Source organism: Nelumbo nucifera, chromosome 2, assembly GCF_055504915.1.
Source record: "Nelumbo nucifera cultivar China Antique chromosome 2, China Antique-T2T, whole genome shotgun sequence".
Lineage (NCBI taxonomy): Eukaryota > Viridiplantae > Streptophyta > Magnoliopsida > Proteales > Nelumbonaceae > Nelumbo > Nelumbo nucifera.
Window position 1 is genome coordinate 49635536 of NC_142650.1, and position 72089 is coordinate 49707624.

Here is a 72089-nt window from a genome sequence, read left to right on the forward strand (position 1 = left end):
AAAATAAAACGAAAAGAAAGGATACCTTACATGATTGATTGGTTTGAGCTATAGTTCTGTTGCTGGTCTTTGGAGAAGACATGGAGAGGAGAAGAAACTAGCAGAATTAGGACTGATTCGAAGAACAAAATGAAAAATAAAATACCAAAAAAAACACTTTACCTGGTTGATCGTTTGAGGATGAAAAATCAGCAAAACCCGAAAAGAGAGGATACCTTACCTAGTTGATCAGTTGTATTGCTGTTCCGTTACTGGTTGGAGAAGACGATGGAGAAGAAACTATCGAAGAGCCAAACCCGATGTTTTTAGTTCATTGAAGGGCATAAATGGCATTTTAAAATTTAACAGGGGAGTATTTTGGAATCAAAATTTCGAACAAATGCTTATTGAAAAGAACTGGAATTTTGGACTTCTTCAATAAACACTTATTTTGGGCTTATTTCCCAAAAGCCAATAAAAACTTATTAACGTGGTTCTATCAAAATAAATGCTTATTAGAATTAAATACTTATTTTTAAGAATTCTCAAACTTGTCCTTAATTGATAATAGAAAAAATGTATATGTGATTGTTCAGCGACGGAAGTTGTTCAAAAAAAGATTTCAGTATGCTGGCCGGATCAAACAACTCAGCCGTTCAACTTGTCAGATCACTGGATGACCCAGTCAACATTTTGTAAGTGATCTGGGGATACAGATCTGAAAATTTGGCTGGATGGACCGATCTGATCATAGCCTTGAAAACATTGGTTACGATGCTAGGCTTTTAGGCATACAGACCATGGCTAACGTAGAAGTTTCATATGCAAAGATATTTGTACGTAGGTCTGTAATGCTAAGCATGGAGTATTCTTTTTATCATTTGTTCTGTGGCTGCGTTTGGTTACAGTGCAATTTTATTTGTATTAATACAAATGTATGAGAGTATAAATGAAAAAATGTAAATTCTTGTTTAATTTTATTTGCACTGCAATCAAATAAAATAAACTAAAATTTGAAATAAAAATGTCAGAATTTACATTCAAATCATTTACACTACCATAGTTTTGCATCAGCATAAATTTATTTATATTGTAACCAAATACAACTACAGTGTCCAACGTTTGCGTCACAAAATCAGTTTTCCTTCCAACTTCCAAGGAGGACGCAAGATAAATTTGTTTAACTGCTTAGAAACATACTTCATAATAAATGGTATAACTTTTCCGGGTTAGGGTTGGGATTTTATAAAAATTTCAATAGGCCCAATCCGAAACCCGAGTCCAAAACAGTATAAACTGTTAATTCAAGCCAACCAGTACAAATTTCAATAGGCCCAATCCAAAACACTGTCATGATTTTGCATCAATACAAATTTATTTGCATTGCAACCAAACACAGCCTTCATTTACCCCATTTGCTTCGACACACACGTTACACGAGAGAAATGGCGAGCCTAGTTTTGGGGGAGTGAAGTTTAATTTATGTTAGGACTCCTCTGACATTACTGGGTGAAAATTAATTTTTCAACAGAGGAATGATTAATATGGGGTTGTGATCGTTGAATTGATAAAAGTGAAACTTCGTAAGGGTTTATCCATGGGTACCCAAACCACATTATATTTTATGTGTTTTTTTTTAAATAATTTCCTGGTTAATTTGTAGTACAACATTTGCCTTAAATTTTGCTACAATTTTTTTTTCGCTACAAAATTGCCACAACTTCATGAAACTTTTATTAACTAAAAGCTTAAAGTAATGAAAAATGGTTGATTTTTAACTTTGAAGGATGATCCTAAAAGACTACAATGAGTGTGTGCGGGGGCGCTGAAATTCTTAGGCTGAAATATAATCTATAATTATGGTATTGAAGCAAGCAACAATTCATAATGTAACGACTCTACGAGAGGCTTAAGCGGACTGGCCATTATTGATAGTTCGATATTATATTGGGCTAGGTCTTGGGCTCATACCTATATCTATATAACTCATCAAAGGCCTTTTCTAATCCCAGCCCATGTGTATAATCTGAGAAAGAAACAACGTGCGTTGGGGTTGGAGACTATGGAGTTAGTATTATATTAACCATTCCTTTTGCATTGCTTCTGCAAATTCCTTTCTTCATTTGAATATTCCTTCACATGGATCTCAAGTTCACATTAATGGACTACAACATAATTCATCCCAATAATTTAAACGGAATTAATCTATATGCTATGATTGGATTAGGGCGGAACTGAAGTAGCTTTTCTTCTTTATTAGCCCATTATCGGAAGAGATAAAAACATTAAACGATACAAGTCACGACGTAGCCCACTTTACCCTTATAACCAAAATACAAATATACCAGCCTCACCATCTCAACCTGACCCAAACAATCAATACATTAAAAAAAAAAAACTTTATACTTGTACTTGTACCCTACAGGAAGCCTCATCATTTTCACACGTGGAGATAGATTATCAACACAATACATTAAAAAAAAAAAATCTACACTCTTGCTTGCATTTTCTATCAATCCAATTTAACTAACAAAAAGACATAGATGATCAACACAAGTATTGTTTAACGTTGAAGACCTAATTAATAGACAATTTAGCTCCCCTTGGCTGTTTGGGAAAGAGAGTGAGAATTCGAACGTTGAGTACTATATTTTCTTTTTTTTTTTCTGGAAATTGGTGGAATATTTTGGGTTGGACCTATATTTTCATTCGATAATTAAAGGCTTTAATTTCTTTGTTATTCATGCAGTTTGTGCAAAATAAATTTGAAGAATTAAGGGGTGAAGGTAGGGACGGTCTAAATCAACTGGTTTTGGGTGGGATCTTGTTCACATCAAAATCAATTTGAACAGATTGGTCGGACCCATAAGACATATTGAATTGGACCAGTGCAGATTTAGTGGTTCAAAGTATTTATTAGATTGGATTGGGTCTGATTTATCTATAATGAATTTATATTGGATTGAACCAATGTCTAGTCCATTTATAATAAATAAGAATACAAGTGTCAATGAAACAGATTTGACTTAGAACCAATATAAATTAAAACCAATTTAAATAGATTAGATGATCTAAACATTTAAATAGACTGGTCCAAAATGGTCCAAAATTCATTGCATTGGATTGGACCTGATCCATCCATAATGTGCTTAATTATATTGGACCGGAATCCGATCCAATTGACAGCCCTACCGTAAAGGTAAAGGCTTTTCATATGCTCTTCCTGGTACATTTGCCAGCCATGTGCTGTCCACTGGTTTTTCCTATGTGGCACATTGGTTCACATGAATTTCATGCCACAGTAACGATATAATAAAAGACAATAATGCATCACAGTTGTTTGTCTCCTTTGGTTCTTCCCCTCCCTCTCTTCCTTCCCCCCCCCCCCCCCCCCCCCCTCTCTTCCATGAGCGTGGACCACACCAATCTCACAACATTTTTAGCCGTACATTGAGAACTTTACATTCACAAGAAGATGTTTTCAATACATAACTACCGTATGTCATGGTGCTGGGACTGGGATCTGTTCCTTACATAGTGCGCTGTATTAAGGAGCAAATCCGATTTTCTATGATCATATGTTTTGATATAAAATTCACATCAGCCCTACAATACATTCCAACTGTGAATAAGAAACATCTTCCAATAACAACTACAGAATATATTCTCAAGATCTACATGTGGGACACCTGTGGAGAGTGTCATGTGAGGTGCTGATGTCATCTCCTTGATATATACGGGATTTGGTTAGTGCAGAATCCATTTCAACAGCCATTATAGCCTAAGGGATTTGGAAACATCTCCCGTGAATAATAACTTATAAATAAGAGAAATATTCCCAATGCATGATGGGTAGACCTATTTATGGGCTGGGCCGATCGTGTTCGGGCCGGACTTTCACTTTGTATTAACAGATTTTTCTAAGGCCCGAGCCCGAAATTTAGTCCATGTTATTACTACTGCTGAAGTGGCTGAATAGAGAGAGAGAGAGAGAGAAATTATAAAGAAAAAATAAAAAAAATGTATATATTAAATTATAAATATATATTTCAATAAATATTATATTATTTATATATTTTATATAATATATAAAATACATATTATGTATTTTATAAAATATATAATGCTGAGTCGGGCCAGGCTCAGGTCGGGTTTTTTTGACAAATCCCGAACCCAGCCCGTAACACAGTCAGACTTACTGTGTTAAGGCCAAGGTCAGGCCCGCGGGCTTAATTACATGACTAAGCCCGACCAGGATACAGGCTGAACCAGGCCGGGCCATCGGACTACCCGAACCATGAACATGTGTAATGGTGGAATATGCATGTGAGGTTGGTGTGAGAAGCAGATCATGTTCCCGATGCAAGGCTACAAAAGCTATTCGAACGGGACCTTAGACTTACTGAAGCCGTTCTCTGTGAATTCATACATGCGGATGTGAACTATTAGGCCATGTGACAATGATTTGATGCACAAGATCCGAGGCACAGATGTGTCAGAATAGACAATGAAAAGTATTTTTCTTGAGCAATAGTTTTTGAGGTCCCGCTTCCTGGAGTACCACGGACTTGGACCCACAAGCCTACAGTCCAAACCCATCGACGTGAACTCCCACACACTCACGTACAAGACCCCTCCGTCTCGACCTTGTGGGTTTAGCCACGTGGCCTCACAAAACTAGTCAAACCTTATCACCGGAAATTTGGAGATGTCATACATAACCCAGCATGATTTTATGATACCCAGTGGTTCCACGTATATACAAAGTACAACACAGAGATGGAGAGTGTTACCACCTGAGTGAAAGAGGCACAAAACAAAGTCTCCGAGATTCCAATAAGGTAAAATTTTCATCTATCCAATCCTTTGGTGGGGACAAAGATGGTACTGACCTTACATTACTCCATTCTGAAAATACATACTTCAAGCCATGTCATTTAACATTCAAAAAAAATTTCAACAAAAGAAAGAGGCGTGGCTGAATCATCCACCCTAAGAAAGTGGAAGCACATACTTCCAGACTGAGCAAAATTTTTTTCCATCTCACATCAGACGTCAATCATGAAACATGTAAAGGGACATGGTTCATTTGACACTTTAACCTCACGACACTATTTTTTTTTTTATTTATTTTTTCTATTTTAAGATTTAGATTTCTTTTTTGGACAAGACGAATCAGACTAATTTATCCAAACTAAGAGTTCCAACTTCCAAAGACTAGACATAAAGAAAGAAGATGATGCAGATAGATAGAAGAGAGGTGGAGGGAAACAAGCAGGATGACGAAGACAGGTAATCCAGCAGTGACTTGTCAGTACCATGGTTGCCCCACTAATGGCTAATCTAATTACTCATTCTTCAATCGTTTTCATTCATTAGGATATGGGCTTTATAAGGCTAAGTGGCTACAAACAAGCAAACTAACTAGGTAACTAATTAATTATAAATTTGTAATGTAACAACTCACATAACTATAAATTTTCTCTTTTTGGGTTTCTAGAATAATTTCCCTCTCTATCATAATCTATTATGTGAGAGTCTTCGTGTTAGGGTTTCTTGGTTATTTCTCTTGGTCCACCCTTTGTCGTCCTTTTTTCGTCTTTGGTCGTTTTTGGGTGACTCCCTCAGGGAGTTACCCCTATACCCTTTCTTTTCTTCTCCCTCTTCCCCTCTCTTCTCCATTCTTTTCCGCTTCTCCCTTTCCCTCACTCCTCTCTCTCCTTAATTTTCTTGTTTCACTTCTCGTTTTTTCCTTTCATTCATTCTTTTCCTTTTTTTTTTTTTTTCTTTCAGTTCTTTTATGCAGCGATTTTGAGATTTTGATACAAGAGGCGGACTCTTCCTTGAAGATTTTGGTGTTGGGCGGTGCCCTTCACCGCTTCTTTGGCTTTCACCGTTAGTAGATGTTTCTAGAGTGTATTTCACCGGTGGTTATAGTTCTAGATGATTACAATTTAGGCGGTTATAGTTCCATAGGTACAGTTCTGGTGATTACGGTTTCGGGTGGCTCCAATTTCTTGGTGCAAGTTACTACTATCTTTGTCCCTCACTTAGGGTGGTTGGAGATGCACTCAATTGTTTCTTATGTTAGTGATTTTGCCTCACCCTATATCGGTTGCAAAAATTCTTTTTTTTTACTCTCTTTTATGCACTGTCTATATTTTGCTTTTCCTAAGAATTTGTATCTACGCTTTTTTGCTTGATACTATGATTACTTCCCTGTATTCATACAAAATTATTAGTTTGAATGATATATGATTCTTCCCTTAAAAAAAATACCAACCTGCAAGGAGTGCCTTTTTCACTTGAGTAAGCAGGTGAAAAATATTTCCTAATAATGAAAGAATCTAATTGGGTCTAATGTGATGGGTAATGGGTAGGGCATATGCATGTATTTTATTGATTAAATAAGAGTGATAGAAAGAACTCTTATCAATACTGTTGGGGGCATGGCTGAGCTGGCCCAGAGAGGCCCATGGCCACCTGTCACTGCTCGGCCATGTCGGCGTAGTCCGGCCGAGCCATGTTATTATCGTGGTCCCCCACCTAATCCCACCAGCCACGTCAACTACACGCCACATGAATAAGCTCGCCTAGTGGATAAGGATGGGAAGACAACTCCACCGAGGAGTAGGACTCTACCCCCATTAACCTCGGCGGAGAACTCTAACCCGATTATCCTGGAATAGACGTTTTGGACACCAATAGTGCTACTTAGCTCAGACCAGCATCCCAACAGCTCGGCCCGACCATTCACCCCTCTTATTGACTTGAGCGTTGAAGTACTTACCCGGGGATAACTCCACGGGCCTCTGACTTTTTTCTTGATCACATGTCTTGAAGCGCGGCCTCGTCCTTGAAGCTTGGCCCCACCCTGTCAGCAAGGACTACTGGTTGCTCTTCTCAGTTCGTGCACCACCTCAGATGAGCAACATCAGATTGGCTCCATCTGTGGGAACTTACATAAAGCTCTCCCGAAAAATTTATTGTCGCGCAACTTCAAAGCCGATTAAGATGCCTAAGAACCTGTCTGAACGATTAGTAGGCCGTTCCCTGTCTCAGGAGAACCGACACCATGACTCCTCACACCAAGAAGCCCCGCAGCCTTCAGTCGCATAATATCCAGCGCAATTCTGAGGTCGATAAGATCTTCGAATTCATATAGATGCTAGGGTCTGATGCGCCACCCAATCGAGCCATCCCCCCTCACACCTTGACATGCATGAAGGACGATCCTCAAACCGAGAACCCCAAAGTGCGTCGGTCAAACGTGAGGGGAGAGCCGTCTGAGCGTATGAGGCAAGACACGACCCAAAGGCCTGCCTCCATTGTCCGCTCCCGTGGACAGTCCCACCATAGCCAGACACACCAGTCAGTGCACATCCCCACCAAAGAAAGGCTCGACAAAAGGACGCCGCCCTTCGTGGTTTCTGTCGCTGAATCAAGCTTAGTCAAAGATCACCCTACGCGACCCAAGAGGGAGGCCATACACTGCGGCCCCAAACAAAAGAGATGCCGAGATCAAGGAGCTCCAACAACGTTTGGAAGAGTTAGAATGCACTCAGACCACAAGAGCGTAACGCCCGCCATGGACCAACCTGTGCGGGCCACCGCGCATATCACCAAGGAGCCGCCCTTCGTCTAGGACATCGAGGAGTAGATACCCCCGCCTGGATGGCGAGCCCCCGAATTCGACAAGTAACGCGGGAACTTCAATCCTTTCGACCATGTCACGGCGCTCAAAGCTCAAATGATGTTACACGGCGCGTCGAAGGGACTAATGTGCAAAGCCCTTGTAGCCACGCTGTAGGGCCCAGCTTTGGCGTGGTACTCCTCTCTGCCGTTGAGGTCCACAACATCATGGGACCAGCTGGAGACCTAGTTCCTGGCGCAGTTCACCGCTAGCCAGAAGCAATGGAAAACTTTGGCCAATCTCATGCAGATTCAACAGAAGAAGGCGGAGTCCCTTAGAGATTACCTAATGAGGTTCAACAAAGAAGCACTCCAGGTCAGGGACTTAAACCAATTAGTCGCAGTGACGGCCATACAACACAGGCTCCGCCCTTCCCCATTCAACTTCTCCATCTCCAAAAGTCATCCTCAGACGTTGGCCACGCTAATGAGACACACACAGAAGTATATCAATGCTGAAGAGGCTCAGGCGCAACTCAAAGACGAGGATGAAAAGCCCGACAAAAAGAGAAGAGGGATCGACGATCGGAAGTTCGAGAGGTCGGACAAAGATCACAAGAGACAAGATCGCCAGACAGACCATAGACCTCGGACCACCTCGCCAACCTATCGGAATTTCATGCCGCTTAGTATTTCGCGGCCTGAGATTCTGATGCAAATTCGTGACCGCAACTACGTCAGGTGGCCCGAGAAGATGAGGACACAAAGTAACAAGCGGAACCGAGAGAAATACTACGAGTTCCACAAGGACCACGACCATGATATGGAGAACTGTTTCGACCTCTGCAACCATATTGAAGACCTGATTAGGCGCGGTTATCTCAGCGGCTTCATAGACAAAATTGAGAAGCCAACCCAAGAGGAACGACGAGCGGATGAAGCTCGACGACCGCCGCCCCGAGGCCCCCCAACCGGCGTCATCCACATCATATCAGGAAGAGTCGTCGCCGGAGGGGAAAGTAGCTCGGGTCGAAAAGATATGCTCGACTGTGCGAGATCGATGACCAAGGTCACGGGAAGAGGCGCGGTGCATCTATCACCTTCATTGACGATGACCTTCGAGGGGTCTAGACACCGCACGACGACGCCTTGGTCATCACAGCCGAAGTGGCCAACTTTGAGTTGCGGCGGATCCTAGTCTACAAAGGAAGCTCTCTCGACGTATTGTTCGAATATGCCTTCGAAAAGCTCGGCATCAACAAAGAGCGACTTACACCGGCCAGCACTCCCTTGATGGGATTTTCGGGAGAGTCCCTCCGGCCCACTAGGATAATAACTCTTCCCCTCTTGGTCGGAAACGGCGACGGCCATGGTAGACTTCACCGTGGTGCATTGCCCCTCCTCTTACAACGTAATCCTTGGCAGGTCGACTCTCAATGCCTTACAGGCCGTAGTCTCAACATACCACCTCGCCAGGAAATTCCCAACCAAATATGACATAGGGGTGGCACGCGGAGATTAGAAAACAATGCGACATTGCTATCAGCTCTCCTACCGAGGACCACGTCCAACCGCCAAGACGCTGATGGCAGAGACATATGACCTACGTGACGAGGTGACGACACAGTGCAACCAACCCATGGAAGACCTCGTCCAGGTCCCCCTATTTGAAGAAGATCCCAAAAAGACAGTCCAAGTCGGCTCCCTGCTAGATGATCACTTCCACAAGGAACTTGTGCAACTACTGAGGAATAATGCTGACGTATTTGCTTGGTCGGTAGCGGACTTGCCCTAGATCGACCCTGAAGTTATCACACATCGGCTGAACGTCGACTCCCGTTTATGACCTGTGAAGAAGAAGAAGAGAAACTTCACCACAAAGCGTTGGCAAATAATCATCGATGAAGTACAAAAGCTACTCAACGCCGGCTTCATTCGGGAAGTTAAGTACCCCGGTTGGCTGGCCAATCTAGTAATGGTGAAGAAGGCCAATGGAAAGTGGAGAATCTGCATCGACTTCACCGACTTGAATAAGGCTTGTCCCAAAGACAGCTTTCCACTGCCAAGGATTGACCAGCTCGTCGATGCAACAACGAGACATGAGCTTCTAAGCTTCATGGATGCCTTCTCAGGCTACAACCAAATCCGGATGCACCTGGATGACCAGGAGCGAATGGCTTTTATCACTGACCATGACCTATACTACTACAAGGTAATGGCCCTTCGGCCTCAAAAGCGCCGACGTCACTTATCAGCAGCTGGTGAATGAGGTATTCAAAGAGCAGCTCGGCAAGAACGTAGAGCCATATATCGACGATATGGTCATGAAGAGTAAGAAAGCTGAGCATCACTTAATCGACCTTCGCGAAGTCTTCGACACCCATAGAAAATACAAAATGAAGCTAAACCCGACCAAGTGCGCTTTTGGAGTTGGCTCCAACAAGTTCCTGGGGTTCATGGTAACACAGAGAGGAATCGAAGCAAATCCGGAGAAGATAAAGGTCGTCCTTGACATGCCATCCCCCTGGACCCATAAAGAGGGATAGCGACTCACCGAGAGAATAGCCGCCCTTGGCAGATATATGTACAAATCCGCGGATCGGTGCCTCCCTTTCTTTAAAGCCCTCAAATGGCCAAAGGATTTCCATTGGACAGAAGAATGCAAGTAGTCTTTCTAGGAGCTAAAGCAGTACCTGAGCTCGCTGCCCCTCTTGACTAAGCCGGGTCCAAGGGATGAGCTATTGCTCTACCTCTCGACCGGAGATGAGGTCGTCAACTCAATACTGGTTAAAGAAGAAGACCGGGTACAGAAGCCGATCTACTACACCAGCAAGGTCCTCAGTGGCGTAGAGACCCAGTACTCCAATCTAGAAAAGTTATCTTTGGCCCTCATCACCGCTGCCAGAAAGCTCAGACCCTACTTCTGGGCCCACATCGAGTACACACCTCGATCGGTGATCAAAGCCTAGTCGCTGGCAGATTTCATCACAGAATGTACCTTTACCATCGAGGAACCGGCCCCACTGCCCCCTGTATGGATTCTCCATGTAGATGGATCGTCAAACCAGCAGGGTAGTGGCACCAGCCTTATCCTCCTTGGCCCAGACGACGTGGTGTTGGAACACGCCCTCAGGTTTGAGTTCAAAGCATCCAACAACGAGGCCGAATATGAGGCTCTGATTGTTGGGCTTCGCCTTGCCTTGGACCTCGGGGCCCGAAGAATCGAGGCCTTTAGTGACTCACAACTTGTGGTCAACCAAATCCACGTGCAGTTCGAGGCTCGGACCCCCTCTATGGAAAGCTACCTACAAAAGGTGCATGAGCTCATTTAGCAGCTTAAGCATTTCAATATTCAGCAGATCCCTCAAGCCGAGAATGCCCTAGCCAATGCCCTTTTGAAATTGGCTAGCTTGCCGCAAACCGACCTTGACTCTGCCGTTTGGCTAGATACACTGGCCTAGCCGAGCATCGCACCAACAACCATCCTCATCCTCCCGGTGCATCATAGTCCATCTTGAATGGACCCCATAATCAAGTATCTTCAAGAGAGCACTCCCCCAGAAGATCGAGCAGAAGCGAAGAGGTTCCAACACAGAGCGGCCAGGTATTGCCTAATTTAGGGTCAACTCTACCGCCGTTCCCACACTCTTCCATACTTGAAATGTCTCCCTCCAACAGAAGCAAACTACGTCCTTAGGGAGATACATTAGGGCATTTGCAGAGATCACCCCGGCGCCCACACATTAGCCCATAAGGCACTCCGGCAGGGCTACTTCTGGCCGACGATGAAGCAAGATGCTGTCTAGTTAGTTCGGAAGTGCGATAGTTGTCAGCGTCGTTTTAATCTCCATCACTAGCCTGCGGCCCCTCTAAAGCCGATCACCAGCCCATGGTCATTTGCCCAATGGGGAATGGACATCCTCGGCCCCTTCCCCACCGTGGTTGTGTAGAAGAAAGTGGGTAGAAGCCGAAGCTTTGGCACACATCACCACCCACAATGCCTAGAATTTCCTTAGGTAGAGAATTGTCTATCGCTTCGGTATCCCGTGTGTGCTCATCACAGATAATGGAACACAGTTCACCGACAAGAAGTTCGGGGCCCTCTGTACCGACCTGAGGATCAATCACCGGACTACCGCAGTACACCGACCCCAGAGCAACGGACAGACCGAAGTAACCAACCGCATCCTACTACACGACTTGAAAACATGCCTAGATTAAGCCAAGGGAAGGTGGGTTGAGGAGCTGTCGAGCATTCTCCGGGCTTACAGGACGACCCTGTGGACTGCCACCGGGGAGACCCCTTTTATCCTAACCTACAGAGCCGAAGCCATGGTCCCCATGGAGATAGGTTCCCCAACCCTTCGAACCGAATTATTCAACGAGGGGTAGAATGACGGAGATCTACGCGTGGGGTTGGACCTAGTAAAGGAAGCTCGGGACCAAGCACATGTAAAGATGGTTGCACAACAGCAGAGGATGACACGACACTACGATTCCAAGGTCAGAAGACACGAATTCAAGACAGGCAATTTCGTCCTTCGCAGAGTCATAGTCCCCACACCAGGAGAAGGAAAGCTCGGATCAAATTGGGAAGGACCGTACAAAATCACTAGAGTCCTCGGACCGAGTACTTATAGACTTCAAGGCCTCGAAGGTTTACCGATACCGAGGAGTTGGAACTCGGGAAATCTCAGGATGTACTACCAGTAGACCTACAAGCAATGAAAGTTTCCTTTCTTTTAAGCTACATCTCCGACCCCCAGGCGCGCACACGCCCACCGCACACACTACACATGCACATCCTAAGCCGCACTACCGGCCGAATTGACTTTGCCGATCCCTAAATGGCCGAGCCCATCACGCCCAACTCGGCAGCGTATCGCTGACCAAGCTACCGGACTCAGCTGACAACGAATGAGCCTAAACGTGGAGAAAGAACGCCCCCGTCCACCGAGCCCTGACGGCGGTCGAGGAACTCCGCACAACTGCCGACTCAACGGTTGAGCAAGCTAGGAAACAGCTAGCCCTACAAGGGCCCTAAAGGCTCCCGAGACCAAAAACTGAGCATCCCATGGCTGAGAGTTTGGGAACCAAAAGATCTCGGACAAATACACCTCGGTCGGCACAAGACTGGGGACACCGAGGCAAAGCTCGGCCGGTTATGCCTCGGCCAACTACACCTCGGCCGGCACAAGACTTGGGATGCCGAGGCATAGCCCGACCGGTACAACCTGCCCGACCAACAAATTGAAATTGCATAAGTACGAAGATGTCGCCCAAGGCACAACCTGCCCCAACCGGCCACACCCCAGCCAACGGAAGAAAATTGTACAACAAGACGCCGAGGCATAACCCAGCCCGACACACAATAGCCCGGCCAGACATGCTTCGACTGGAAAAAGAAAAAGGCACAAGTAAGGATAGCATCATGTGGTCAACAAAGAAACACTAATATTCAACTCAAAATGGTCCATTACATCATTTAAGGCTTGGCATACTGAGCCCAAGAGAAGCCCTTGGGGTGTGGATTATGAGATCCTAGGAAATGAAAATAAAGGTATTGCTAATTAGAGTCTGTGTTCTGTGCACCCGTGGGTGCATCGGACGAGTGCTCCCTCGAATGAGAGGTGAACACGTCATCTCATCCGTCTAAACCATGAATTAACAAAGACTTTTTCTTTTACCAATGGTTCGGCTGGTTGAACCAACCACAAAACACGATTTAGCTTTCCCTTTCATCGGCAACCAACACCAACTAATGTCGGTGGCAACCAACTAGGGATTCAGCCGGGCACCATGATGATGTGATCACAGACATGGTTATAATTAAACTTCATAATGGTGGGAACGGACACAACATTGGCGGAAATGACGTGGCTCTTCTGGTCGCTTTCCCGACACCCCAATACTGTGAAAGATGTGAGGAAGGAAACAGTCACGACACTTGGCAACGACGAGCAGAAATCGTTGGATGACAAAGCTCTGAAAGACTTGCCATTGTTGAAAGCTTGCCTCTGCAAGTCCATTAGGTTTTACGGACAAGTACGGATATAACGATGCAGAATTCTGAATTCTAATCCCCCTACTATTAGCCCTCTCCCCCCTATACCACATCCAGCCCGTAAATTTGGCATCAGTTCACGGTCAGGATGCATTTCCCCTGCACTTTGGAGCTATAAAATTATGATCTGGGCTGATTGGTCATTCTCCCTAGGTTTTATCCATGTAAAAGATGAGAGAAACGTGTCAATAGATGCAACGGGTTGGTGAGATAGGCCATGACAGTTGAGAGGCTGAGAAGAGAGAGAGAGACGGTGTAGAGACGGGGGTGGATTGGTTGATAGATGTTCGGTGAGTGGTGGTATCAGGATACCCATTTGACCAGCGGGACGGAGGAGGGTCGAAACTTGGCACTTTTCTGCTTTGATTTAAATGTGGCAGAGACGAATGAAGAACGTCTGCCTGCACTAAACACCATGTCCATGGAGTCCACACTCATGACCTCATGGCTTCTCATCTCATTGCTTCTTTACCATGGCTTGCATTTTAATTTTATGAAATGGCTCTGCCTTGGGAGAGGGCTCATGGGCGGGAGGAGCTCCACCAGTCAATTTTTGGTTAGCTGCATTAGCAAATGCCTCTGCTTCGGAGAGGGTTCATGAGCGGGAGGAGCTCCACCGCCTGTGCCATATTCTTCTTTGTATTTTCCTGGTGAGTCTCCCAGTCAAGCCCATTATGCATTGTAGACTTCCCCATGGCTCACTCTTCTTCACTGGTAACATGGTGAAGGCCAAATCGGGCTCACTCTTCTTCATTGAGTTTGTAGGGAAGATGGGGGAGGAAGAGCAGCAACTGTACAGTGGAATTTCAGTGATGTAATTTCGTGTCTGGAAGATCTCATTTCTTCCCACAGATGCCGACTATACAGTAGAACAGCGGAACGGGTAGGATTCAAATCATCCAGCCAACACAAGATGAAGAAGAGAGAGAGAGAGGAAGAAGAAGAGGGAGAGGAAGAAGACGAATGACTAGAGGCGGGATGATTTATCCCTCGCCGCTGATGGCTTCGTCGTTCACAGGGGCATCGGTGAGCTTCTCACTGTTGGAGGTGTGGGAGTTCAAACTTGTGTGAAGAGAAAATCTTAATTGAAGAGAATCGATTTATGGTCAAACCCACGTTACCATTACACAGTCTACACTCGTTCGACGTGGCTGAACGTGATTGGTGAGTGCACTCGTCAGATGCACAGGACGCGGTCTCTGCTAATTAAGGATCTGTTTGTTGTAAAATGTTACAACTCCAGATGTGTCGCTAAAATCAAAAGCTCGTCACTTGCCAAAACTTGCTTCATATTCAGTAGGACATGATCATATAAAGGATTTATTTGGGTGCAGGGCTCCTTCAGGCATTATTTCTGTTTGAATAATGAAGCAAGGTAGTCCAAGAACACCATTTATTGTCTTTGAAATAGACAAATTTGGCTTTTATCATACTTCATTCAATGTTTTTAATTTTATCTTATTAATTAACCCTATTTATATCTATCTATCTAATATATTTATACTGTTCATCAAACTTCCAACTTTGGTTGATTGCTAACCATTCGGATGAAACCAATTGATTGGTTATTAATTTTCTAGGTTCCATATCTTTTCGGCACCATGGTCAGATTCTATTACAAATGGGGTCAGGAAATTGGAGAGCAAAGTTGTTTATTTCGTTAAATATTGAGAAAAATCACGTACTTCTACCTGGCCCATGTTAAATATTGAAAGGTAGAAGAATGGTGTTCTTGGACTATACTTTTGTCGCGACTGGTTTGCCTCCAATTCAAATTCAAAGGTAGAAGAATATGAATAGTGAAAAAAGAGAATTAAAATATGAGTATTTTCATTGCTTTAGCCCTCACCATAATGTTAGTTGAACCGAGTTGAACTTAAAATGTACATTTCTGAAAGTTCAGGTAATTAAGCGGCACGTTTGAAAGTTTTGGCCCTAAAGTTGAAACTACCTCTCAAACAAAGGCAAATTGATTTCCAACTTTGAGGTAAGCAATGCGCACCAATACAGATCGGCGTTTTCTGCGCGCGCGTGTTTATTTTCAAAAGGGTGCGCCGGGCATGATTTGAACACAAACCACCCAATGCCAAACCTCAAATGCGCGCATAAACCATTAAGCCACCTTTAATCTTGTATAATACAATAAAATAAAATAAATTCTTTATATTCTAGTGTCCAAATGTAATACAAAAAATATATATTTATGTTTAACAATTCCAGAAAAATAGAAAAAAATATTATTCAAAACTAATATTTTATAAATTAATAGTATAAATAATTTCTTAAATCCACATTTATATAAAAAATTGTTTAATCTCATGAAATTTATACAAAAAAAGATATTAATAATAGAATAATTATTTTGGTACTTAATATTTATAAATTTTAACATGACATGTATCTTAACATTTTATAAATTATTAATTAATGTTTTAATGTGAACTAAATAAAAGTATATATATATTATTTATAAATAAAAATATTATTTACAAAAACCTTGAGAATATAATATAAATTGAATTTGTCAAATCCATTAATTTACATTTATATCAAAAAATGATTTTTTTATCTCAAAATTTATGAAAACAATATTATTAATAATGGAATAATTATTTTAATAGTTAAAAATTATGAATTTGCATATGATGTGTATATTAGAAAATTTAATATATTTGATATATTTTAAGTTAATATTATATATTATTATAAATTTTTAATTTATATTTTAATTAAGTTTTATAATAACGTTTTTATTGTGTACAAAGTTAAAAATATTGTTAACTAAACATTTGAGAATTATTTTTTAGTTAATATTAAAAATTAAAAATAGTAAAATAGGAAATAATCGACGTAATAATTCACATATAATAGTTGCATAAGTTTTTTGCCTTGAAATTCAATAAAAAATAACATAATAATAGTTTGTGCATGTATTAATTTTTAATATATATATATATATGTTCCAGGATTCTTGATTGGTACAATATCAATAAAATTTTATGACTTCTATGCATCATTTCTTCACATATACTTTTACAATATATATTTTCTATGTATCTATACATTAATTATGGCTATTTTGATCTTAAAAATAATGTTATTAATATGTTTATGGAATTTATATGCATTTTTTGGCGTATCCATATTTTTTCGTCCGTATTCATGCGTTTCCAAAGCGTATCTATATTTGTATCCGTATCTGAGTGCTCCGAAACAATACCCTATACCCATACTTTAATCCTTGTCTTATCCAAATTGTTTAGATCAGGCTTTTTATTGCATTACGTATATGCTAAAAAGGTAAAACTTTGCACCTTTGTGTTCATAAACAACAGTAATGTTATAGGGAGAATGACGGTTCAGCCCAGGGTCAGAATTTTTAAGCTCAAAATACAGTTGTGATGGATGCTAAATCAGAATTGATGCCAATTTACAGACGAGCATTGGTGTATAGAATGTGGGTTTTTGATATTTTGAATGTTAATTTATAACTCTACAGTGAGATTCAAAAATCTGCATTGGGCAGCAAGCACCTTAAGAAGACTGTTAGAACCATGCTTTTGCAGTCCCAGCAGGACAGCAAATCTCAATTTGGGCAGCTCTCATTCTGGCCGCAAATATTCCATTCTTTAGCGCTTTCGCAGTTTCAATCTGATACGGATATGTAGTCCTTACAACTTAATCCTCTTGACGATTCAAACTTTCGGCAGGGGTTTAGGCTCTGATTCCTATAGTTACGTGCTTGACCATATATGCCAAAAAACTTTGATTATTGAAACACGTCAAGCCTTACTCCCTAACCTTTTGGACCATGACGCATTGAATGTAAAATAGTTTTCCCACGGTGTAATGTCCCGAAAAAATATTATTCCGAGAATCCTTGAGCTTTTAGGTTGAACAATTCTTTGAGAATAGTATTTATAGGCAAGTCTGGATCTGATGATCCTCATAGAGTGCTCCTCACATAAATTTACAATACATTCCAGTTGTACTTCGGTAATATCTCTTATATTTGTGTGTTTTTAATCATGTGGAAATGTTCCTAATACATGGTGGGATCTGCTGTGATGTTGGTGTGAGGTGTATCATGTCAGGAGCAAATCCCAATTTTTTATAGTCTAAAGTGCATTATGTAGTGGTGTTGGTATTGTGAAAATTGTTTTTTTTTTTTTAACCATAGAATTGTTCATAATCTCTTTGTAAAGGATGTCTTAGGCTCAGTTTGGGAAGAGTACAAATACATATATAAAGTGCAAATTGTATTTATATTTGTTGCTGTCAAGGATGGGGCTGAGGGCAATAAGATAAATCTGTTTCCTTTTAGCTGAGGCCAATGTATCCAACCTTAGAGTATGAGACCATACGTCATAAGCCTTAGGTGTTATCGTAGGGGCGGAGACTACAACAGTCAAGTTAGTCAGATATATGAGAGGGGTCAGACGAGGCCTGACATTAGGATTCATACAAGGTCCCTCCAGAACTAATAAGTAGGAGAGCAAGAGTGAGCAAGATAGTTTTACTTGAAGAGCACCCCTATTTATACTTGACCTTGCCTTGGGAGTAATTAGAGGTGGTTAGCAATGGGCGGCCAGGACTGCATCCGACCGATGCCACATGGCACCATCCTAGCCCTTGCAACATGCGCCACTGCACCTATATCAATACTCTTCCCAAACTGAGCTAAGGAAGGTTAACTATTGAAATTGGTTTTCTTAAAAAGATTTCTTTATGTAGTAAAATAAAAAATTAGTACATGAAAAAAAAGAGAGAAAGAAGATCCAAATGATCACAACCAAAAAGACCCTAAATGCCAACACCAAACACACCATTACAACCCAAAGAGGAAATTCGGACCAACATAAAAAGAGGCCTATACCAAGAAAACCAGAACCAAAGACATCTCTACAAAGGAGAGAGAAAAAGAGAATACCAACAAAACCATCAGCCAGTCTTTCCTAATGAAGCCACTGAAAACCAATTAACTCATCAAACTTATTAGAAAGGAAAAATGTGAATAAATGACACCTCATCTAGAAATGCAATTGAGGCGAATAATAATCTCCCATCATCATCATCATCATCATATAGATATTCCTTAATCCTTCAGTGCAAAAGTCTTGTCCGTTTTGTCTATGAACTTGATACTTAGGAGAAAGAGTTTTGGTCAGTTTAGTATTCCAGGTGGAGAAAAGTAGAAAAGGCTTATTCGAACCAAACATATACAGATTTGGTTTTGGAGTCAAATTTGTGGACCGACTTTTCATAATAAGGTTGTCTCTTCCATATATTACGTATTCTGAATTACGGTCTTATCCACGTTTTATCTCTAGGTACATTCGTCCCAGTCTCCACTCTCCATAACTTGTTGAACTGAACGGGTTTACTCTTAAAAGCCACAGTTCTTTCGCGAAAACTAGTCCCCACTCCATATAAGATATAACTACTCCTTGCATGGATGATGGAAAAAATTCTCGAACCAGTGGTTACTAGACACGCAACGGAGAGCGCGTTCATCGAATCTGTCGCTACTTGGAAAATTAAAAAGGAAAAAATTTGATAGTTTGAAAGTTGAAACCCCTGTGAAGCGTGGTCCCTGGGTCCATAAAGCCAATCACGGGATGCAGACAGTAGAACATACTTTGATACTTCGGCTCTGTGTAGGTATGTACAGTTAACCCAGACCCTCAAAAAATATTCAGACACTAAGAATAATATTATAGAACTACTCATGATAAACTTGCAATCAACCCCCATAAAGCCAATCACGGGATGCAGACAGTAAAACATACTTGATACTTCGGCTCTGTTCCACACAAGGACTCTGTAAGATAGATACCCTTTAATCTTCATTACCTGCGTCTTCTTCTTCTTCGTACGTTACATTATGCACAGAGTGTCTCCATGCAACTTATTGCACGCTCGTCCAGTAGTCGTCCTTTACTATCTCAGATCTTCCTGCTCTTCATTGGTATTCCCTCCTCATCAATACTTGTTATTACACGAATATTGCTCTCCTTTTTCTTCTTTGAAGATAAAAAGAGAAGAGAAAAAAGAAAATATGATCGAGATAGAAATCTAAGGACATTGAGAGCTACTTTTTCCACATTTAACACCACACACATTTGATCTTGAAGAAGAGGAAGAAAGCCGCGATTAAACTTCTTATTTTGCGAAGCACGCTTGCAAAAATAATTTACAATTTCTTTTGTTTCTTTCATTCATTGTTTGTCCGCATACACTGCACAACTACACACCACACACATCTCTAGTTTGCAAAGAAACACACACCCCCACATATAAATGAAATAGAAAAAAAAAAACCCAGAATAATGAATCAATGGGCGGGGTTGGCATTAGTTGGCCGGCCTCCCGCCGCTAACCTGTGCCCGGTGACACCTATCGGAGATCGGACCATAGTCGACGTCGAGACCCATCATGCCTCGCTCTTTCTATGCATTGGAATTAGGATGATCCATCAGTCCATCACATTGGCGTTGATGGAGTTTACCCTTATAGGCAATCCTCCTTTCGGCACAGGGAAGGGACCGTATTGAATTCCTTCATCGTCTTCTCCGGCAACCTTCCACCTGAAAATTTTTCGCATCAGAAGTCAGTCAACAAGTGGCAACTTAATAGGTCTAAATCTCTATCTTCTTCTGATGATGCCAACAGTTAGACGACTATTTGGGGGGCATGGAGGGTGTGGGTCCCAACCAAAGAGAGAGAAAACGAGAAGTGATGTGGCATGAGAGGCGCAAAGAAAAACCGTGGTACTCACTCACTGATGCATTATGCATCATCACATATTTCCTTTCCCAAACAGCTGGCGATTGTGCCCTGACACCTCCCGATAGGATTACTTATGGATTGGGCTCCTGTGGACACGTGTCACGCTAACAGCTGCCCTGCACAGTGCGCCTCTTCTTCAGTTTTGGCCTGAGTCCTGAGATGAGGTTTCTTCCTCCCGACCATCCTTTTTCCCCAACTCTTTCAAAAAGGACGTGATTTGATATGTATGTAATCGTTATTGTCAATTTTTGTGTGCACTCGATGTCGTCGATGCTGACGACAATGGAATCCTGATATCCTCCCATATCTAGTGGGTCCCCCTACTTAGTCCAAAATTCCTTAAAGTCATCAAGGATATATACACACACAAAAAAGTAATCCTTATCATTTAAAAGAAAAATTAGAGATTTTCCCCAAACCCCCTAAATATCTTGCCACGTAGGCAAGGCGACAATACTTTTATCCTATACGAGGTGACACTTGTTGGCTCCGTGCATGTGTGCTACGTTTCTAATAGAACTGAAAGTAGCCCTTAGATTCTGATCTCCCATCTCTATTTTTGACTTTGACTCTTGGTCTTCTTAACTCAAAAAGATTCCAGAGAGAGAGAGAGAGCCCGACCTGTACGTGGTGGTGAGGTGGTGGAGGAGGACGAGCATTTCAAGCTTGGCCAACTCACTGCCAGGACAGGAGTGGATACCGTTCCCGAATGGCATGTACGTATTAGGTTTGGGTGGCACCTGCACCATCACAAAATATTTGAATCCCAAATTTTGGAAAACTTTTTCTTTGGTTCCCTACATGGCATAAAAGTCAATACATTGATAGACAGATCATTAGACTGAAACATGATGTGAACCAGTGATTGATGATAATTCCAAAGAAACTTGTACAAAGTGTGATGTGTAACATTCAGAAGCACGTCACGTGATCTGATCGACTACTTCCTGTTCAGACATTTCATTATCAGAAAAAATTAATAAATAAAAGAAGAACAAATGGGGGACACCCAGATAATCGATTTTTCATTGCTTATCCAGTAAAAACAGGACGACTGATTCCAGATAATCTATTTTTTGTTTTGCCCATCACTATGCACTGTACAACACGCCACCCAGTTTGAAGAATCTAATCCTGCTGGACTCTGAACAAGAATATCTGTGTGTTGTTTCTAAGAGAGAGAGAGAGAGAGATCTAGGATATGGTTTGCTACTTCACCTCAAATCTTGAAGGATCAAATTTTTCTGGCTGAGGAAAAAAATCTGCACAGTGATGAATGCTTCTGAATAGAGGAAGAACCTTCCATCCTTTGGGGATTAAATACTCTCCAAACTCTACGTCTTCAACGGCTTCTCTGAACGTGAATGACAAGATACTCGCTCTTCTTAGAGTCTCTTGAATCACCTGAAATCACTTCTTCTTAGTTAATTAAATTCCTGCCTACTTGTTTATTTGATAATAATGTGTTTGTGGGAGATTTTTTATTATGAATATATTTTTCATCGAGAATATTGAAATAACCATTAGATCTTTCTATTGGGATTACCCGGCTAGTTAACTGCATCTTTCTCGTATCACCCCACGTCAGTCTACGATTCCCTTCGATTATTCTTCGTCGAATTCCTTCTTGTTCCTTCTGCATATATTAATCATCTCATTTTCGATCGGTATAAATCTTTCTTCTATATAATAAAGACAGAGAGAGAGAATGAAAGCTATATCTAATTCCTTGTTTTCTCTTCACGATAACCCAAATGAGAGTTAAAAACTCGTAGTTTTAGGAAAAATGGTAAAAGGTGAGAAAATTAAAGAGAGAGAGAGAGAAAGATAGGGGGGGGGGGAGAGAGATGTTTTACCGTAACAGCCTCTAGGAGTTCTTCATTGTCATGCAAGTACTTGAGCACCCATGTGAGTACACTTGCAGTTGTGTCGTGAGCAGCAAATATTACTCCAATTATATTATCGGCAACTTGAGAGTCGCTAAGATGATTCAATTTGTCATCTTTAGATCCCAATAACACTCCCAATAAACCCCCACCTTGCTTGTTGCTTTCCCTTCTCTTCTCTATCACTCTCTTCAGAGTGTCGTTGAGAAGCTTCCTTGCCTGTGTTTAGTCATCCAATAATTAAAACACTACATCATTTAAGTCTTTAGTTTTGTTCTAGCTGTTCGATGTAATGTGGTACTTAAACAGCCCACATTGACCCTTAAACCCTATTTGGTTTGAAGGAAAAAGTAGGGAAAGGAAGGGAAACGTTTACAAAACCTTGTATAGGTTTCCCCATCTTTCCCTAACTTTTCCTTCAAACCAAACATAGCATAAGAGTAATAATTTTCTTAAGTGAAACAAAATAAATCCCAAGTTTGGGTGAAACTGCGCCTTGTCAGTTCTTGTACAAGTACCGTTCGAAGACAGGGGTGAGAGGCCCACCGTAATTACCTTTATTGCTTTGCTAAATGGAGTTCCGGGGAGGCTGAAAGGCATGGAATTGTAGCCTTTCTCCAAGCAATGATACAGATTTTTTATCTGCTCAGTCTCGACCTCCCAACCGCCACCAAATGCCGAAAGTATTGCCACATCAAAAGCAAACTAGAAGAATGAAGAAGAATAATAGTTAAGGCCGTTCTCTCTTTACAGTTGTAGCTACTAGATAGTGAGGAAAAGAAAAACAAGTGGTTTTAGAAGATGAGTCTCTGTAATTAATTTGAAGACCAAATTACCTTCTTCATCTCTTGTAGTGTGTTGACAGTTTTGTTCTCCCAAGAAGGAAGAAGTTTAAGCACAATCCGCTCGACATCAGAGACAGATCCTCTTAAGGCAGATGGAAGAAAGGAGGATTGGACCAACTTCTTTATCTTAGAATGATAGTCTCCTTGATGGAAGAATAGAGCCTCAGGTCCTATCATCTTCTCCTTGCTTGGTGGATACGTTGGCTTAAACAAATGGGCTCGAGTCACTAGTACAGCCTTCGCTGCTTCGGGGCTTGAGATCATCACACAAGGACATCCTAATATGTGGGTCTTAAATATGTCACCGTACCTACAATACATTAAGGAAACATGGAATAAACAAAACAGACGACATTCTCTAAACGGTCCTCGATCGCGCGGTGAGGAAAAGAAAGTCCTCGAAGAAGACAGTAAATATTAACATTAAAATAAAATCTGAAAACGAGAAACAGAGGGGACGAAAACGTGATGTTTAGAGGCTAGCTGGTTATTGAATCTCATTTACCATTTCTGCCTCTTGGAGAAGAAGGTATTTGGGTTTTGACTGTAAAGCATGAGCGTTTCTCCTATGTAAGGCCAACCCATGGAACCAGGTGGTAGATGTTTGTATCTGGATTGACGCCATTGAAAGAGGTACAAAAAGAAGAACCAAAGGAGAGATACGAGGAGAAGAACAAGGGAAAGAGTGTTTTTAGTAGTGAGTGGTAAGGAAAGTTGCATAGTATATAGGAATGGTGGTGGTGGTGGAGGAAGAGCTAGAGCTAGGTAGTGGCCAACACTTAATTGATGAATGATGATGGTGATGAGTGAAGGAAGGAAGGGTTATGATGAGGTTGGGGGGAAGGATGGGCCTCCTAACTCCTTTATATAGAGGAAGAGGAGGGAGGGAATAGTCGGAATACCAATATACATATATATATATATATATATATATATATATATATTCAGACATGCTTCACCGCATTTCTGGCCAACAGTCCAACACCTCTCACTTTTTACCCTTTTTAACGTAGCTTAATTTGCCTTGCCGTCTCACAGTTTAATTTCCCGGGGCGTTCTCTACTTCATTAGTAATACCAGCCAGTAAGTAAATGACCAAAACTGCACTGCACGGCCCGCCCGCCCAGACCACTTGACTGGGCTCAGTAATCCAATATTCCAATCCACAACTCCATGCACCTTTACCCAGCCTATCCCCAATCGTTCCTTCCACCTCGTAGCTCGTAAGCGGTTGTTGTTCAGTAATCTGGTCTGGTCACTCAGTCCCATTCCTGGCTTGCTGGGCCCTGGAAAACCTAGTCCCACGTGACCTACCACTACCATTACCATGGGCAATTCCCAAACAAACGTTGGTTCGGGGTTCATCCGTGCTATTCCATCTTGGCCAGACATTCAACGAATTGGTGTCAGTTGGGAGTTGGCACCACTTGTCGCTTCTTATGGTGGTGACTAGCGGAGTTGGAGAGCGCTATCTTGCTTGCTCCTTACGGTGCGCACCTCGTATCGACCTCACAGTCCTATCCAATCGCATATTGAAAACATCTCTACTGAATAACAATACAAATTACGAGAGATGTTCCCGATGTACAGTGCTGCGAGGAGCACATCTAGACTCTATCTTCTTTGCTAGATTCACAGTTTTTGAATTAAAATCTGGTATCCGTCCTCCCTTTCCTCCACGGTTCCACCTTAGCACCATTTCTACGTGTCGCAAATGTCACCTTATGGTTTTTGCATTTACGACAGGACGACACCCGCAGGAAGCACGTGTGAACGTTTTGGATTCACAGTCCTATCCAATCGCATATTGAAAACATCTCTACTGAATAACAATACAAATTACGAGAGATGTTCCCGATGTGCGGTGCTGCGAGGAGCACATCTAGACTCTATCTTCTTTGCTAGATTCACAGTTTTTGAATTAAAATCCGGTATCCGTCCTCCCTTTCCTCCACGGTTCCACCTTAGCACCGTTTCTACGTGTCGCAAATGTCACTTTATGGTTTTTGCATTTACGACAGAACGACACCCGTAGGAAGCACGTGTGAACGTTTTGGATTCGTGTGAATCCAATTTTTAACCAGCGGCCAGCAACGCAAGAAAACTCTGGCACGTTAACGATTCTTCAACGGTGGCCGTTTCGATATGTTCCTGCTGAGTGCTGACACGATGGCTAGCCTGCATCCAACACGTAGCAGACTGGCAGTTTTCACCAACAGCTGTAATTCCTACTCTCTGGAAATGCGTACGAAATTGGTTGGCTGACGTTGTCCAAAGCCAGATGAAGACACCACTCGGTTGTTGACAAGTGTCAATGAGACGTGGCCACCTATGAATGTCTCATGGGAATGTGGCCTTTATGGTATCGTATGAAGAAATGATACGGTATTGACGGATCAGAATGGGCGCATCATAGATTTACCCTGATTTGTCTATCATAATGAAAAACTTATATCCGTATCATAAATTTCACATGGGATTGGTGATATTATTATTATTATTATTACGCATTTTCAAAAAAAAATTATTATTTATTATAAAAAATACAGACAGGCCTAATACAGATTTTTGAATTTCACTTTAAATCTATAAATATTTAAGATGTCAAAATCCCCCTTTTATACACCAATGCCAGATCGTGAAGTGACATCCATTTTCAATGTGAATATTTTTGTGATTCTAATAAACTGATCACCAATCGTTTGGAAAACAACATTTTCTTAAAACAATATAAAATATAAAAGACTTTTTTTTGATAAACTGAAATCAGAAGCACTTGCATCAATCTTTTTGTTTTAGAAAGAGCGATTTTCTCTAATGAATGCTATTATAGTATTGGAAAAATTTATAATACCGGACAGACATGATAATACTGGAAGAGCTTCGTCAATCAAAGCACCCCGTGATTCTGATTGATTGATGATACCCGTTGATTGGCTGTAAATTTTTCCTGTATCATTTTGTAACCCTATTATATATATATATATATAGTATCTTATCTTCACCACAGAAAATACTGTTTTGTATAGTAAGGTGTGAGCGAGCCGTCTCTTTATATATTTAAGAACGAGTCTTTTTCTTAGAAGGCCATGATGATATCAATTCAACGGATGCTTGCAATGTGACAAGCCTCCACCAAGCTATTACAGCCGTAAATTAAGAACATCTCCCTTGTTATTCACTCTGAGATATTCTTAATGTGAAGTTGTAGTATCTTGTTAGAAAGGTTTTAAATAGAGATGGCAATTTCTATCTTACCCGATGGTTATTTGTCTCTACCTATTTCGTTGAGGTGGGCTTTATTTTTTTTTTGCTTGAAGGAGAGGTTTTGGAGTGGGGATGGATTTTGAGATTTTATAACCCATACAGATATGGTATTAGGCAAAGTCCAACCCTTATTGACCCGCATATTGTTAGAAAATATATAAATTTTATTTATTAAATGTTAAATTTAATAATATTTTAAATTTATGAGATGGAAAATTGATTGTTTTTGTGTTTTTACATTTTTAATCAAATAATTAGAAAATTTGTTATTCATCTTATTTTATTTATTTATTGCTTATATACAATAAGAAATACTAAGAAATTTGATGTGGGTTCTAAACCTAATCTGTCTTACCCTTTAGTGAGGGAATGATTTTGCGTTTTCATGTGCATGGAGAGTTTGAATTCTCAAAATCCAACCTGCTATCAGTTTTGGAGCAGGTATGAATTAGGAGGTTGGTAGGGTCTAAAAATTACAAAACCCTCCCAAACCCTCTCCATTGCCATCCCTAATGACAAGTTCACCTAATCATCAAATTCTAAATGTCAATCATATATTAAATCAAAATTAACATTTTAAAATCATATAAGAAATTAAAATTAGATATATCATATAAACAGTGAATCTCAAACAAAACAAAATAATATAATATATAGATGTAGTTGCCTCACACTTGAGTTTCTCAGGGTCAGAAATCCCTTTAATAAATGTTTGGTCACAACAAAACCATATGAGAACCCGATGAGTTTAGGAAGCAACACTAAAATAATAAGATTGGACATGTCCATTTTGGCCAAACCAGGGAGAAAATGCCAATGGACATTGATATTTCACAAAATGGAAAATAGTGGAAGAGTTTAAGTTCGTGGTGGTGGGGGTATTCAGATCGCCTTGTGACGTACTCACGTAATATTTCTCTTCAGTTTCTTTTCCTCCTTTCTGTCAAGAAATTTGTTATAATTAGAAATCAAAGTCTTCTAAAATAATACAAGCAGACAGTGAAACCTTGTACCTCAAATAATTGAACTTCGGAAGCATAATCCAGAGCTAGATGACAGTGCTCCATCTTGAGGTCTTCAACTTTCTTCCATGTCATGCTGGGCCTATCAAGATGGCTAGACTAATAATAAAATAAAGTTGTTGGTATGCATAAAGTTAATATAGAAATTATGTATTTAAATGTGATTGGGGTATAAGAAGCTGCTTCAAGTAGTCGATGACACGGTAACTGATGAATCAATTTTTTGTGTTAAGTATCTCATCATTTGGTTTGTTTTCAAGTAGCCGATGATTCAGAGGACAAAGTGAACTTTTGCTGGATGAGGACCTGGATGCCGAGCTGACCAGGCCGAGCTGGGGGAAGATTAGGTGCCGAATTAACTGGGCTGAGCTAGGAAGGTTAGTTGCCGAGCTGACCAGAGGGCCGAGCTGCCTGGTGGTGAGCTGGATTGATTGTTGAGCTTCGTAGTTCTTTAGAGACCTGCAAGGAATCAATGTCAGAGGACCCGGGGTGACTAACCCGGCGAGGTCGCTCTGACGCTTAAGTCAGTACTCTCATAGCAGACTGCGAGCTAAAAATCACAAAGAATGAGAGGTAGAATATGCTTACTTGCCCCCATATGCCATTGGGGTTGGTGCCTTTATATATGCATTGTTTGGCGTGGGCTTCACGCACCGCATCCGAGATTTCCGAGAAGTCTTCTATGTGGTCCGAGATTCCCTGAGGCAACCTTCATGCACGTTGACCACCCTCCGGATCGTTCGGCACGTGGGCCAACTTCCAAGGATCGTAGGAGTGTTAGGATATGCATGCCGAATTTGTAGGCGAGCACAGCTCGCAGGTTGCCAGGTCGGCTCATGTGCCAAGCCACCAAGTCGCGCTTGTGCCAGGCAGCCAGGTGGAACACCATCAACTTGGCTAAGGTAAGTTGTTGCCTAAGTTGTTCCGGGTGTCACCTAATTGTTCCGAGGTGCCATGTGTCACAATATCTTTGAAGGGCCAAATCTGCGTAGATTGCTCCTTTTGGCCTGAAATGACTAATTCGATGAGCCCGTAAGCGTCGATTCAATTCTTCAGGCTCTAGGAGCGACTCGCTGTCCACTCTCCTTACCCTCGATTTTGCCCATGCCGAAGGGGCGACTATGTCTTAGGTGGTGCTGAAGTCTTTCCCAGTTTGGTACTTTAGCCCTTATGCTCTAGGAGTGACTTGTAGTCCACGCTCCTTGATCTTTAATTTTGCCCATGCCGAAGAGGCGACTGGGTCTTATGTGGTGCTGAGGTCTTTTATCAGCTCGGTACCTTAGAGCTACGGCTGTGCTGCATTAGCCTTGTCAGTGACGTCAGTTACCCACTCCTACAAGAAGCTACTAGGAGCTCGACCTACAGGGGCAGCGCTACTGACTTTAGGTCACTAGTTCGCACACGAGCCTTGGAAGGCTCGACTGGAAAGGGCGTCCATGCAGTCTGTTGGCCGCGTACTCCCGCGAAAGCCACAAAGAGCTCATCTTTGTAGAGGGTACTTCGCGAAGAGGACAGATGATGATTTATCCGAGTTGAAATAAAGTTGGTAGAGCTGCTTAGTCTGTTGGCCACCAACTTCCTGCATAGTCTTTGAGTTCATAAAAAATGGAAACTAGAAAGTGAGAGCTTTTATTTTCCCAAAAGTGAGAACTTAGCTTTCTAGAAGAAGAGGACTTAGCCTTTCGGAGGATGAGAACTTAGCTTTTTGTAGCATTTCCCATAGACGACGTCAATTGATGAATCAATTTTTTGTGCTAAGTAACTCGTCATTTGGTCTGCTTCCAAGTGGCCGATGACTTAGAGGCTGATGTGAACTTTTGCTGGATGAGGACCTGGATGCCGAGCTGACCAGGCCGAGCTGGGGGCAGATTAGGTGCCGAGTTAACTGGGCCAAGCTAGACAGGTTAGGCGACGAGCTGACAAGAATGCCGAGCTGACCAGAGGGCCGGGCTGCCTGGTGGTGAGATGGATTGATTGTTGAGCTTTGTAGTTCTTTAGAGACCTGCAAGGAATCAAGGTCAGAGGACCTAGGGTGGCTAACCCGGCGAGGTCATTCCGATGCTTAAATCAGTATTCTCATAGTAGACTGCAAACTAAAAATCACAAAGTATGAGAGCTAGAATATGCTTTTTTGCCCCCCTATGCCATTGGGGTTGGTGCCTTTATATAGGCATTGTTTGGCGTGGGCTTCACACACCGCATCCGAGATTTCCGAGAAGTCGTCTAAGTGGTCCAAGATTTCCTGAGGCAACTGCCATGCACGTTGACCACCCTCCGGATCGTTCGGCATGTGGGCCAACTTCCAAGGATCGTGCGAGTGTTAGGATATACATGCCGAATTTGTCGGCGAGCACATCTCGCAGGTTGCCAGGTCGACGCATGGGACACCATCAACTTAGCTAAGGCAAGTTGTTGCCTAAGTGGTTACAGGTGTCACTTAATTGTTTCGAGGTGCCATGTGTCACAATATCATTGGAGGGCCAAATCCACCCTAATCAGTAACCATCAATGTTTGTTATGCAGGAAGCTTCAATTGTAGGTTCTCTACCAAAAACTGCAAGAAGCACGACATAAATTAGGAGAAAAATAGCGAATTACAAATGAGGAAGTTTCTGTTAATTATAAGTAGACCTGTTCATGGGCCGGTTGGCCCAACGGGCTGGCCCGGTCCCCGGACGGGCTTGAATAGGTATGTAGGCCCGCAGGCTTCACCTCGGGCCAAAAAGCTCGGCCCGTAATAAATTCGAGCCAGGCTCAGTATTTGCCAAAATAGCCCGGCCCGAGCCCAGCTCGACCCGACCTATAAATAAACCTAGAAAACCTAGTTGAATACCCCTCTTTTTTTCACCTCTTTCCCTTCTTTTTCCAACCAAATTCTTCTTCTCCACATCCTCTTTCCCTTCTTTATATATATTTTTTAATATAAATAAATTTTGAATTTATATATTTTTTAATGTAAATAAATTCTGATTTATAATGATTATTGAATAGGGAAAATTTCTAATTTTTTTTATTAGGTCGGGATTCGGGCTCGGGCTTCGGGCTTTTTATTAGGGCCGGGCTCGGGCCCAAGTTGTAGGCCCGTTGGTCGAGCCAGGCTCGGGCTCGGGCCTAACATATTTCTGTTAATGAATAGTAAAATCCCGGCCCGGCCCGGCCCATGAAAATTTAAACAGAAATTCTGCATCAAGTAAATAAGTTAAACAGAAACATTTTCCTCATCTTTTCAAAAGACTAAGGTTAACAAATCATATTTCTATCACTTGATAAACATTTTAAAGAACCATTAATAAAGGTTCTTGTGTTTCTCTCCTGTCCTTTTCTTATTGGATGACCTCAATATTGCCAGTCCCCACACGAAGAGCTTGGATGATGTGGTCAATGCAGTTTTGTTGTTATGCCCTACTTATCTAAGATACTTGAAGAGTAGTCTTGTTCTTTCTTACACTTGTCAATTAATAAAATACATTATACTGATAATATGGCCAATGCAGACTGTTGATCAAATGGAAATGACATTGACCGTTTATTGTTGTTGTTGTTACCACTTCTAATACATCGCAGACTGCTGAAGTCAGTTTCAATTTGTTTTCCTATATTTCCCAAAAATGTTCCTAAAAATGAAGATGGAGATTTTCTTGAAAATAAAAGAAAAATACCACTGGCCATAGTTGACCATGCAATGTCTAGACAATTAGATATCAAGATTCAAGGCTGACAGCCACTTAAGTATTCCTAAAAATATGGTTTATTTTGCTTTGGTAAAAGTTAGCCTTATTTGTGAAAATATAGCACAAGTACAAAAACCAGCCTTCGCACATCAGAACATGATAACCAAACAATGAAAAACAACTCCTGTTGGTAATGACTCTGAAGCAGTTGACAGATCTAGGTACCCAGCTGAAAGAGATGCTTATATTCCTCAACTAATTAACTTGTATATAAATAAATTTAAAAGAAGTTTCGAGAAGATTTAGGCCCTATTGACTTTTCAGGTAAATAATATAATAATCATTTTTGTCTCATAAAAGTGTTGACAACTTTTCTAATATGGAAAAGTCAATTTATCCACCTAGACCCATGAAAATAAACTTTTATAGCCCCCACATAAATCAGAAAAAAAAAAAACATGAATTTCTTAATGAATAGAATCCACCCCTCTCAAAATCCCAAAAACAAACACCCCCTTTATGCCAATTTATACCCAGTGAAGGTACTCCATAAGTTTCAAAAAGAAATTCTGCCATTTTACTGAGAGGCTGAACTGGATTACATACACATTCTGTAATCAGGATAAGATGATCAACCTCTTCTGCCATGGATTGAAATGACAATAACAAAATCATCTTACATGTATATTATCAAACTAATTCCAAAAATGATGAGATCAATTATATCAAATAACATGACATCTCACTGTAAAAGTCTGGATTTGTGGAGGTCCATGCATGCTCTCAATGCACTAAGTTAGGACAGCAGTTTCATCTGAACTTTAAATGTTAAAGGGGCAAAATGAATTATCTCCTAAACATTGTTAAAATGGTGCAGTGCCACAGATTCCAATGCATTGGATTTGACAACTGGGGGTGCAACTTAGGGAGGTTGAGTTGAGCTTAGGTTTCAATCCTAGCCCAGCACACAGAAGCGATCCAATCTTGAGCCCAGACTAACCTGAGGTAAAGCCTGAGTTGGCTAGCCCAAGCCCAGACCCAGATATTTTTTATTTGTTCTTTTTTTTAGAAAAAGATGCAATCTCAGCACTTCACTGATATATAATAATTTACATGGCTGTGGATAGATGAGTCATATGAGATACATGCAAAAAGATGGGCCAACGAATTTGACTTTCTAGTTACATATTCAAAAAAGTAGTTGTTGAGAGCTTTGAGGAGCAACTGCTGGGCTTGGATCTAGAGCTTGAGCCACAAATCACAAGTAGAGGTGCCACTTCTGAAAAAAGAATAAAACTTAATATATAAGAACACGCAAATCTAAATTATGAAATGAATAAAATATTTAAGAAAAAAGGCTATTAGCTAAATTTTGTAGTTTCGTGCTATTGCCATGAATGTTGTAGGTTCAAATGTACATATATAGTCTAAACAGCAAAAACACAGAAAAACATAATCACAACCTACAAGATAGTAACTTACTAGTTCATTCATCAAATTCAAGGTTATTTCATCAAAGCATAACAAGTCAATAATGCGAACCCAGGTAACCCACTGGGATAACATTTTATATATGTGCATGTTATACATCATATCCATATCTATATTCATATTATACAGAGGAAAGAGGGAGGTCGAGAGCACCCTCATCTCAATGCTCACATGAACCTCCCTCTCTTCTCATTTCTCACATATGTGCTTTTTTGTTTTTAAATTAAATTATTAAAAATATTATAACACAATAAGACCCCCTTAAGTCTTAATTTTCTGTAATAAAATCTATCCTTACCCTCTCTAATAATTTCTGTCTAGTCAATGTTTATAACATCTTCCTTCAATCCTTGCTTTCCTCTTAAATCTCTTTGAACCTTCTTTTGACTCTCACTAATAAAGTAGGGGAATAAATTAGATGGACTGAATTGGATTGAGGGCCAACCCAAATCTAATAACCAAATTTAATTACCAAAAAAGAAAAAGACACACACACACACAAAAGTTTCTATGTGATCTCCCTTGGTCCCTAGCATATACTTGTGATAATGATTTTTGGGGATATGCTACCCTTATCTCTTTATAAAAAAGAAAATGTCGATGATGGAGTGAAATGGTATTCTTGTCTTCATGGCTGGCATTTGGCAAAACGCGAAAGAGGAATCCAACATTCCTTTGGGAATTACTTTGCTGGAATTCAGGGGAAGATGGTCTGCTGGTTAGCTGGAGTTCGTTCAAATGTTGACTTGGTCGTTGGAGGTCTCTACTCAACTCAAGAGTCCCGGATCCAATTGGGGAAAACTGAAGATCGGGAAAGATTCGACAACTTCGACTTTAAGACAGTAGCAAGATTTATTGTTAACCTGGTGGGTAGATTGGGCATTGGCGGGTGGCCCTACCTTCGTTCGGTTGAGATGTTAGCAAATAAAATGGAGATTTTCCAAGTTACAGTAGACAAAGATGTTATCAATTTCCGCAGTATGTGTGTGATAAAGTCTCCCCTGCTCCTAGGTGGTTCTTCTGTCCCGTCTCCACCCTCCACCCTCCACCCTCCACCCTCCACCCACCACTTTGGGAATGAATGATGGGTTCAAACGTTAGTGGACGGGTCGGACTTGGTATACAGCATACACAAACTGTCTTAGCTTTCACATGCAACAACCTATGATGATGTTTGTATCCATTATCCATCGTTTATCTGAAAAACAGTATGAATTCAGCGCCACATAGCCATTTCCCTCCATGCCATTCAAAATGTTGTTTAGTTAAATTATTTATCACATAAATATTTTTCCACAATTGTGTGAAAAAAATTTAGACATTTCTCTCAATTGATGTTTTCCCCAATTATTATGGGGTTTTTCACTATTCAGAATAATCTTTAATGGCGCTGGCTGTAAAAAATATAAAAATAATAATAATAATAATTGTTAAAAACGTTTCTCAACTATTTTTCTTGTTTTTCAAGAAAGATATCTTACAAATCCTTAATAAAGGACAATGAAATTAAACAGGCCCAATGTTGTGTTAGGTGGTAGTGGTTTTATAATTAGCTTTATTGTGGCATGCTTAATGTCATCTTGGCCTAACCTAACTTTATACATTCATCCGCAATTAACAGCTGGTGTGGTGTCCAATCACTGTACAGAAATTAAAACCTTTTCTTCTGTCCCAATACCTTACTTAATTTCCAACTTTCTGATTCCGATGAACTCAGCTCATGGGTAAACCTGTTCATGGGCCAGGCAGCCCGACGGGCTGGCCCGACCCGATCCTCAAACGGGCTTGTGCATAGATACTAGCCCGCGGCCTTGACCTCGGGCCTAAAAGCACAATTCCAACAGTTTTATAGGTCAGGCTCGGGATTTGCTATAAAAGCTCGGCCTTAGCTCGGCCCAGCCCGACCAAGTGTAACCTATTCTAAACCTTAGCTGAATAACCCTTTCCTATTCCCACTCTTCAGTCTTCATTTTCTATCTTCTCTCCTCACTCTCATTCTCAAGAACTGGCGCGAACCCAAACAGGCAACTACCGTTTCTCAGTCTCAGAGGCGACACGCGAGCTCAGGCACGGGCTTTCTATGAGGGCCATGCTCGGGCCCAAGTTGTAGACTTGTTGGTCAGGTTAGGCTTGGGCTCGGGCCTCAAAAATCCTGTTAATGAAAAGCAAAAGCTTGACCTGAGCCTGGTTCAGCCCGACACATGAACAGGTTTACTCATGGCCACTGTTTGAGTCAAGGTTTTTAAAACATGACCGACCCAACATGGAATCATTTTAGCCGCTGGTTCTCAGGTCAAATGGTCTAATTGTCAAGTTCAAATAGATGGCTTGTTTCTGATTTTAAAGAAATAAAAACTTAAAATAAAAAATGGTCAAAAACTATTGTCTAAATCGATGGTGCGATTGCCTAAGTCAATAGATTGTTGACCAAATCAACAATTTTTGACCGAAAAATGGTTTTTGGGTGAAACAGAACCAATTACTTAAAGGGATCTCAAGTCAACCCAAGGTTTTAAAAACCAACCCAAAAATTGAACCGTTCTAGCTATTGGTTTCTGGGTCAGCGGTTCAACTGTCTGGGCCGAATGGTTCGGACAGTTTGCACATTACTTTATATTGCGAACTGCTGACCGATTCGAACGAGTCGACAGTTCGATCGCCCAGGTCAGCGGTTTTCTGACAAAGTCAATGAGTTTTGACCCAATAACGGATTAAGGGTGAAACAAAACTGGTTGTCTGAACAGCTTTTAGGCCAAACAGTCCGACCGTTCGAATCAACCACGATTCAAAAACATTGAGTCAACCAATCTAACCGTCTTGTTCAGTCCGATTTTCAAAACCATGATTTGGATAGTATTGATCAGACAGAATTTAAGTTAATCATACAACATGTAACATGTTTACCAAACTGCCCAGCATAATTTATTACTTGTCCCACTACATTGAAAACTGAAAAAATCAAAATACTTTTCTCATAGAAAAAAGAAAGTAGTCATGACGGTACTAATTTCATGGTTACAAAGCCATGAATATAATTTAATATTTTTTTTAAGGGTAAGTAAATATAATTGAGCGAAGCGCTAAGTATGTCAAGCTCTCCCTCGGTTGTTGCTGGTATTGCATGGTTACAAAGCCATAAATGGTCTACATGGTTTGAACTTGGAAGGTTAATTATATTATTAGCTAGAGAGGCTCCCTTACGTACAAGTTGCTAACTATATAATGTATAAACGTCATGCATAAGCAGTACTTTGGATGTATAGTGAGAACATTAATTGGGAAATTAAGTTTAAGGCTTTAAGCATCACCCTCATACATCACTAGCTCTCCATTAAATAAATTGGAATCCTCCTTGGTTGAAACTGGGCTAATTTCCAGTGTAGATCAACTAAAAATGAAACAGTGAAAAATAGCTTGGCATCATCTTATTGGCTCATCAATTGGGTATTTGGGTTTATATTCTAAAGAATTAAACATATATATTAGGTAGGCCGTAGGCGAACAGCTTGATCTACAGAGTCGATAAGCGAATCGGAACCAACCAGCCTCGAGTCGAACATGAGAATGAGTATGTGGTAACCACTAACCACAACCATTGGGACAAATGTGGATTTCGCAAAGAAATTAAAGGAGGAATGCTGTGGCACATCGTCCCAATTGGTCCTTAAATTAAGAAAGAGTTGGGATGATGCGGTCAATAATAGGCTTTGTCCAGCCCCACCGATACGCCTATCACCCATTATAGGGTAAATTTCTTGAATTATCTTTATAGTTTAGTTAATTGATTAAGTGTATTTTTATTGTTTGAAAACTAATGTTTTTGACAATTGACTAATATTTTCCTTACCAATAGTAATAAAAAGATGAAAAAAATTATTTTGCCCTTTATTCTTCTTTAAATTTTCAAAATAATTCAGAAAAAAGAGAAAGAAATACTAAACTCAGTGGCTCTTAGGCGATCTCAGCACTTATATCTCTATCATTTTTAAACCTAAAAACCCCTTTGATAATAATGGCAACAATGAGCACCGTCGAGTTGATGGCGGACAAAGCAAAGGGATGAAACGGCAACAATGAAAACCCCTTGATCTGTACGGATTTGATGGCGGATAAAGCAAAGAGAGGCCTTGCTAGAGTTGAACGCTGTGAGCCACGGGTGTGGATCTGATGAACGCCAAGCTAATAGCGAGACTAATGCGAACACGGGATAATTGAGGAGCAGAGGAGAGATTTCGATCAGTTTCAATTGCGGCAATGACGAGAAAGCAACAGAATCCGTTTGGTTTGATTTCAATTGCGGCATATTAAGCCCGCGCCTTCTTAGTAGCGTAGTCTTATCTCTTGTTCTATGAATCCTATGTACTGTATATTTATTCTTGTTGTTCTTGGTTTTCGTTTAGGAGTTTGTATCCTAATCGCAAGAGGGAGCTAATTTAACTCTACCTCTATATATAAATCTTGTAATCGGCTGATGGAGAGATATACAGAAAGAAAAGATTTCCCTTACAACTCGAGTTTGTTCATGGTATCAGAGCGAAGAACGTCCGACTTTCGCACCGCCTTCTGAGACTGCAATGCTTGATCTTCTCTGACCTCTGTTCGTGGAACAGATCGCTGAAGAACGTCCGACTTTCGCACCGCCTTCTGAGGCTGCAATACTCGATCTTCTCTGACTCTGTTCGTGGAACAGATCACTGAAGAGTTTGCAGAACTCTATTCTCGATCGTCAAAGCTAGTGGCTGCAATATTTTCAGATCATTGCTCGTTCGACCCTCTTTGACCTCTGTTCGTAGAACAGATCACTGAAGAGTTTTTCTTTTTTTCTTTTTTTGCTTCCGATTGTCAAAGCTGGTGGCTGCGACAGTTGATTACTTCGGATCATTGCTCGTGAAGTGAATCTCTGAGGATTCTGTAGAGCTTTGTTTGTGACAGTCAGTCAAAGCCAGTATCTGATCTTTGCTGAAATCAATAAGGAAACGGAGACAACTTGCTTTGGTCGATCAATCATGGCAGATGGAAGAGAGAAGCAAAATGAAGGTGAGGGTGGAAGCAGAAAGGTGGTCTCACCGTACTACCTGGCAACCAACGACAATCCGGGTAATATAATTACCCAAGTCCAATTGAAAGGAGATAACTACGAGGAATGGGCTCGAGCAATGCGAATGGTGCTCCGAGCCAAGAAGAAAATCGGATTTCTTGATGGAACTATATCTCAGCCCGCAGATGATTCACCGGAGCTAGAAGACTGGTGGACTATAAACTCGATGCTGGTTTCATGGATCCTCAACACGATAGAACTAAGCCTACGCTCTACAATCACGTACATGGAGACTGTGAAGGACCTGTGGGACGACATCAAAGAACGGTTCTCAGTGGGCAATGGGCCAAGGATTCAGCAACTCAAGGCAGATCTTGCGACAAGCAAACAGGCAGGTCTCCCAATCGTGACATCGCTGCAAAACTGGAGAAGAGACGAGAAGAAGAAAGAGTCCATCAGTTTCTGATGGGCTTGGATGACTTAGTATATGGAACAGTGCGTTCCAATATTCTGGGCACCGATCCGCTGCCAAACTTGAACAAAGCCTATGCCATGGTGATACAAGAGGAGCGGCTGAGAACCATGACCCGCGGCAAAGAAGAAAGAAAAGAGGCGATGAGCTTTGTTGTGCAAGCTCAAGGTGGCACAAAAAGAACGGGACACAATACAAAAGAAAAATCTGGAGCGTGCACAAATTGCGGACGCACAAGACATGAGGTTGAGAGTTGCTTTCAACTTATCGGCTACCCGGACTGGTGGGGAGACCGACCGAGATCCACTGGGTGTGGGAAAGCTCGAGGCCGAGGAACACAAGGTAAATCTGGTCATGGACGTGGAGGCGGATAGAGATCAAATGCAGTATAAGCGGTAGGGCAAACTTCTAAACCGACCCATGCGACAGAGGGAGATCGCACTGCTTTCGGTGGATTGACTAATGAACAGTGGTCCACTTTTCTTAATCTGTTGAATTATTGCAAACCCAACACAAACGAGAAGTTGACAGGTATGAATTGGATAATTGATACAGGAGCTTCGCATCATATGACAGGAAACCTGAACCACCTGCGTGATACCGAGACCTTGACCGGTTGTCAGGTTGGATTGCCCGATGGAAAGCATGTCATGGCAATAAAGAAAGGGATCGTCATTTTGAATGATCGCATGAATCTTACTAATGTGCTTTATGTTCCTCGTTTGAATTGTAACCTGATATCTATGTCGCAATTATTAGAAGAGTCAAATTGTAATATCCAATTCACTAATAAGTTTTGTGTTATACAGGACCGCACTTCGAGGATGGTGATTGGTGCGGGTGAACTACGCAGAGGGCTCTACTGCTTCAAAGGTGTGTGCTCAAACAAGGTTCACAAAGCAAAGGTTGAAGCTTCATACGAGTTATGGCACAAGAGAATGGGTCATCCCTCTGAGAAAGTAATTAAACTTCTTCCTGATTTGAACTTTAGATGTGATAGTAGAAATAAGATATGTGGAGTTTGTTCAAAAGCCAAACAGACAAGAGGTACATTTGATTCTAGTGAAAACAATGCTAAAGGAACTTTCGATTTGATTCATTGTGATTTATGGGGTCCGTACTCGGTACGGGCGTCTTGTGGTGCCACATATTTTTTGACCATTGTTGATGACTTCTCAAGAGCCGTTTGGATATTCTTACTTAATGACAAAAGTGAAGTGGGCAAAACACTGTAGAACTTCGTTACTATGGTTAAACGGCAATATGAAAAATTGGTGAAGATAGTTAGAAGCAACAATGGTACTGCGTTTACTTGCTTGAAGGAATATTTTTCTGAGCATGGTATAATACATCAGACCTTATGTGTGGAAACACCGCAGCAGAATGGACGTGTCGAGAGAAAGCATAGACATATACTAAATGTTGCCAGAGCTCTTAGATTTCAGGCCAACCTCCCTATTGAGTTTTGGGAAGAATGTGTTATGACAGCTGGTTATCTGATCAACAGGACCCCCTCCACTCTCCTTTTGGGTAAATCACCGTATGAGATGCTGTATGGGCAGAAACCAAGTTACAAACATATGCACACATTTGGGTGTTTGTGTTATGCACGAAGCCTGAATCGTACCAGGGACAAGTTTGCCAGTAGAGCCAGACGTTGTGTCTTTGTGGGATACCCCTTTGGCAAGAAGGGGTGGAGAGTTTATGACTTAGAAAATAATGAATACTTTGTTTCTAGGGATGTGGTGTTTTAAGAAACTGAGTTTCCTTATGCTATTGAAGAAAAACAAGTCAAACGCAAACCCGATGATGGTACTCTTGCTTATAAATATGAGGAAATTGAAGAGTGTGGCAAAGAAGATAGTGAAAGAGGAAGGGGTAATGGTACTTGTGAGGTCATAAGAGAGACACGACAAGGCGACAGGTGTGAAAATAATGAAGGGGAGCATAGAGTAAGGGGGGGGGGGGGGTTCTATGGAAGAAACGAATGCAGAGAATGAGCAACTTGGACAAGGTCATAGAGTGAAGCATCCTTCCACCCGTCTCAAGGATTACGTCATACAAACCACATGGTGTTCCGACCACAGTCTGAGCCCTTCTGCCAGGTCATCTTGCCAATCTCACTCCTCAGGTACTCCCTATCCTATAACACATTATGTGAATTGTGATCAATTCTCTTTGCGACACCGCTCTTTCTTAGCAGCTGTCACAGCTAATCATGAGCCCTAGAGCTATTCAGAAGCTATCAAGGACTCTTGTTGGAGAGAGGCAATGAGAAAGGAAATTGAAGCCTTAGAAAACAACAGAACTTGGATAGTGATGGACTTGCCGCCAGGGAAAAAGGCGCTCAGAAGTAAATGGGTCTACAAGATAAAGTACCACTCAGATGGCACAATAGAGCGGTACAAGGCACGTTTGGTGATATTCAGAAACAAACAGGTTGAGGGGATAGACTACAATGAAACATTTGCACCTGTGGCAAAGATGATTACAGTCCGTACATTCCTTGCAGTGGCTACGGCTAAAAACTGGGAACTACATCAGATGGATGTGCAGAACGCGTTCCTTCACGGTGATCTGTAAGAAGAAGTGTATATGAAGATGCCCCCTGGATTTGCTTCGAGACTACCTGGGAAGGTGTGCAAGCTGCGCAAGTCGCTTTATGGTTTGAAGCAGGCCCCTCGTTGCTGGTTTGCTAAACTAACGACGGCCTTGAAACAGTATGGCTTTACCCAGTCACAATCTGATTACTCCTTGTTTACACTACGACGGAAGCAGGAACAGTTGAATATCTTGGTGTACGTGGACGATCTTGTCATCTCTGGAAATAATGGCAATGGTATATGGAGATTCAAGAAGTATCTGAGCCAATGCTTCCACATGAAAGACTTGGGAGCTTTGAAGTATTTTTTAGGAGTGAAGGTCGCCAGAAGCCAGAAAGGTATTGTCCTTTGTCAGCGAAAGTACGCTTTAGATATCATATCAGAAACTGGATTGCTAGGATCTAAGCCAGTTGGACTTCCCCTAGAACAAAATCATAAACTAGCTCTGGCAGATGGTCCTCTGATGGTAAAACCAGAGAGTTATAGGAGGCTTGTGGGTTGTTTAATTTACTTAACCATTACATGTCCTGAATTGTCCTACTGTGTACATGTGCTTGCTCAATTTATGCAGAACCCCCGTGAAGAACACTGGGAGGCGGCTTTACGTGTGGTGCGATATTTGAAAGGTAACCCGGGACAGGGAATTTTCCTTCCGGCCGACAGTGATCTTCAATTGTATGCTTACTGTGATTCTGACTGGGCCGGGTGTCCGCTGACACGACGCTCTCTCACTGGATACTTTGTATTTTTGGGACAAACACCTATCTCGTGGAAGACAAAGAAGCAGCTTACAGTGTCCAGATCATCGACTGAGGAGGAATATAGGTCTATGGCAACAACTGCATGCGAATTGAAATGGTTAAAAGGGTTGCTGCATTCATTAGGAGTTGGTCATCCTAATCCTATAAGATTACACTGTGATAGTCAAGCAGCCTTGCATATCGCTGCGAATCTGGTCTTCCATAAGAAGACTAAACACATTGAAGTAGACTGTCACTTTGTTCGCAATGAAATTCAGAATGGGAATATACGACTTTCCTATGTCAGGACTTCCGAGCAACTTGTTGATATGTTTACGAAGGCCCTGGGCAGGCAACAATTAGAACATCTTCTTGCCAAGTTGGGCATTTCCCGTTTACATGCTCCAACTGGAGGGGGGTATTAAGCCCGCGCCTTCTTAGTAGCATAGTCTTATCTCTTGTTGTATGAGTCCTATCTGCTGTATAGTTGTTCTTGTTGTTCTTGATTTGTTTTTCCTTTTTCGTTTAGGAGTTTGTATCCTAATCGCAAGAGGGAGCTAACTTAACTCTACCTCTATATATAAATCTTGTAATCGGCTGATGGAGAGATATACAGAAAGAAAAGATTTCCCTTCCAACTCGAGTTTGTTCACGGCAATGACGAGAAAGCGATCAGTTTCAGGTCCATGAAGTGGGTATTGAAAGAGAGAGCGAGAAAGCGAGAAGGCAATATGCCGTGTTCATTGCAGCGGCGGCGGCGATGACCCCTTTCAAACGAAAACAGAGGAGAATTGCTGCAATGAGTTACAGTACCTTTCTCACTCATCTCCTTCTCTCACGGCCTCTGCGTCTGCGGTTTTGAGCTTATAAAAGCGCATGGGGTGTCTCACTCTCACCCCAGAACTCGTCAGTCCGAGCCACCATGGCAGAGACTTCCCAGAAACTCTACAACTTGTCTATCTTCCTTCCGTCGCCATCGACCTATATTCGGTTTCCCCGTTACAGCTTGGTTGCAACGAGTTGCAGGGGAAAGGAAATGAAAGAGAGAACGGAAGAGAGGAAAGGGAAGAAGAGAAGGGAAGAGAGAGAAAAAGAGGGAGAGGATTGATCCACCAAAAAACTAACTCGAGCTTCTAATTAGTGCGGTTAATATAGTTGGCATTACAACCATTACAACTGGACTGACAGACTAGCCAACTGCTTAACAGACTGTCTTTTGAACTGATATAAGTTTAAAAACAACTATATTCCAGGCAATTCAATTCTTCAGTTGCAGCTGCAACTGTAACAGAAACATGATGGTTTCTCAATCTGGTTTGACAGATGCCTTGGTCGGTATTGGATACTCGCCTGCAACTCACATTGAGAGAAGTCGAGAGAGAGGAGTGAGATAAAGCAACTTCCTCCGCCGCCGTGTACTTGATCAGGAATTGTCGTTCAACTTGCAACTGCTAGAATGAGATAAAGTACCGTCTGTAACTTCCGCTCCGCTGCTGGAATGAGATAAAGCACCATCTCCCTACTGAGATAAAGATAAAGCAGAGACGTGTTGTAACTTCCTTTCCGCTGCAACTTCCTCCGCCGCTGTGTATCTGATCGGGAATTGTCATTCAACTTGCAACTTTCGATTTCATGTAATTGGTAGTTTGAGCTGTGAATTTGAGAGAGACAAGAGATGGGAGACTCTTTGTTCTCCAATGCTCGGACTTGTACTGCAGCTGCTGAGAGGAAGAGAGAGAAGACATCAGAGAGAGGACTTTGGTCTCCGTGTCGGATTGAACCGGTCTTCTCCTTTTCATGCGCATGCTCGTCGACTAGTCCATCTCCATAAAAAGGGAAAGAGAAACCAGAAATAGAGGCAGAGGGGGAGGTATGAGAAGGGAAAGAGTGGGGGAGGTAATATTGGGTTATGAAAAAATTTTATAGGTCACGTGGTGTTAGTCAATTTTCACAATCAGTAGAGATAGTATTAATTAATTTTCAAACAGTTAAAGTACAAAAACATGATAAGGGTATTTTAAGAAATTTACGTTTATATATATATATATATATATAATAGAATTACCCTTATATTTGACACTGTAACTTTAGCAGTGTACTCTCTTCCTTTTTATCCTTTAATTTTCTCAAATTATTAGTTTTTATTAGTTTACATTAGAATTAAATTTAGTGTGTATCGGTGGCTTAGCATGCCCTAACTCCTTTTTTCTTCACTAACGCTAATGGACCCTACCGTGAATTCTGTCGGCCGCTTAACTAATTATCCGTGTTAGATGACCGGCTTTTCGCATAATTTACCCGCTTACTGCTGCTACTCGTATTCAATTCAACGTTTTTTTGTCTGCTTAATTAGGAGTTATGAATGGCTTTTGTTTTTTTATCCGATAGCGCGTTTGGGAGTTGGGAGGGTTTCTGTGTTTGAATGTTGATTCAACTGCATTGAGTTATTATTGATGAAGCTAACTGATATAGCTTCATCGGAAAGTAGATTTTCCAACTTCTGTATTACCTATATTCGATTTTTTTTTTTTGGTTTTTAAACAATATGGCTTCACAGAGTTTAAGGTTCCTCAGCTCATGTAAGACCAGAATCCCCTGCCAATCGATTTTGGATCTGCTGACCACAATACATTATTAATTATATTCATCTATTTGCACATTGAGAATATCAGTCGTCACAACACAATAGATGTTTCATATGCATGGTTGGATAGACAAGACCAACAATGTGTTGTGATCAGTAGATATAGGAACTGGTGGCCTTTTCAGACTGATCTCGGTTACATGATGGTTTTGGAATGTTGGACAGATCAAATTCCTGGTCAATCGGTAAAACTGGGAGCTAGAGAGCATTTCAATTTTTACTCGCCTGCTTGAAATATTAAAACACTGGTTTACAATACACACTTGGTTCTATTTTGCCCCAAAACAGCTATTTTTGCTAAAAATCATTGAATTGATAAGCAATCTGCTGACATAGTCCGTCCAACCTTTAATCCAAACAACAGTTATTTTAATTATTTTTCATTTTTTTGATATTTTAATTTATCACAGGCCAATCTATTTTAACCCAACAATCAAAACACTGACCCAAAAACCCGTGTCCAAAGCGATTCCAATTATATTCTGAATCGGTGTTTGCTTAGATTGTGTGTTTTTTTGAACAAATCCCTTGTGTTTTTTGGTGGCCGATCACTTAGGCTGTGTTTGATTTAAAGTAAAAAGTAGGAAAAACAATCCCTTGTATAGGTTTTCTTACCTTTCTCTTTTTTTTCCTATATTTTCCTGCAAACCAAACATAGCCATAATACAAGCTTTATGGCTTGTATAGAATGTTGCTTAACCAATAACTACACCTCATAAGATATTGGACTTTGTAGTGGTTGTAGGAGCATATACACCGATGATGACCAGGTGGGAATTGGGACGTTATTATTCATTAAAGAGTCCTTAATAGTTAATACTATATGTAGGCGTTTAATAGGAAAACACCCAATTCATTGCTTGGTTGAATCGTTGAATGTTTTTTCAATTTACGTGAGGGCTGAGAGCTGAGGGCTGATTATTAGAAAGACATTAAAAATGACATTTTTCATTTTCAGTAGCGTTTTTCTTTTATTATTGTTAATGGCATTTAATGGTGTCTAGTGGCTTCTCCTCATTATTTAGACAAACTCGAGCCTATATTTTCTTTACTGTGATACAAGTAAATGGAATCTTGGAAAAGGACACGCCAATAACTTTACACGTGGTTCATCGACCAGCGAAGGAGCCCGTTGGCGTGGCTAATTCTATTCCTTGATGCCGCCCACAAGATACGGCTGGCGGTGGCGGTGGCCGCTATAGAATATTAGAGGGTAAATAAAAGTAAAAGATGCATTTTTAAGGGAACTAGGGAAGGGTTAGGGAGAGAGATGAATATTCAAATAGTTGGTGTTCCCGCGCAATCACCGACCCCCAACTTGGACTTGGCGCCGCTATATGGAAAAGCCGTGGATGAAGAGCCACGTGTTGAGCACACGTAGACGAGTGGCCCATTTCTCCAAAGGACACGTTGGTGCCACACATGCCTAGCTGTAGGTGGCTCCACTCCACCACACAATCTATATTCAATCACCACTCACCAACAGCTTCCGCTGTAAGCCACAACCAACCTCCTGATTAGTGATTTCCCACGTTCTATATATACACAAGTAAAAGGCTATTTTATAAATCCCATCTCCATTGAGTTTGAGTTGGATGTTCTTCGCTTCTTCGATTTCTAGCGCTTATCTAGAGTTACAGACAGTGAGACAGAGAGAGAAGATGGGGATAAAAGTAAACGAGAGATTAGAGGAGATGATTGAGGAAGGGTGCGAGACGCCAAAACACCGGGACTGTCGAATTCCAATGGCTTCGGTGTGCCCACCGCCTCCGAGGAAGAAACCAATCTACGGCAAGAAGAGAGACCCTCCGACGAATGGGTATTTTCAGCCGCCTGATCTGGAACTTCTCTTCGCTATAGCGCCAAGGCGGGAAGCCTGTGTGTAACTTTGAGTTTTGGTTTGTGGCATCTGCTTTTGTAGATAGTTGTAATCTATTACTTCTTCCTCCTTGATCTATGGCTATGACTCTGAAAGTCGTATTAGTTTTCAAACTGAGAAATATATTCCTTCCTTGTTCGTTTCCTTACTCTGTTTTGTTGTTCATTTTTGCGTATGCGCGATTATCCCAGTAATTTTAGACTTGGTTGCTTTCTCTGTGTTATTGTTATTAATTTGGACTGCATGGGAACCATCTCAACGAACGGAGTCACAACTGTCATGGAATTCCAACAGGATAAGAGAGGGGGGAGGAGCTTTTGGGATTTCAAAGTAAGACAGCCCTGTTAAGAGTTTTATATATAAAATAGTTATGACTTATGAGGTGAGAGTGGATTTGAGAGGGATGTGACGACTTCGAGCATATATATTCATGCCTTCACCCAGATGTGGTTTGCTGTTTCCCGGTGTGGACGACCATTGTTACGTTTCTAAACTGCAATTTACGCGCATCTGTACGCTATGTATCTGAAAATCTCTGTCTTCGTGAGGTTGGCTTGGTTTTGTTCTTGATCTATTTCTCTAAAGTTTGATTAAGGAAGCTAAGCACGAACACGAAGAGTTGAACCCTGTAATGCCAGTGGTGACACTCAATTCTAAATTGTTCACCTTCGTCTTCTTTATTGTTTCGAGAAACTGAAGCAAGCGTTATACGTCAATTTCATTTCCATCCCCAGACATGTGGCGACACACATGCAATAGTGGCTTTTGCGTTGTCATCTTGGTGATGTCGTGATCATGGTCGTTTGGAGTTGTTCTCGGTCATCCCGACTGTTGCTGTCGGCGGGCTCCTGGATCCTCAGAGTCAGAGGCCAAAGCTCTAACAAGTCTGAACTGAAGTGTGAACCGATTGGGCTAAGGCCTAATGCCCAAGGGAATTTCTTATTGCGCTCGCCAACTATTTACGTGCAGAAGCTTGTAGAATACAATTATATTGCCTTCCCTAAATTGAACCCTACACTACAGTTGTCCACGCGTGTTCTTTCTAAAATTAAAAATATGATTATTTATTAAACAAAAATAAGTTTCAGTGCACGAGAGGACATGTTGGTGCCCTGGGTACATTTTGAATTTTCCAATTCTAAGCCCCCCCCCCCCCCCCCCCCCCCTTTTTATTATTGTTGAAGTTTGAGAATATTTACTTTGTTGAATTCCTTTTTTTGATTTCTAAAATCCACCTTGTATAGGGTGAATCAATAGAGTAAGTCTTAGCTACTATGTAGAGCTTTCTTGGCATTAAAGGGTCAAACAACACTGTAAATCGGAATTAGAAACAGAATTGGCTTGAATGGATCTTCAATCACAAGACCATTTGAATGCCAATCTATTAGGAATGGAAATGGGAATTTGAATCCCTATTCTGCAAACCAAACAGACAAAGTTTTTTATTTTTTTTGATGCCCTAAGTTTTTATTTTTTCCAAGTATATGGTAGCAGGAGCCCGGAGGATAGTGGGCTACGGGAGTAGTCGTGGTCGTGAAACACCAGCGCAGCCAGCCTTGACCTTGAGTAAGTCCAGATAAAAGCAATATCCAGTTTCCTTTAGGTATTAACTATTTGGATTCTTAATATATTTCTGACTCAGAGGATCACTTCTCCAAATGATGATAAGGTTTAAAGTTGGTTCTTTATCATTCATTAAGTACAAGAGTGGAGTTCTTTTCTCCTTTTTCTTCGCCCCGCCGGGGGAATTTGGTTGGCATTGCAAGTAATGTCTGTAGGCCACAATCACATGCAGAAAGCATTACTTACATACAGAGAGTATCTTTCGAAAAGCCTTTCCCAATCCCCACTCATTCCCTTTCTGCTTTTTTTCTTAACGAATAACGGAGAAACAAAAGGCGACTGGGGTCGAGAGGCCCATAGCTAATTGGTGGGGACATTAGGACGTGGTGATTGGTTACGTACAGATGATTTTATGTGGCCTGTGCCTGTGGGCACTCATTGGGTCGATATCTTCTGCAATGCATAGCTAAACCAGGAAGGAGAATCATATTCATCCAGGCTCCACTACTCCAAGGTCTTTCCAACCTAGGTTAATGTAGGGCACCGCTCTGGATTACTGCCTAGTGGATCGAGTATATGGTACAAGCCAGATCCGCCTTGAATTAGAGAGGAAGGTTCTCCATGTGAATGAGAGCCTTCGGAGCTTTAGAAAATTAAGGGGCTCTGGTGGCAATATTAGGATATAACAGGTTCCCTTGGTTGGTCTCTGGACATTCCATTTAATTAATTAATGAAGAGGGGAACTTGTTCATATGTTGCTTCTTGGTTGGGAGCAGCAACAAGCCAACAATAACTATACCAGTAAGTTAAAAAAAGACAGGCGCAGCCACCTTTCTATGTTTTCAGGTGAAGCTTAATACTCAATAGATGTTGGGCAAGTATCGATCTACCACAGCTCGGATAGCAGTAATTTTCTGGCTAGGAGTAGCTTCTGCAGATTATATGCAAGGTACCAACTGAAATCTTGAAGCCAGTCTGATACTAACACAAGGAACAGCAATTACAACAGGCAAAGCTTTATTACAACAAAATGCACATAAGCTCTAGTAATACATGTTAATTACTATGGTAATTGCAACCATTTTCCCTGAAATTTTTAACATAGTTGCAATATATTTATTTTTTGTACATGCTCTCCATGGAAAGCGGGAGCTGGAGGTGGCGCAAGCCCGAGTATTTCTTGAGGGCGTTAAGATGGCTCATGAGCCATAGATATCACACATGATAGTTGGAGGTAGGAATGGCAACGGGGCAGGTTCGGGGCAGGGCACCCCCTCCTCGTAGTCAAGATATTCTATCCCGTTCTCGCCCCATTCCTGGTGGTGGGGCGGGTTCAGGCGGGGCACTCACTCAATCCTGAATTTTCCCAGCTTCAAGACAATCACCTAAAAAGTATCTATTTTGTGGATAATTTATAAATAGAATTATTGGAATTTGGGGGTATTTTAGGAATTGAATAATGCTAATTTAAGGGTACTTTAAAAATGGAAGTATAGGAATACATTATTTAAAGAATTTAAGAAAAACTTAGAAATATTTTAGAAATCAATGTTAAAGCTAGGGAGATTTTACTAATATACCTTCAGGTTTAGAGAATTATATACAAACCCCGTCCCCATTTACAGTTGGGGAAAACCCACCCTATTTGGGGCAGGGGGAGCCTCGATTTTATGGGAGAAATTGTCATCCCTAAGGCTATGTTTGGTTTGAAGGAAAAAGTAGGGAAAGGTAAGGAAAGATAGGAAACTTTTACAAATTTTGTATAGATTTTCCTGCTTTTCCCTTTCTTTCTCTACTTTTTCCTTCAAACCAAACAGGTGATGCCAAAGTTATTGTTGAGCTTATGTTGGTGGCTAATTCTAAACCACTATGGCACATTTGATCTCTGAATGCGGACTGCAGAAGACTTTTAAGCACCCACAACAATTGTGTAATTACTTACAAGCCTAGGAATTACAATATAATAGCTCATAAGATAGTCAATTATGCCACTTTCTCGTTGATGATTGAATGAATCGTAACCTCTGGGATTTAAAAAAGTGGTGTTTAATTAATGGTTCCACATCATCTACATTTCTCCTTGCAAATACATTGGGCCAATCACAATACATCACGTTGGTCATGTAGACGTGGATCACATATGTAAGGCTGATGTGCCGTATCGTGATTGGCCCAATATGGCAATATCCTCAGATTCCATGTGGTTCTTTGACAGCAAGAGAGAAGTTGCTAAGGCTGTTTTTGTTTTGAAGGAAACCTCAAACCAAACATACCCTATTTGATTCAAAGCTTCATAATAGATTTTCATCTTCAGAATAGAAGTCGAGAATCCCAGATATGGATAGTAATTTATATTGGAATATCACAGTGATGTTGCAGAACGGTAATGTAGACATTGGTTAGGCAGAGATGGACTTGGTATAGGGTATAAGGACACTATGGAGTATTAGCTGGACTAGGCCCATCCAAGCTATCAAGCTTGAAATATAAGCTAGGTCCATCCTTGGAACCCAAATCATACTTGTTAAAATTTAAAACCTAGAAAGAAGACCGACTAGATTGACTACTACTACGTACACGTGTGAAAAAAGAATGAAGTCTAGATTATTGTACATACAGGAACAGGCAAGCACAAGCTGGACGGGCCAGGTTAACTGGTCTTAACTAAGCCCATCCTAAATAATAGAGTTGAGTGGGCTTCCAGTGAACATGGGCCAAAGGGGATAGGCATAAAAGACTAAGGCGTCGACCAAGTCCTACTTCTAAGATGGGCCTGTCGGATTCGAATCGGGCCGCCAGTTTCCACTCCTGTTAGAAGTCAACCTGTTAACATGGAAAACTATTTCTGCCCATTCATCCTTGCTGAACGAAAAGAGGAAAATAAACTACCACCCGTTTGATATGTAACATTTTGGGTTTAGACCTCCAAGGGCCCATGGATATGATCCTGTTGAGACGCCCACTAGTGCCTCCTCAAGATTATTGAACTCAAGGACCTTACCATCAAGGTAAGGGTGTCAATGGACTGGTTTTGGATTGGACCCCGTCCAGTCTAAAATCAGTTTAGACGGATTGGATGGGCCAACAAGATATATTGGATTAGACCGATCCAGTCCAAAATATTTATTAGGTTAGATTGGACCTGGTCCGTCCGTAACAAATTTATATTGGATTGGGTAGGATTATGTCAATATCTGATCCATTGATATAAAATAAGAATATGTGTCAATAGACCGAGTTTGAGTTGAAACCAATCTAAATCAAAATGAATTTAAACAGATTGAATGATCCAGACATTGAATTGGACCGATCCAAATTGGTCCAAAACATTCATTGGATTGGATTGGACCTGATCCATTTATAATGGGCTCACATTGGACTGGATCGGATTAGACCAAATCCAGTCCAATTGGCACCCTTAGATCAAGATCAAGCACAGCAAATGGCTAATGGGCCATGGAAATTTTTCTTTTTTGGTTCCCCAAATGGATCAGTAAAGGCCCTCTGTTTCATGAAATAAATAAGTAGTGAAGAAGTTGTTGATTTTAATTTGCGTGAGGGTGGCTCTTAACTATGATGGTACGTAAGTGGAGATTTTCTGATGACCACAACATTTAATTAGAACCTTGCTCGTGGTTCTGGTGTTCTTAATTAGGTGGTCTGATGTCATTACATCTGATGGATTTTACTGTTGTGTGGACTCCTACTCCTAGTGGGTCCTTTCACATTTGGATCAGCCCGGAATCTTGTAAGAAGCCTCGGCCGTCATGTATGTTGCTGGAAATATATTTGGACCTCCGTTAATGAAGATAATTGAATGATGATTTGATCCCATTGATAACTGGAGCAATTAAGGGCGCCTCATTAACAACATGCAAATTCTATTTACATACCACAGTCGTAGATGGCCCAACCACAGGAAAATAGCAACACGAAAACTAGTAAGAAAATCTTTAAATTGCACCCATGCAAATTCCACCCAGGTCCTATCACTTTTTTCATACAACTGTAGTCTGGATTTTACTATTTTGTCAATAAAGTTGCTTATTTCGTTTTTTCAATGAAGATTATTTAGCCTTATGGGTTAAAAAGAAAAAAGAAAAAACTAACATCACCAATCACTAATGCTGTGTTTGGTTTGTAGGAAAAAGAAGGGAAAGGTAGGAAAAGTTTTACAAACCTTATAAAGGTTTCCATACCTTTCCCTTCCTTTCTCTACCTTTTCCTCCAAATTTAACATAACCTAAAATAACATAAAAACTGAGCTTTGTCCTTAAAACTATTTTATTCAAAATCACACAGGTGTCAATTGGAGTCGATTTAGTATAATCTGAACCAGTCCAATGGGAGTCCACTTACGGGACTGGATCCAATCTAGTCCAAATCCAACCCAATCGATTAAAATGTAAATGGACTGGATTGGATCCAATCCAAACCGGATGAAATATAAAAAAACAGAACATATAAGAATTACAAAAATATATTAAAATGAAGAAAATCTGAAAATTACAAAAAAATATACCCTTTTGGCATTAAAAAAACATTTTCGTGAATAAAAGTACTTTCATAGAAGTGCTTTTATAAAAACTCTCATATAAGTGCTTTAGTAAAAGTACTTTCACAGAAGTGCATTTAAAAAAGTAATTCCATAAAAGTGCTTTCATAAAAGTACTTCCATAGAAGTGCTTTTATGAAAGTACCTTCATAGAAGTGCTTTTATAAAAGTAATTCCATAAAAGTGCTTTTATAAATGTAATTCCACAAGTGCTTTTGTGAAAGTGATTTTATAAAATGACTTCCATAAAAGTGCTTTTATAAAATGACTTCCATAAAAGTGCTTTCATAAAAGTACTTTCGTAAAAATGATTTTATAAAAGAACTTCCGTAAAAGTGATTTCATAAAGCGCTTTCATGTAAAAGTACTTTTATAAAAGTGTTTTTGTAAAAGTACTTTTGCAAATGGACTAGATCCAATCCAATCTAGTAGGGGTGTCAATTAGATTGGATTTGGTCCAATCCAATCTAGTCCAATGTGAGTCCATTACAAATGGGCTAGGTCCAACCCAATCCAACAAATATTTTGGACCGGCCTAATTCAATGTTTGGACTGTTCAATTTGTTCAAATTCATTTTAATTTTGGTTAATCCTAAACCATACCTAATCCATTGACACTCATATTTTTATTTTCTATCAATGGATAGATATTGACTCAATCCAATATAAATTCATTGCAGATGGACCACGTTCAATCCAATCCAATAAATACTTTGGACCATTAAATTTGGACTGGTCCAATTCAATATGTCTTGTCAGTCTGTCCAAATTGATTTTGGTTTGTATGGGTCCAATCCATAACCGGTCCATTGACATCCCTAGGGGCTAGGCTCAGGTGAAGACTTTTACTCGTCATTCCCGCCCCCATACCTGAATGGGTATCCCAGTCATTCCTCTTCCCCATCTGTTAATGGTAATGGGTATCCCAGTCATTCCTCATCCCCCATACCTGAATGGGTATCCTACTTGTACCATCCTCAAAACCTGTAGTGGGTTGGATTTTTAGAATCCAAACCCTCCTAATTGCACATGAAAATGCAAAACCCTCTTTGATCTTTTCTCCCTTCATTTGAAGGTGGGTGGGTTGGGTTCAAACCCACATCTAATTTCATATTACTTCCTATTATATATAAGCAATAAACGAGTACAAATAACATGAAAAAAAATCAAAATTTTCAATTATTTGATTGAAACATATGTAAAATATATAATCTATCAATTATCCTTCACAAAAAGTTCAAAATATTATTAAATTCAACACATAATACATAATTTCATGACAATGTAAAATCTATGCCTGGTAATTTATTAATAAAGAATAGGGGTATTTTCATAAATTCAATGTAGGGATCGAGAGTCAGGTTTGGCCTAATGTCTTACCCTACCCGGTCCCGTATAGGTTATTAAATCTCATTAACTTGTTCTAACCCAAAAATCCATTTTTCAGAAAAAAAAAAAAGCCCACCCTCTTTGGGGCGAATACCTGCCAAGTAAAATGGAAATAATTGCCATCCTTATCCTCGCCAAGCCCCTGCCCCCATCCCTACCGGAATACTCTGGGGGAGTGCTTTCATTCTATGAACCCTTCAATTATCTTATGCCACATCGTGTTAATTCTTATGGGGACTTAATGTGGGCCTTTAACGGCACCGACAAAATATTTTTCCCATCTTCTTTGGTAGGGATGCAAATGGGCTGCATTATGATCCAATTCGAATTTGAATTCGAACCTATTATATTGGATTTGGATACTCTGTTGGAAATTTTGAATTTCCCTGCAGAATTATTGTGTGTTGCTCAAAAGAATAAATAAAAATAGAAATAACTTATCAACAAAAGGACTCTTCTTACTCAGATGGCAGATCTTTCTCAACAAAACTCATAAAAGCTAAAAGAAATATTTCATCTCTCTCTATCTCTTCTCTCAGCCGACAGATCTCTTACCCTTTACTCTTTTTGAAAGATTATCTCTTTTGGGGATGGATCCTTACAGCCAGATTCTGAACAGTAGCTTGATAGGATTGAGACAGTTTAGTATCACCGTAATTTGGTTGCCGTTGCCGGTTCTGATTGCCAGTCACATGATGCGGTGAACCAAAAAGGCATTTTTGGTTTTTGTTTTAGGAGCTTCGTTTGGATGAACACAGAGACGAAGAAGATGCATTCAGTTTCCTCTTCCCATTAATTTTTGAAATAAAAGTTGACGAGGACATGAAAAATTTATATTGGAGGGTTTAGATAAATGGTGGGTCGAAGGATCATAAAATGCAAATACTAGGCACCAGCGGGGATGAGTAAAATTACCATCCCTGATATCTCACATATTAATTGATCTACTACTTAAATAAAATAATAAGCAACTTGATACGCAATTATCAACTTGGTTGTCGTCCGTTTGGCTGGAACCTGGAATCAGTTTTATTTTTTACTCGGACGGAGGCTTGTGTCCATCGATCGTAAGAGAGAGAATGAAAGCGACCAGCAGAACTCCCAACAGAATAAGTGGGAGTGGCTCGTAACAGTATATGCGGGGTAGAACGCTAGTCTTGTAAAATCAAAAAGGTCACCCTGATCGAGTTTTCTTGTCTTTTTCTTTTTTTATGTTGTCTACGTCAATACGATCATAGAAGCAAAAAAGCGTCAAATGCGGGGGAGAGAGAGACAGAGAGAAAGAGGGGAGAAAGAAGAGAGAAGAAGGTATCAGGCCAATTGAAAGAGAGAGAGAGATCATCATCTCTGATCTCCTCAAATAATACGTCAAATAGGTCACAAGAATAGCAAATCCATGCATCACGTTCTGGACCTCTCCCACCACCCTCGTCAGTGGCGTCAGTAAGATTCCCGACCCCTCAGCCTCAAGAGTCTAATCGATACTCGAGAATATATAATTAATTATTTTAAGCTTCTTCTCCATGTATATTTGTAATTAATATATATTTTACTTATCGATGAAAGTACAAGATATTCCATGCGTTGGCTTTAGACACAACCTAGGCCTCCATGGCTAATGACAAGACTTGTCTCTATTCACCTTACAAAAACCTAAAGAAAACAGGTAACAGAAGCACTAATGTAATACTATATACAACTTTAATCACTTAGACACCTGTTCTGTTTTTTTTTTTTTTTTGAAAATTTTTAATACCCTAAATTTTTGGATAGTGTCAAGTTATTATCCAAACTTCGTGTTACTGTAATAATTAAATTTTCAAAAAATGTCAAATTGGTTATATATTCAGTTATTTATTCAAAATCTTAAAATTATTCTTTAAAAGAAAACACTGTTTATTGTCTTCTACTTTGAGAGACTGAATTAATTATCTTCAAAGAAAAGAAAAACACCCCACAATCAACAGTTTGTGCCTGTCATTCCATTCCAAGGCCTGCTCCAGTAAATCGGGATCAGTCCTTGAACAGAAATGTTTGTGGAAATCCATGAAGATCTATCTTGAAGGAATAATCTCTACTGAAGGGTCGCTTGGGCTCTTCCAAGACGTCAGATAACGATTCAAACCATTCATACCTAGCAACAATGTATTGGTGGGGATTGGTATAGCTACCATTTCTAATAACAATGTATTGCTGGGCAATCGGATTGCGTGCCTTGGATGTTGCATTCGTTGTCTTGAAGATGCGCGCCTATTGGTTGAGAAGAACGAGATTCCCGTCTGTGCCAATCGATAGAACTCCCGATGAATCTAGAATTGCGTTGTTCCTGTTTGAAACCCTAACTACTACTGTTTTAATCGGAATTTTCTTATACCATATTCCCACGTATCTGAATTTCGAGCTTCCGGGTGCGAAGAGTCCTATTTCGAAATTTCCGTCGGTGGATACAAGGGTTTGGCCATCTTTGAGCGACATAGTCACAGTTATGGTGTCGACTGCAACGGAAATTTCTGAGAGCAAGGTGAGTGAAGTAATCATGAAAACGAAGCATAGACGATGACAGTCACTCACTTTTATCTCGCCTTAAAATGACAGGCACAAACTGTTGACTGTGGAGTGTTTCTCTTTTTGTTTGAAGATAACAAGTTAGTCTCAACGTAGAAGATAATTAAGGGTATCTGTTTTTGAAGGGTAGTTTTAACATTTTAAGCGAATAACTGACGTTGGTTAATGGTAGGACTTGATTAATGGTATTAAAGTAGAATTTTCCCTTTTTTTTTTTCCTCCGTTTCTGTTTAACTTTTGTTGATTGTTTTCTTTAGGTTTGAGGAGTGGGATATGCATATATTTTTGAGCATGATATCCATATTAGTTTTTAATTTGACGAGTGAGAATTGAGTTGTTGCTGCCGTGCAGATGGTAAGAAGAGTACATCTACAGCAGATTGAAAATGAGAATCGAAAAATGAAAAAAGTTAAGGCCCCATTTGGTTCGCAGGAGTAAGGGTCTGGAATTGGAATCGAAATGACTGTTGGGTTGGATTTGGAGTAATTGGAATCCCATTTCCATTCTTGTTGGAATGGCATTCTCCCATTTGAGGGAATGGCCATTCCTAATCCCACCCTTGTGAATGAAATCTTATTCCTGTTGATTCTAATTCTAATTCCCATTCTTATCTGAACGAAATAGACTATGAGAACAAATCATTCGGATTATGATTCCAAAAAATTTTAATTCCAACTGCCAACCAAATGGACCCTAAACTAGGACAACTGGTAGCTTAATAAATTAATTACTAGAATAGTAAAATAAGTTATTACTTGACTCCTATTATTAAATAAGGTTATAAGGTGCAATTTGGGTTGGCCCAATCTAACATTTTATTTAATTTCGGATTCAGGCGCTAGGTCCGGTCGATTCAAAATTTTGTCAAAATCCGAACCCTAATCCACCAAGTTGCACCCGTAATTGTTTAATATATATTTTTATTATTTATAATATTATTAGGCTGTACATTTAAGCTCTGGTGAGATTTATTTAAGAAGTCCAAGCCCACCCCAAAAAGTAATTGGACCTGCTTGAGCCCAAGGGCATCAAATATGTTTGAACCCGATAAAAAGGGGGCGGGGTCGGGCAAACCTGTTGGGCTACGAGCCCATGATCAGGTCTAGAAGACCTGGCCGACACATCCCAGATTCACATCTCATCACACTTCCTTGGGAAATTAAATGAGTCCCAACTGATGCAAGGGTTAGGAAGCAGCATATGTGAGACTGCGATGAATTGGACAAATGTTTCGGCTCAAAGTCCTTATTATATTTTGATTTTGAGATTTTTTTTTAGGGTCAAATAAGCAAGCTTTCTTTGAAAATAAACCAGAGAAAAACAGATCTGGACGATTCCACAAAGGAACAGACTCAAAACCAGCACAAATCCAACAACCACAGAATAGACAAAGAAGATTCAACAAGATCCTACATAAAAACCAGGACAGCAGACTAACAGGAAATCTGAATGAGCATAAAGAGATAATTCCTTTTTTTCTTCAAAATGTTGTAGATCCAAACAGGTGGATGGTCTTTCAAAATACTGAGGATTGTGGCCATCGTACAGGGATCAAACCAAGAAAACTTTAATCAGAATAAAATACTGAGGATTGATCAAATCATCCAGCTGTTGAAGGAAAAGTTTATAAAGAACCAATTAAGGTAATAATAATAATGGCACTTATTTGGAGACATCCCATAGTTTTTTTTTTTTCTTTTTTTTTACAAACTTAGCACATCATAAGGCAGAGAAACCACTATGCTGCTAGCCTAGCAGTGATTCTTGTTGATGAATGATTTAAAGGAAGATGGGAATTTGCAGTTTTCGATGATAAAATATAGAAGTAAACATTGAAGAAAAAGAGATGTAACAAGGAATATATAGGAGAAAGAAGTAGGGATTCGTTTGTCCAGTTGCGTCGAGGAGAGTTGGTAGGAGGTCCCTTTGGATAGTAGGAGAGATCAAATGATGAAATATGCTGCCCACGACGAAGGCATGTCTTTCCCACTCGTGTAAAAGGAAGATCTTAGCAAATCATCGAGTTACGGAGCAGCTTTGTCTTCTCTGCTGCTCGTTAGGTGAGCTGAGCTGTCCGAGCTGGGAAGGAATGAGATATCCAGGAGTGACCCTTTTGTTTTTTCTCTCAGCCAGGGTTGGAGGAGGAGCTGAATGATGGCATACAAGACGATCCATTCCTTAAAACAAAGTCTGTGATTTGACAACCAACACAGAGCCATGCAATACCCATTTCGAAATGCAAAATATGAAAATTGAAGACAAAGCTGAGTGGGTTAAAAGTTAAAAACTTTTTAACTTAAAATGTAGGTTTTAGGGTTCCGTAAATACAAGTATATATCTAACACGAGAGCAAACACCACCCTCTCCCCCTCGAAACAGACGAAAGATGTTTGCATTAGAATGTTAATGCATAGCATGGAGACACCGTGACAGTCACAGAACAAACAATACAAACTGAGAAGTGAGAAGAAATTAATGGAGGAACCCTAGAAAGTCGAAACTCGAAGGAAGAAAGTTGTGGGATTTATCGTCGACGCGTGTTTAGGGTACAAATGCCACGGTCTGCTTGTCTGAAATGACACAAGGAAAAGGAAGTGGGCCGTACTGGGAGATGCGTCGGTATTGGCTCCACCCCTCCGCATTCGAGGCATGCCCAAGGCGGAGGCCCCCCAAGTATGACGCCACTGCTGCCTCTTCTCTCCTTACTCCTTCCCTTCCTCTTCGTACGTTTGGAGATTGGAGATCCATCAATGTCATGTCTCCTTCCTCTACCTCTCACCCCCCGCCCCCCACCCCACCCATTCGGCCATTCCCTTCTCTCTCTCTCTCTCAATAATTCTCACTTTTCCAAATTGTACAAAGTGATAATTAAATGAAACACCCCCCGAGATTATTGCATGGATTGACTGAAACTGCAATTGATATATGTCTTCCCAACTTGATTATATATTGTCCCACTCCCACATACATATGCAATGTGATGTCAAACACCGAAGAATCTCAACAAGCCAGAACAGGGTTTTCGAAAATTGAATTTAGAAGGTTAAAACGAGAGAGTAAGTTTTTATCTGCTTGAAAGGGGCGATGATTGAGTGTGGGTTTTCCGAATAAGCTATTTAGCTTTACTCAACACTCAACAGTCATAAAAATGGCATTCGGAATGTGTGTGTCTGCATTTCGGATTAAGAATGCCACTCCCAGATGGACACTTAAATAGGATTCAAATCAGACATCTAAATTCTTTACCAAAAAAAAAAAAAAAAGATCTAGACTGATTTATCAAATTTGAATCTATGTTTCACACATTGCTTCAAGTGCAATTAACTAATATATCCGGATATGTGGAACGAAGATTTCAATTCTATAAACTGATATATTTGGATATCTATTCAAATCCAATTACGTTTTGAAACTCAATATATAGATCTATATAAAACTAGCATAAATCTTCAATATTAAATATACAATAAGTAACTATATATCATAAATACAAAAAAAAGGGTTATCTAAATCCCAAACCCCACTTAATCCCAAGGAACTTTGAATTAAAATTCTAAATAGTGTTTGATAGTCATTAGCCACAAATAATAATATATGTATTTATAATGAAATAAGAATATACTTGCCTTAGAATTTATAAATATGGGAGGATGTTTCAATACCACATGAAACCCTAACTATCCCTAGAATTCTAACTTCGTATGTCTTAAAAGCCCACATAGAAAACATAATTTCCCTTTGTCAATTTTCCATTGCCCTAGACTTGGCTAGCTTAATTGCAAAAGTAGTTGCAACTTGTTGGGATTTTGTTCCTTGGATTCTAAGACAATTGAAGTAGTTTTTTTTTTTTTTTGAGAATTTTTTATTTAGAAACTAATATCAAAATTTTGTTGTTTTTTCTTATATAGCAAGGGAAAGTTCTTGTTTATCTATAAATATATAGCAAGGGAAACTAATATCACAATTTTATATGACCTCTATGTGGTTGCTTTGCCACTGTGTGTGAAAAACGTCAAAAGAGTGCTTCTTTAGCTTTTAGGTAGGAAGCATTATTCTTGCAAAAAAAAAAACACAGTTTCTTTTTAGATCTATAATGTTATGGTTCATAGTAATGTCTTTTCAAATTTCTTTATTAGATATTTTGAAAGTTTTTACTCGTGGACACATGTACATTACCAATCCATATAAAACCCTTCTATTTTGTTCCTTTTTTTTATCTAATTTTCATATTTTCTTATGATGCCATCAATCCACAAGATGATTCTTCCATTTGTTACAAATATGAGATTACATCTCTGCCCCACAAGGGGCCGTCCCATAACATATTCCCGCGGTATATTAAGAATATTTCCTGATAATGATTTCATCAGAACTGATATTATCATCAGGAGATATTTCCAATACACAACGAGAATGTGCTATGGGGTAGAGATATGATCTTCACAAGTATAATCTATTGCCTCCATAGGATTTATCCGGTGGCCTATAGTAATTGAGAATTTGAGATGGCCACCCGACAGTCCCTTTAAAGTGGAGACATGGGGCTCAAACTCACATGACTGCGAACTCTCCATGATAAGTAGAAATGACAATGGGGCGGGCGGGCTGGTTTTTATATATCCCATCCCTCTCCCAAATACATGTACCATGCCTTGTTCCTGTCTTGTATCCACGTGGCAGAACAGGGATTCCCGAATAGATTTATAATTTTATACATTACGTTACATAATGTAAAATACCCATATATGATGTATATAATTTATTGAGGATTCAAGACTAGGCTCAGGGCAGGGTGGAACTCACATCACGTTCATGTTGCTCTATTCCACCCTTGAGTCCTCTCATAACGTGCATTATTTAATGAAATAACATCTAATAATAAGCTTGGAACTCTGTTAAAAGAAACGTATCCTTGAAATTGAGTTGACTCGATTACATTTTTGGACGACTGCAAGCCAATTATTTTGATGTAACTTTTTGGCTTTGGCTTGTTCAATTATTTTTAATTAGGCTCATTTTAAAAGTAGTATAAATGTAAATATGCACAGTATAAATACATATATAATAATACAAAATATAAGGTTTTGCATTTTACATGTATTCCTTCCAAACTCAGCCTTAAGGATTGTAGAATAAAGATTCCATGATTCTATAGAGAGGAACTTATCCTATCACTTACATTGTGGAAAACCCTACTTAAATTATCTATATAGAAGAAACTGGATTTATTCCCAACAAAACGCTTCCTACAAGTCTCTCAACAGGAACATCTCCCCATAAATGACAAGGAAAATATTCCTGATATGCAGCTGTAATGTTTAATTGGGTTATATATCTGATCTCATCCTTGGCTCCTCAGCACATCTTAACCATACATTGGGAATATCTCCCCAAAAAATAAGGGAGATATTCCCAATGCATATTCAAACTGCTGTGCAGAGCCAATGAATATTCGTAATAGAGGGCTCTCCAAATTGGCCTCATCGCGCGCCATCGATTGAATTCAAATGAAAAAGGACAAGAAACAGATCTCTCCATTGAAGTCTATTCCCTTTATATTGATGGAACTACTTAGCATGTGAAGAGAGTAGGTGGTAAAACACCCCTGTATCTCTTTGTCTCAAGACCTTAATTTGTATCTTAGAAATGTATCTCTCCCTATTCCTTCCATTACAGTTTACAGACTGATCGAATGGAAGCGCAGAAGAAAAGTTAGAGACGAAGTGCAGAGATCGATCCGACTGAGTTCTATGTCAATATGTGACACGTGTATAAATATATGCATGTCATATATGGATATAAGACACGTGTCCTAGATAAATCTTTTTCAACAACTAAAACTAACAAAAGAGGCTCACTTTCTGATGTTTCCTCTCTTTAATCACACGTAGTGCGCACGTTATGGTCACATGTAGTAGTACCAAAATAACCTTCTTTTTAGGAAAAAGAATATCCTTTTATGCATTATCTTAATCCCATATATGTGAGTGAGACTGAGGCTTTCAGAAAATGCAAATGAGATATATGGGCTTTCCCTATTTCTTAAAGTTGGATTGGTGGCTTGGGAACAAGAAAGAAAAGGTAACTCTCTAGATATTAAACTTAAACCAACGTGAATTTGAAGACGGTGGGTAAAAATAAATAAAATAATTAATCAAATGGTTAGATAGGAATCCATCACAGAGTAGCCCCTTTATGGAGAGAGGCTGTGATTAGGAAAACGAAAACCTTTCTGCTGTGTTTGGTTTGAACTTTGAAGGAAACAGTAGGGAAAAGAAGGGGGAGGTAGGAAAACCTTTACAAATCTAGAATTCCGGGGTAATTCGTCCAAGGCTATCCTTACAAACTATTCTTTCTTATCCATCAAAAAAAAAAAAAAAAACTTTTCTAGAATTTGTTTATCCCAAACCATCCAGAACATTTTCACTCTTATAACTTTTGCTTGCTAGCCACATGAAAACCTTTTGGGCTGCACTCTACGTGATTGGCCAGTCAGCTCACCGACAGTACTCTGATGTTGGTCCACTCTAGATGAAATCCAATTAGTTTCTCTGAGAGGGGCCAAGCACCTACACCCATACCATATAGACAAAAACATGATTGCCATAGTTCTAAGAAAAATATTGCTTACCTTGAAAAAAAAACCAAAAAACTTTTGCTTGATAACAAATCTGGTGCTTGATTTTCTTGTCTAGGAATGTGATACAATAACGTTGGCTTCGTTCTCCCTGGTTATGCTCTCCCTCTTTGATTAAGGTACTAATATCTCTCATTTTCAATTATGGCTGTATGGAGCAAAATGATTGATCCTGCTGCCAGTAAAATAGTTATTAATTATAAATTCAACCAATCCTTTTTCAAGGAATGTTTATGATGCCTTGTAATTAAGTTGTCAACCAAGAATATATATGAAGTCACCTTCAATATGGCCAACATAGGACATTTTGTTAATAAATTAATGCAAATAAATGTAGGGCCCTATTAGGATCACAAGCTACGTTGAAATTTATGAAAAAGGGCTGTCTGGAACAATCTCAATAACCTAGAAAAAATAGAGTTATCTTGAAAGGAAATTTCATATGTACAAAATTAACTTGTTGGGTTATATCAATAATTTTATCGAAAAAAACCAGAGAGAGAGAGAGAGAGTTGACCCCCAGACTTTGTACTATAAAGGCACTCAATTAACCTCGTATAAGGGGAAGAAGGGAGGGTAAGATACGTAGTATATATGGAGAAAAGAAAGGCTGTACATATATGCCTGGTAAAATAGGTAGCGAGAAATCTTAAACGGGTTATATTTAAAAAACTTGAAAAAAACAACTAAACAACCAAAAATTTCTCTATCAAGTATCAACAATGATGTGTTATTTAACTTGTAGAAGGTTAAAAATATCTTTTGTAGTTCAGAATTAAAAATACCAAAAGGTTAATATGATACAATGAGATGCCATTAGAATTGTCGAACTACTGGATGTTTCATTTCTTCAACTTAAAAGAGCTAAATACTGGCCGAATAATAATAAATGGGTAATTTGAAACATATCAGGTTATCAGAAAAGCACAAAAAATGGTTAGAGGCACTGTAGTTTAACTTGTGGAAGAGGGACATTAGAAGGATCAAGCTAGCTAGTAACCTAAAACCTTGAAAAGAAAGACCATACGTACGTAGTAAACGCAGATGGGTTAACTGGTTTTTTTCATTCAAAAATTCAAAAAAAAAAAAACTTAAAAAATCATCCAAAATGGCAAACGAAGGGCAATACGTCAAGCAAGATTCCAAGTAGATGAGACCTGTTGATATCGGCGATCAGGCCCCAGTCATTTCCACCCACTTGAAATGCTTGTAGAGGACGCAAGAAATACTCCCAACCTAAACGCCACCGTTACAGGGTAAGTCCTCATTTCCTTTTTAAGGTTTGTTATTTCTTTTGACATCTTTAGAAAGTAGGGTAACGCAGGAAGGATTAAAAGTTTTTGATAAATCTGGAACTAGGGATTGCGATGTATAACTGTTGGGGATACAACACCTTCAACACTCATCCTCTACCTCCTTCCCCTCCAAATCCCCTATATTAATAGCCTCGTCGCCCTTCAAATCTTCACCACGGGTCTTTCTTCTTTTCTGTTTTTTCATCTTCTCTTTATGTTTCTTATGTTTTCCTTCCTTTTTTCCACTGTTGCAATTCTTCAACTTTTGTCTTGGATCCTTTTAACAAGGTTATAGCCGTTTCACCCAAGTGGATATTTTTTATTTCATGCTCTCGGATGTGGGTTTGTTACTTTATAGGTTCATTCTTTGTTTTCCTTTACTTCATGGAATTTGTTTAGTGTTAGGGTTAGGGTTAGGGTTTTCTCTCTTTTCTTTCTTGCTTGGTTTTGCATGGACCGATGAAAAATGAAGATCTCAAGGCACCAGTCAGTGTTTGCAGATGTAGCACCATCAAGATTCACAACTTTATGGGCTTCATGGGGTGGTGGTCCCTTCCCTTCCCTTCCCTTCACTCGATAGGCTCACGGTATGGGAATCTTGATGATGCTGCATCGGCAATAAATGACTATTTTTGAATCTCCAAAGTTGCAAACTCAAGCAATCGAGATCCAGCCAGAGCTTGCACGTTACGGACACACATAGATGATAAACGACGATGGTGAATCCTCTTGCTTTCTGAAAATCTTGTTGCCGGTTTAGGTTCTTGCAAATGAACCATGTTTTTAGGTAAATTTTGCATCAACCGTTTCTATCTTATATGTTGGTTAATATTTCACTTTTGCTCATGTGTTTAATCTGCTAAACTTACTTAAACCTGTTCAACTTGAAAGATGCTTAGATATCTGCTACTGTACTTTAAATTAGAAAGTTCTTTGTGACGATATGGCGTCATTGCTTAGTGTATTCAGATTTCTATTAGACTGATGGCATGGGTTCTTTTATTTCTCTGAAGCTTCTTGTACTTTGCCAACATGCGTAAGAGTTTAGCTCTCTCTCTCTCTCTCTCATTTCAGGTTCTCTGATGGTTACCAGCTTTTTTTCTCCTTTGATGGGTTAGGAATATACAAAGAGTCACATTTGCAATCATTTTGTTATGTCCTGTACATGAATATTATAGGTCATTTACCTGGCTTCTTGTTTCTTTATATGTTTTGGCATGACTTAGCCATCATTCTTTTTTGTTATGACTTGGGAATGTTAGCCGATAGAATGCTTAGAAAAATTTTCTAGTTCCATCCTTGTCGAATAAAACATTGAATTTCCTAACGCTTAAGAACGAGAAAATATTTAAAACTTGAAGATCTTGTTCTGCATTCATGTCTCAACAACCGAAGGCTGTACTGTACTTCGCCTCGCAGATCGTCTACTGCTGTGATCTTTCTACATGCTATGTTATGGTGTATTCAGTCCTCTGTTGAAACAAATGAGATATGCTTTCAAAAAAGAAACACTAGCATCTTGCAAATGTCTGGGATGGATGTTATGTACACAAGAGACCAATATTTAATGTGTTTATAAATTATAATCCTTGGATGAATATCTTGCAAATTTTTGTTGCTTATTTGAAGTAGTAAATTGAGATTTCTGTTCGCTAGCTCTTTCGTAATATATAGATTTTTTTACTTTAGACTCAATTTGGATGCTCAGTTTGGAAAGAGTATAAATACAAATATCTACATTGCAAATACAAACAAAATAATACAAAATACTGTTTTGCACTCTACATATTTGTATTTATACATTTTCCAAACTGAGCCTTAAAGGCAAAGTGGCCTTGCTAATTTAAATCAAACCTTACGTATTTTCATCAATAAATCATGACCCTAAATGTTTTTCCAACATGGTACACTATGAAAAGGTCCATATTTAGATTAATTGGAAGAGACATAACGCAACCCTCCTTCCCCACATACCATGTGCAAAAAGCAATTCTCCAACATTGCATGCATGCATCCCTCACTGTTATGTTTCCCCTTTACAAAAAATATGGTCGTAGTTCTTATGCTTATTGCTTGTATAATCTTTGTGATTGAAGCCCTTTGTCTTGCTAAATATGTTAAAACACAATTGATCAGCTTAGTCCTTGAAAATGATTCTGGTTGATTCTCCCCATTCTAATGTTTGTAATAGCCCTTATACAATGAGAATCTGCTACATAAATAGGTACGACTTTAGGAATATACTATTATGATGTTATCTTTCCTGCAATAATATATTACTGTTTTCTAACATGTCGAAATGTAGGAAGGAAATTAAGAAACATACTCGTTTGGTTGAATGTGTTTGGGTAGGTCGGGGCATATTCACAAACGAACCCGTTCATTGATGTTAGGGATTGATCCTTCTTTGTTCCACGATGATTAATACTTAATGTTTAGTTCCTAACTTCCTATAAGGAGGCATACTCTTTAGATCCATATGAATGAATAATGCTCGGTTGGTTTCACAAGTATTTGTTTTTTTTTTCTTTTTGTTGGTAAAGTAGTCGTAGATTAAACAATAGATCAGTTGACACATTATGGGAGTGTGTGTTTGTGTCCCATTTTGTCTTCAAATAGAATCGATTGAAGAGATGGTGTGAGGTTTCAGATTTTTGTTTTTGTTGGCAAAGTAGTCGTAGATTAAAATTTTGTCTATTTTTTTGTTTTCCACACACCCAGATTTTGTAATTAATAAATAGTGTACTTTATTTGCTTTACTTTCACCAAAACGGAGATGACATTCAGACCTAGTAAGTGACATTGTTTATTGTCTAAGGCTTTATTAAATTAGTTTACTTCATCATAAGTTCTTAAATATGGTGTCAATGTGCTTGATCACCCAAAAAAATGTTTATGCTTCCCTTGTCATTTCTAGCTTAACTCACAGATATTGCTTACCAGGGGTTGTAATAAGGAGTCCAACTGGTAAAGCAGTGCTCAACCATGTTTGTCTCTTAGGTTGTACATAACATAATAAAAGAGTCATGATAGCATCATAAGTTTTTTCGAGAAAATTGATCCATTATTTTGCCAATAAAGCTTACTTTTTTGTGTGGGTAACTAAAGCTAGTGTCTGAAGCTATCATCCTGAGGTTCTTGGCTACTTTATTCCATCAACCTCAGTAGCTACTACAACTTGTGTGCATGTATTACACAAACATCCAAGTATTAAAAATTTCATCTAGCCTTAATTTGTTCAGTCTGTAAGATTATTTCACTCAGTTTAGAATGCTAGTTTACTATATACACAATTTTCTTTTTGTTAAAATGATTATGAGCATATTATTTTTGTATATCTATTTTATTCATTTCACCAATCACATTGAAATTTATGATTATTATTATTATTTATGGGTTAAAGGTGTGATTTTTATTTTTCAAATTTGTGAGTTAAGTCGTACAGAATTGATAATCTATTTCAGGATTTATCAAATTATATATATTGTTCACATAGGTGGGGCTTTGGTGTCCAACGGTTGTGGCTATGAGCGAGCATACCTGTGGCTGCAAAGCATGGAATGTAAATTTGAACTGGTGATAATTAGTGTAGTAAGAGCAAATTTTTGCCAAGGAAATTTGCTGGCTGAACTCTGGTATTGATCATCCTACCATTGCTGCATCATTTTTGTAGTTTGCGTGCTTCTTTCGGAGGGGTTTGGTGATGTAGGATTAATGAGGGAGATATAGAATGGCAGTGATACAACCAGATGGAGTGGAAAGACAGAAAAGAAACAACAAGAAAAAATGGATAAACTTGGGATCAGTGCCTGAGAGGTCCTTATTAAATACAGGTCTAAATCCCCCATGCTCTTATCCTATCTCACTTGTGAACGACTGCATTATAAAGTGTGTAGGATGGATTAATTCCTGTAGTTTTTGCTTGGAATATTATATATTTGCTTTGCATCAACTATTGCGGCAAGTCTCAGTTACTGACGTTAAAAAGAAATATCAAAAGTAGGTCCAATTCGTTAATTGGGCTGGCCAAGCCCATAATAAACGTGGATTGCAGAGTGAAGTCAGATCTCCTGTTCTGCCATAACTTAATCTGTAGAGTGGATAATAATAAATCTTTTAAATGTATTGAGTTTCTTGTCGTTCAATTGATTGATACTGAAGGAATAGATAGATTCCGGGATTGCAAAAGGACGTAAAATGCGGTCAGGTTCGTTCGTGCATGTGTCAGGCCAAAGCCCAAAGGCGAAGAAGACCAAGTGTTTGATTCAAAGGAAAACTCTGGATGCATGAGTTAGATAATGACACAATCTCCTTTTCTATGTTAGATGTTACTTACTCATTTTCATGTACTACAGAGCGGCACCTACAATTGGGATTTGCAACTTGATCCCAGATTATGTGTATTTTGGGCCAGTGTAATGGGTTAAAAAGTGGGCCTGACCTAATATTGACCCTGGCTGTATTACCAAGAATCATTTCTGAACAAATTGGAGGACAAACTGATCAATGGCAGAAAGCATGTACCACTCACGACTCGGGCTGTTCATTTCAAGTATGAGTCTTCTAACAGTCTACACTCTACACTGCAGAAAGCATATACCACTGTACTACAGAGAGACTGCATTTATGCGGGAATATGTCGATTCAGATGCAGATGCAGTTAATTTCCCCTTTTTGTCATGAATTAATGTCCTGTTGCATGGCTCTTTAGTTATGATGATTCTTTGAACAACTTGACTAAACAATTTTTAATCAATGACGAGGAAAATGATAGAGCCTGTGGCTCCTTCCTTACTTAATTAATCAAGTACACTCAAGGACATCACATTCAAATCTTCATTACACCTGGTAGTTGAAATGTAATTAATGGAGAGCCTGAGCGTTAACAAATGGGGTCATTGCATCTACTCTCAATTTTACTGGGTTAATAAATCAATCAAAAACCTAACCATGACTAAGAAACTTAATAGTATCGAATTAGATGATGTGAGAAAAGATATCATCTCTGTAATTTTAGATACTATAATTGTACAGGTCAGTAGTCATCGGTTCATGTTTATGCAATGTGATGTCATGACCCCATGATGCCCATTCTCTCTCATGTCTAGTCTTGCTTTGACCAGGTAGACTGCCGAAGTAGGAAATCCTGCAACATTTGACCGAGGTTTTTTCTATGTAAGCAACAATGTGAACAGTGTACGAATCTGAACTAGGGGCACAGTTTATAAAGCCCATAGTGACACAGAACATGGCTCACATGATAGCATGTGAGACTTGAACGTTAATATGCCCAACAGGATTTCTTAATTTGGCACCATCATCATCACCATTGTCATCTATATTATCAAATGTTATTCTATTATAATAAGATTGAGTCGAATATCACCAGCATTATTCATCGCCAATATCTGGTTCTACAGAATAGCTAAGGTGGTGGAAGATCCTATAGCTATACAGAAAGGGTTGTCTTTTTTTTTTTAATGATTCTATACGTACACTGTACCTTGATCAATTGGGAGTACTAATTGATATACCAAAACAAGTCTTGATTATATAGTTTCTGAGGCAGTCAGTCCAGGCCCATCCCAGAACTCAGTCTGGATATACATAGCTCTTTGGTCGCAAATTGCAATGCGCAGTGTAGCAAATTACTCTACCAAGATACCTTGGTTTGTCCTCATTCTTCTTGGTCTTGAACCATCAGCTCCACTAGGCTTGACCTAGTCCAGTTCTGGCCTCAAGCACTCAAGGGTGGAGCTGGCTAACAATACTTGGCCAAGATAATCTTTGCCACAACCAGAATCAGACCCCCGAACTGAGCATCATTAGTTGAAGGGAATGTGGTCAAAGTCAAACAAATAATCGTTATTTGGAACTTGTAGAACATACATATATATATATATATATATATAAATTAAGTAGGCGACATTGTTGAGCTCATCTTATGTAATAATCTTAACTCTTGTTTTGTTAATTAGTTAGAAAATTTAATTAGCTGAAGTCACTCATATATGGTGGGATGCCTGTGGTAGAATGTGGGTTTTATTTAATCCAATTATGTATTTTTTTTTTTTATATTTGTTAACAGCAACTAAGCCTCAATAAATATAAAGAGTTTAAAAGAAAACTATGGTCCCATATGTCATGGCTCCATTTCTTAATTTGCTTCTATCGACGTCATGTTTTTTCTATTAAGTTCTGAGTTTGTCATTGTTTATTTCGGTAGGTAAAGGTGGGGACGAATTTATTCTTACCAAAGGGATCCGATTATAACCGACCACTGAAAGTGGCTTTGAGTAGTCAAATCATCTAAAAAGCAAGACAGCAAAACCATGTAATGAAAACTCTGAAATTAATAAACCAGAATCCGAGGGAAGAAAACAGTGAAGATGATGAACAGTAATTAATATATTGAAGCAGCAGAGAGGAAGCCCCACCATGGAACATGGAACAGGGCGTAGTTAAAGGGGAGCCTGTGCATTCAAGCTTGGAGGGATTTGATCAGTAAGTTGTCTCAGATTATAAAATCTGGCAACTGGTTGTTGGGTGAAACCTGTGTATTTTTTTGTCTATTAATTAATCGATGCATCTGAAGAAGGTGACGTTTCCTAGTAGATGCCCACCCTCTGCATTTAGGGTTGGAATGTTGATACAAGTGTTTGTTAACAATAGTGTATATATATATATGTACTGTTTTTATAACATATAACCTGCAATATTAATCGATCGGCTATATATGGACTAGTATACTTTAGTATCCATTGATTAATCTAACATTAAACAGGCTACATTGGTTGTTTCTGTAACTCCAAAACAATGGATTTGGAGAGTTAATTTTATGTATTGACAACCAGTTGAATGAAAGTCTATAAAAGTTTGATTCCCACCAACCCCCCCCCCCCCCCCCCCCCCCCCCTTCTAACTAAGAAGACAAAATCATGATTCCTAAACCCTAGCGAATGGCCCACATGGTGGTCCATGTGCAGCTGGTAGTTCTGAATCCTCCAATTTGTTGTTTTGTAGCTTTCAGCCGCGCCGCACCCGCAGTATGGAATAAAGTTAGTGATCAGCTAATCCGGCCTCAGGGAATCACCGGCCGGCCCATTCACTCGTGCATGCATCAAGAATTCAAGATGCATCCGAATTTCAAAGAAACTGAAAGGAAGGAAGAAAAGAAAGGAATCATTTAACTTTCATATCCCAAAAAGTAATCCAAGGCAAGGTGGCTGAGCTTAGAGGTAATAGCAGTACAATGCAAACTACTGATACTGATACTCAATCTATCTACAGTTCTACACTCTTACCTACATTCAAATTCATTGCCTCTCTTTATTTATAGCATTAATAATCCCGCTCAGCCACACCTCTATCGGGCGAAGGCTTATCTTGGTATGATGCTTTCTACCTTATTTGTAACTGTTTTGATGGTCCAGTGTACCCCCTCTCTCTCTCTCTAAAATGCCTTTGAAATTTCTTTCCAACTGACGGACAGAAGAAACGATAAAGACTTTTTTCATATATTAATTTTAACAAATAAATAAATACAAGTGACGTATGGTTAGTATCATCTAGTCTCTCTCTTTCTCTCTCAACCACAACCACACTGTTTGTCATATCTCAAAGCCATACGCCCGCAACAGTTTGGAGCTGCTCATCAACTACGACTTTTGGTCCTACTGACCGCAGACACAACCCCTTCTATTTTGCTGACTTACACGTGTGTTATGTACGCCAGCATCTCCTTTCTCCATTTTTGGGATTTTTTTTTCTTCCAACTAACAAAAACTCACACACGAGGAATGGATACCGTCCTACCCACCTGTCAACCGTCATTTTCGAATCTTAAACAACGCCGCCCCCAGCACATCTTGTGCCTTTGGTTTACCTTAGATTCTAAACAAACGGCTGATAGATCCAAAATTTCCAGCTATCCTGTCTTCCCTCCCACTTTCCAACTGTTTATACTTATTAGTTATTATTCACGGGAGATGTTCTCAATGCATAGTGAATATTCATATGAGATGCCCATTTGTGAGGAGCAGATCCCGTCTAGCCCATAACAC

General features: G+C 39.9%; 2 protein-coding genes and 1 long non-coding RNA gene across 5 annotated transcripts; 2 read left to right on the forward strand and 1 right to left on the reverse strand.

Moving 5' to 3' along the window:
* Window positions 1–19812: 19812 nt before the first annotated feature.
* LOC104601056 (abscisic acid 8'-hydroxylase 2-like) lies at window positions 19813–24057 on the reverse strand. 2 transcript variants are annotated; one of them, XM_010264245.3, is made up of 8 exons: window positions 23701–24057; window positions 23187–23505; window positions 22906–23055; window positions 22321–22569; window positions 22011–22100; window positions 21683–21868; window positions 21086–21204; window positions 19813–20262 (listed from the first exon to the last, which is right to left on the reverse strand). In XM_010264245.3, the coding sequence occupies exons 1-8, from the start codon at window positions 23913–23915 to the stop codon at window positions 20151–20153; spliced, it is 1440 nt and encodes a 479-aa protein (XP_010262547.1). In that variant the 5' UTR covers window positions 23916–24057; the 3' UTR covers window positions 19813–20150. The 2 variants fall into 2 exon arrangements, with proteins under 2 accessions (XP_010262547.1, XP_088753081.1); XM_088896955.1 differs by lacking the exon at window positions 21086–21204 and having other exon boundaries at window positions 20095–20262.
* A 21610-nt stretch (window positions 24058–45667) lies between these two features.
* LOC104601057 (cyclin-dependent protein kinase inhibitor SMR4) lies at window positions 45668–46170 on the forward strand. Its single transcript, XM_010264247.3, has one exon. The coding sequence runs from the start codon at window positions 45739–45741 to the stop codon at window positions 46027–46029; it is 291 nt and encodes a 96-aa protein (XP_010262549.1). The 5' UTR covers window positions 45668–45738; the 3' UTR covers window positions 46030–46170.
* A 17701-nt stretch (window positions 46171–63871) lies between these two features.
* On the forward strand, window positions 63872–68829 carry LOC148802196 (uncharacterized). Of its 2 annotated transcripts, none has more exons than XR_016082598.1 (2): window positions 63872–64813; window positions 65101–68829. It is a non-coding gene; the product is annotated as an uncharacterized LOC148802196 (long non-coding RNA). The 2 variants fall into 2 exon arrangements; XR_016082597.1 differs by having other exon boundaries at window positions 67523–68829.
* Window positions 68830–72089: the final 3260 nt, after the last annotated feature.

Bases quoted from the DNA above. Each gene is read 5' to 3' on its own strand.
- LOC104601057 (XM_010264247.3), top strand. From the start codon at position 45,739: ATGTTCTTCGCTTCTTCGATTTCTAGCGCTTATCTAGAGTTACAGACA.
- LOC104601056 (XM_010264245.3), bottom strand. From the start codon at position 23,915: ATGCAACTTTCCTTACCACTCACTACTAAAAACACTCTTTCCCTTGTT. The intron at 23,056-23,186 runs GTAATTTGGTCT...TCATTCTTCTAG, and splicing joins CACTACAAGAGATGAAGAAG to TTTGCTTTTGATGTGGCAAT. The intron at 22,101-22,320 runs GTAAAACATCTC...TAATATATGCAG, and splicing joins AACTCCTAGAGGCTGTTACG to AAGGAACAAGAAGGAATTCG.